A 60,948-nucleotide genomic window follows, 5' to 3' on the forward strand; every position below is an offset into this window, starting at 1 on the left:
TTTTCTACATCGTGGCAACCAAAACTGAATGCATTTAACAAATAGTTCTACGAATAATAGCAACCACTCCAAGATACCCCTCTTGTCAGGCAAAAGACACTCTGATGAGGTCAAGAGCTATGTTGGCGGTAATGTATTCTACCAAAAGGGTCACCCATGCCAGACAGATCCTAATCGAAGAGCCAGATGAAGTATATCCATCAACTTATTTAATATGGTGAGAAAACAGAAAAAGAATTCTAAACCAGATTGGTCATTGCACAAGTCAACAAGAATCAGAACAGATGTTAGAGTTCTTGGGTACCTGTCACCAAGTGGGCAATAGGACTCAGGAAGATAACTGGAAGAACAACAACTACAATCATGACAAAAGTATAACAATTTAAACTAATAGATTGATTATGAAAAGATGTTTGATTCACTGCTAATAATTCAATTGGTAAATATTTGGAAACAACTGGTGTCAGTAAAAACATTAGATTGTTTATATTAAAAATACTGAAGCAGAAGTACGCAGAATTGGTGGTTGGAAATGAAAAATATAGGCTTGTCAACATTAGGAGAGGCATCTTCTAGTCTAGTATCATTCATTATTACCGTTATTATTTGTTACGGCTATGATCCCATTTTTTTTAAAGAAAACACATCTTGGCTACCAAACAGCAAAAAATGCTAACAAAACCTCACATTTCCTTCATATGGATGATCTAAAGCTTTATGGAAAATCAGAAATCAAAATCCAGCCACTGACAAATACGGTAAGAAATTTTAGCACAGATAAAGCAGTGGAATTTGGCTGAGAGGAATGTACTACAGTCACAATAAATTGAGGTATAATTGCAAACAATAATAGAATTGAAATGCCAAATGCTCAAACCATCAGGAGCCATCAAGATGAGGCCTACAAGTATCTGTGCATTTTACAGTTAGATAACATCGAGCATAGATAAATTAAAAATGTAGTTATTAAAGGGTATCCAAATAGTGAGAAAACTCTAGCCTCCCAGATTTACCTTGAACTTCAAGATGGGCGTCATATACATTTAATTAATAAATAAAATAATAATAAATAATAAAGTTGCTAAAGACAAAATTGAATGGTGGAAATGCAATCAAAGCTATCAATATCTGGGCCACATTGCTGGAGTTATAGCAATAGCAATAGCAGTTAGACTTCTATACCGCTTCATAGGGCTTTCAGCCCTCTCTATGCAGTTTACAGTCAGCATATTGCCCCCAACAATCCGGGTCCTCATTTCACCCACCTCGGAAGGATGGAAGGCTGAGTCAACCCTGAGCCGGTGAGATTTGAACCGCCGAACTGCAGATAGCAGTCAGCTGAAGTGGCCTGCAGTACTGCACTCTACCCACTGCGCCACCTCGGCTCTATAATTATTAACTGGATGCAAGCTGAACTGGTCAATTTAGACTGAAAAACAAGAAAATTGGTGACTATTCACTATACATTCCACCCCTGCAGTGATGTTGATACATTATACCTGCCCCCCAAAAATGAAGGCAGAGGTTTTACTTCAAGTCAAACAAATGGTTGAAGAAATAAAATGTGCATTGGCTGATTATGTAAAAGACAGCCAAGAACAAGCATTGATTCAAGTTAAAAAAATTGAACTTACCAAATGTACAGGAACAAAAAGTGAATATAGAAACGACGTTGTAAAAACAGGAACAGAATACTGGCAAGGAAAAGCATTACATAGTCAATTTCCACAAAAAGATAGAAGGGAAAGTGGATAAAGGTAAAGCTTGCCAATGGCTTACAACTGGAACAAAAAAAAACCTGAAACTTTGATTTTTGACTGCACAAGAACAAGCTATTAAAACTAATGCAATGAAGGCCAAAATTGAAAAAAAAATCATCAAATGATTCAAAGTGCAGATTGTGCAGAAGAAATAGTAGATTTCATTTTTCTACATGGAAAAGAAAAAAAAAAGAAAATGAGACAGATGCAATCAGTAACTTTTTAGCATAAGCCAAATATTTTTTGCTGGGAAGTATTTTGTAAGAGAACTGCTCTGGAACACCCTTCTCCACTACAAAGTTATGGAGATCTTAAGTTGTGAGAAAAATATACAGAAAAAAAAAAGCATTATCCCCATTGCCAATCTCTATTCTGGCCTCCTACAAAATTGAGGATCCTAGAAATGTTGTTTGCAAAGCTTGTTGAGTAAAATTCCAGTTCCATTCCTTCCATCCCACACCCAGCATCAGCAACCAGTGAGGAAATCTTCACCGATGATGACAATGATGGAAGTCTTGCGTGGAGTCTGATCACATGCTTGGTTTCTGGACATTCTGGCTGAGTTGGTTCTCAAGAGTCCTGTTTTGCAATGGTTCCATACTTTCCTATTGGGACATGGTCAGATGCAAATTACTATCTAGGCTTCTGTCTATCAGAATAAGTTATTTTGGGTACAGTGCCATCCAACATTTACATGAAACCACCAAGAGAGGTCATTCAGAGTTAAAGAATGAGGTGCCATCAGTATTAAGATAATGCCTTTCTCTATTACTTCTTATCTTCTAATACTGTAAACATTCCTCCAATCTTGATGATGGTTGGGATGAGTAAAAAATACACAAGACAGAGGTGTTGGGTTGTTGTTTTTTTACAAGGAGGATTGTTCTACATGAGGTTACATTGCCATAGAAGGGGTATATTTACTATTTAGACATGTTCCTTGATCCCCAGCTGTCACTGGATTTGCCACTGATAGCTATGGCGAGGAGTATGTTTGCACAATTATGGCAACTGTGATTCTTCCCAAGCTGGCCAGACTGAGCAACAGCTGTCTGCAACTTGGTTATAAAGTTGTCTTGTCTATTTTCGTGTGCCATATGTGGGGCTATCCTGGTTCATGTCCAAAAATGCAACTGTTGTACAAAATATAGCAACTGGGCTGATGACTGCCACAAGGTTTAGACAGTGGTGGGATTCAAATGATTTAACAACTGCTTCGTCCAGGGTCAGGTTGACCATCGTAGGCGTGGGCCATCCCTGTCCTCCAGCTCCACCACACATGTGGGACGAGCGTCCCACAATGGTCAACCTGACCGCGGTGAACCAGTTGTTAAATTAAAACCACCCCACTATCAAAGTGGATCCTGGTCGCTGCGCTGCAATGGAGAAACAGGAAATGGAGTGGCTGGCATGAGGGAAGGAGGAGGAGTAGGGAGAAGAAAGAGGGAAAGCGGTCTTCTCCGTCCCTTGCGCCAGCCGCTCTGTTTCCCGTTTCTGCATTGCAGTGCAGCGCTGTGTTGCGGAGCTTGCTCCACCCACTACCACCCAGATGCCCTTGCTGCAATGATTGTGAGCGCAAGACCCCGTGACCCGACAAATGCGCGAACGACAAAACCATGCTGACAAAACCATGGCGCTAAAACCGCGATGTCAAAAGCGCGCCGACAACAGCGCGCCGACAACAGAGCGCCGACAGAAGCGCGATTTAAGTTAAGGTAAGGTTTAGGTTTAGGTTTAGGTTTAGGTTTAGGTTTAGGTTTAGGGTTAGGGTTAGGGTTAGGGTTAGGTTTAGAGTTAGGTTTAGGGTTAGGTTTAGGGTTAGGTTTAGGGTTAAGGTTACAGTGTGCTTCTGTCGGCGCGCTGTTGTCGGCGCGCTTCAGCGCTCATTTGTCGGCGCGGTTTTGTCACCGCGGTTTAGTCAGGCCCGCTTTTGTCGTTCGTGCATTTGTGGGTGAACCCGAGACCCAGCTGTATGTCGCTTTTTTCATTGCTGCCATATCTTTGAACATTCGTTAAATGAATGGTTATAAGCCGAGAATTAGCAAATCGTTCAGAATCAAGAAAAGAGGTTTGTGCAAGAGACAAATCTAAAATATATTCACATGCCCCCTAAACCAATTTAAGCAAAAAGTTGCAATAATGAGCAATGCGCTATTCAGCTACAGATGTGAAATGCTTGCTTTCAGTCAGGATCACTCAGGTCAAATTTCTTTGAATGAGCATAGGTGTTTTAAGGCCTTCCACCCCAACCCCTCCTCAGGTAGCCTTGGCACATTAGCCTTTGGCTGCCAGGAATTTATTCAGGCTCCTTTTACTTTATACTAAGGCCAGGAAATGTGTTACCTGTTGCCATTCTATGCAGGACACATGTACAATTTTGCTACCAGTCCACTATAAGGAATGTTGGCCTGACCTTATTGTGGTTGTCTCAATATGGCAGTAACCTTCCTGCCATACTAACTGCTACCTGTTTTTTTTCTTTTTCTTTGCTGGAACCTGGATTTTCCAGACGAGATCTGGAAATCCTGGATCAGAAGAAATACATCTGGACTTTTCTGCTGTCTATAGAGGTGGACAGTTTGGGGAAAAAACATTTTGAAAACAGTATTCTTCAGCAAGCTCCAGAATATTTTGCTTGGGTTCAATGCTCCTTCAACCAGCCAGCTGAGTACTGAATGGTGCATGGGAAGCTTCTATCCTACAGCAGGGGTGAAATTCAGCAGGTTCTGACAGGTTCTGGAGAACCAGTAGCAGAAATTTTGAGTTGTTCAGAGAACCGGCAAATACCACCTCTGGATGGCCCCAGAGTGGGGTGGGAATGGAGATTTTGCAATATTCTTCCCTGCCACCAAGCCACACCCACAGAATCAGTAGTAAAAAAAATTGAATTTCCCCATTGCTAAAGAGGCATAATTTTTGAGAGAAGCAACTTTTTTTTTATAGTACCAATCAGCTGTCTGGTAGGCTACTGGGTGGTGCCCCAGTGGTGGGTTTCAAAAATTGTTCAAACCTACTCTGTGGGTGTGGCCTCCTTTGTGGGAGTGGCTTGCCACCCATGTGACCAGATAGGAGTGGCTTGCCACCCATGTGACCAGATATGAAGATGCTGACGACACTTGTCAGAACCACCTTAAATTACCTCACACACAGCACTGGCATGCATAAGAATATGATGTAAACTTGTTTTTTAAAAGGCAACTTTGGTTTGCGTTAAAACAACTTCAACACGCGCAATGTTCTGATTGCACCACAAACGCAGTAGTCACCCTACCTTTCACAGAGGCACTGAGTTTTATAAATATGAGCATCATAATGTAGAATAATCATATCCAAGGACCAGTGGTGGGTTTCAAAAAAATTTGGAACCTCTTCTGTAGGTGTGGCCTGCTTTCCGGGTCCACTGGTGGAACCTCTTCTAACCGGTTCGGTAGATTTGACGAACCGGTTCTACCGAATAGGTGCGAACTGGTAGGAACCTACCTCTGGTGGTGCCTGTTCAGTGGCCCCAGAAGCTGTGACTAGTTTTTCCCTTGGTGAGAAAAAATGGTGACATATGAGATATTCCTGGATCTCAGAGGGTGGCATGTTCTCACACTAGCCTAAAAGATTCAATAGATGCCACTTGTCCCTATACCTATAGACCACCTAAATGTGGGTTTGTCCTCACATCCCCCCAACAAATAGCTGACAGATGCCACCATAGCTATTTTTGTAGGTAATATCCTCACACATCAGTGATCCCCAACTGACCCTAGCTGGCAGGTCTCTGATTACAAGAAATTGGATTTTGCAATTAGAAACCGGCAGCTAAAGAATTAGCTTCCCTCCCACTTTCCTTGCCATCCCACACAACATTGGCATCTAAGAAGAATGTGAAGTGATATATTTTGCAATATTAGAATTAGAATTCTTTACTGGCCAAGTGTAATTGGGCACACAGGGAATTTGTCTCCGGTGCATAAGCTCTCATAGTACATAAAAGCAACAAGTGATATAAATCATGGTCATGATAAAATACGTTCATCATAAATCATAAGATACAACACTCAGTAATAGTCATTGGATAGTAAATAAGCAGTCAACATAAATCATACTAGGTTACTAAATAAAACAACTAGTATAAATCATAAGATACAAGCAACACAGTTATAGTGATGAGAAGTTAAGGGAATAGATAATAAGAAAGATGAGAAGGGTAATAGTAATACAGTCCTACTAGGTAGTTTGACACTTTCATAGATAGGTTGTGGGAATTAGTTGTTTAACAGAGTGATGGCATGGGAGGAAAACTGTCCTTGTGTCTAGTTGTTTTGGTGTGCAGTGCCATATAGAGTTGTCTTGAGGGAAGATGTTGAAACAGTTTATGTCCAGGATGTATGGGGTCTGTTGCAGAGGTGGGTTCCTACCAGTTCGCACCTATTCAGTACAACCGGTTCGTCAAATCTACCGAACCGGTTAGAAGAGGTTCCACCAGTGGACCCGGAAAGCAGGCCACACCTACAGAAGAGGTCCCAAAAATTTTTGAAACCCACCACTGGTCCTTGGATATGATTATTCTACACTATCATGCTCATATTTATAAAACTCAGTGCCTCTGTGAAAGGTAAGGATGACTACTGCGTTTGTGGTGCAATCAGAACATTGCGTGTGTTGAAGTTGTTTTAACGCAAACCAAAGATGCCTTTTAAAAAACAGGTTTACATCATATTCTTATGAATGCCAGTGCTGTGTGTGAGGTAATTTAAGGTGATTCTGACAAGTGTCGTCGGCATCTTCATATCCGGTCACATGGGCGGCAAGCCACTCCCATCCGGTCACATGGGCGGCAAGCCACTCCCACAGAGGAGGCCACACCCACAGAGTAGGTTCAAACAATTTTTGAAACCCACCACTGGTCTTTTGATATTTTCACAGCCCTCTTTCTGGCTCATGCAATATACAGGTCCTAAATAATGTGTGAACCAGAAAGAGGGCTGTTAAATATTTACAGACCCCTCATACCTTGGACATAAACCATTTCAACTTTTCCCCTCAAGACAATGCTATAGAGCATTGCACACCAAAACAACTAGACACAAGGACAGTTTATTCCCTCCATGCCATCACTCTGCAAAAACAACTAATTCCACATACATACATACATACATACATACATACATACATACATACATACATAACAGTAAACTAAACTAAACTACAATGTCTAATGCTATTGTATCTGAGCACAAAACCTGCTGTCCAGAGGTGGTATTCAGCCGGTTTGGAATGGTTCGTGTGAACCGATAGCGGAGATCGCGTGCAGCCCCCCCCCCAGCTCTATGCTGTCCTATTTAGCCACGTTTTTGAGGCTGGCCACATGCACAGAAGGTGCGCAAGTGAGGAAAGTGCACACATGGAAGGCCGGGCGCATGCACAGAAGTTGCGCGCATGTGCTAAGTGAGCGGGTACGGTCGCGGCGAACCGGTGGTAAAAATACGTGAAACTCACCACTGCGGCTGCCCTATTTTTGCTCCACATTTTCAACAAACTTGATTGGGTGAAGTAGAGCTACCATATCTGGACTGCAAAAATCTAGATGACCAGTAAATACAATGGCCTTATTGAAAGAGACTTTGCTTTTATGGCTAAAGGTGTATTTGTTATCTCATTTAATTAATTTCGGTTTGGGATTATTTTGTGTGATCTCAGCCTATGAGTCTATGATCCTACAAATAGAATATCATTCTACGATATAGAAAGAGTAGATGGTCTCTCTCTCTTTCTCCTTCTGAATCAAGCGAAGCCAGATTTTTTTAATTTGAATTTTAGAACATCACATAACTTATAACCCAGAAGGGTCCTAAACTGAAACATCTGCATTTGATGAATGAGGTCAATATATTTTATCCTGGAATAAAAACCAATAAAACAAAACAGGTGCTTAAATTTTATAATGAATTCTGAATATACTGTTGGATATTAATTCTGTAGTACAGCATTCTTCCCTCACTTGATTGCTAAAACTGAACATAACTGTCTTGGAAAGCAATTAAAGTTATTCTTTGATTTAGTCCTCTGCTACTTTAAGAAGTTAAAAGGCAATCCACTTGAAATGTGCTTGGTTTGTCATTTGTACAAATATGAAAGACGTTTTCCTACAGAAGAGGCCTTTTTTGATTCCGCTCTGCCCTCTAGTGGCTTTGATTATTACTAGGAATGCAAGGCAGCTGATATCTCTGATGCACCCAACTGTGCACGGAATTATCATTTTGGATTTTTATATTGCTGCAGATTCTGTTTCAATGCCATTATTATATTCGGATGCATCAGAGAAGGAATAATAATAACAGCAGAGGAAGAGGAGAAAAGAGTATATAGGGTTTATATAAATGGTCTCTAATGGCAGAAAGTGAGGAGGAACTAAAGAGCCTCTTGATGTGGATGAAGAAGGAGAGGGCAAAGGTTGACTTGACACTCAACATTAAGAAAACTAAGATCATGGCATCCATCCCTCTCAATTCCTGGCAAACAGATGGGGAAAAAATGGAGGTAGTGACAGATTTTATTTTCATGTATTCCAAGATCACCGCAGATGGGGACTGCAGCCAAGAAATTAAAAGACACTTACTCTTGGGGAGGAAAGCTATGGCAAATCTAGACAGCATACTAAAAAGCAGAGACCTCAACCTGCCAACCAAAGTGCTTATAGTCAAGGCTATGTTTTTTCCTGTTGCAATGTATGACTGTGAAAGTTGGACCATAAGAAAGGCTGAGCGCCAAATAACTATGGTGCTGGAGAAGACTCCTGGGAGTCCTTTGGTCTGTAAGGTGATCAAACCAGTCAGTCCTAGAGGAGATCAACCCTGGCTGCTCTTTAGAAGGCCAGATCCTGAAGATAAAACTCAAGTACTTTGGCCACCTAATGAGAAGGAAGGACTCACTGGAGAAGAGCCTCATGCTGGGAACGATTGAGAGCAAAAGAAGAAAGGGATGACAGAGAATGAGGTGGCTGGATGGAGTCACTGAAGCAGTGGGTATGAGATTAAATGGACCCCAGAGGATGGTAGAGGACAGGAAGGCCTGGAGGAACATTGTCCAAGGAGTCGCGATGGATCGGACAATGACTTTGCAACTAACAACAAATAAACTGTCTGCCTCTACAGAACTTCCCAACCTCATCTAGCCAAATTTCTGTGACAAATTAATGGTTATTTAAGGATGACAGTCTTCAGACACGAACTATTTCTCCATTTGATACGTTTAAAATAATTCTGCTTCTTGCGAGTATCACCCTTTTAATTAATTATTTCCTCTTGGCAACTCCCTGCAGACATGCTCCGTAATGAATAACCTTCTTTTTGAAAGCAAAATAATTGCTTCATTTATGTTATTCCTTCAGTTGCGGCTTTGTAGAGGGAAAAACCCTTAATGAGTAATTTCTGTGATTTGAAAAGGAAAAAGGTAATTAAAACTTCCGGTGACAGAGAATAAAAAAAATGGGTAATAAAAAACCCAATCCAGTAATGCAGGGAAATAAGCTCATGTAATACATTTTCACTTTTTTGAAAGTCCTTTATTACTATAATTTTATTGAACCGTTTTAGCCTGGGAGGATTGGCCCTTTCATTCTGAAAGTAGATACCTTTGCTAATAAACAATCATCTCTGTTCTATTCAGCTTCAGATAAGTAAAGGTATCTCATTAAAAAAAATCCCTGGGAAAATTCAAAGGTTGAGAATCAATAAAATTTCACAGAGCAATTAGGAATGAGACAGTAGGGTTCAGAGGAACACCCAGAGGGGTTTTGGGAGTTCTGCTCTTATCATAACTCAGTGGTTTTGTACGGTTGGTATAGCTAGTTTTAGTCAGAGAAACATCATTTTGCAAGCATATGAAACCCTTTCATTTTGTTTTTAAATGTCTCTCTTTGTTTTCTTCCTAAAATTCCTGGAAGACTAAGTGATAGCCTTATCAACGGACTCATGCCTGGCTAGCAGCTGATTTAGGGTAAACTTCCCTTTTCCTGTTGCAGATAAATTAGCTAGAAAGTTTTGTATATCTAATTACTAGCTTAATCAGTTAGGGACAGAAGGGCGAGGACAGTATAATGAACCCACTTTCGGGAGGGACTTTCTCTGGCAGGGGCAAAAGGTGTGACTTCTTTAGTGCTTGTTGCCTATTGGAGGGTTAAAGATCACAAGCCTTTGTTTTCCAAAAGTGTATAAAAGCTATGCTAATTTGTGCACTGGAGGATCTCTGGATCCTCACTGGAGCTCTTCATGGTATTGGACCTGGGTACTTGAGAGACCGCCTGCTGCCAATTACCTCCAATAGACCGATTAGATCCCACAGATTAGGCCTCCTCCGAATTCCATCCGCCGGCCAATGCCGACTGGTGACTACCCGAAGGAGAGCCTTCTCTGTGGCTGCTCCGACCCTCTGGAACGAGCTCCCCGTGGAGATTCGAACCCTCACCACCCTCCAGGCCTACCGCAAAGCCCTTAAAACTTGGCTGTTCCGACAGGCCTGGGGCTAAAGAGCTTTTGCCCCCCCTCTCGAATGGTATGGTTGTTGTGTGCTTTTAAATTGTGTATTGTTCTGTTCGTCTTTTTTATCCCTTATCTGTACCCCCTTCCCTTGACTTGGATTGTGAGCCGCCCTGAGTCCCCTTCGGGGAAAAGGGCGGCATATAAATGCAATAAATTCAATTCAATTCAATTCAATCTCGATTTGTGATTTAGTCTCAAGAGCACAACTCCTTGTGCTGGACAGAACAAAGAGGTTGCAATTTCCCACTTTGTGCGACAATTGGCTACTTCGCACCAAGAAAAAAAATAAATCTAGTATTTGGCTGGACCCATCCATAGTTTGACCAATAGTTTCATCCTTACTACCTATGTATTCTGCACATGTAAGGAATTCTAATCACAGGTAAGCACAGGTAGTCTTCAACATAAAACAGTTCATTAAGTGATTGTTCGAAGTTACAATGTCACTGAAAAGAGTGACTTATGACCGTTTTTCATATGTATGACATTGCAGCATCCCCGTGGTCACATGATCAAAATTCAGATACGTGGCAACTGATTCATATTTATGATGGTTGTAGTGTTCCGGGATCATGTGATCACCTTTTGCAACCTTCTGACAAGCAAATGGGGAAACCAGATTTTCTTAACAACCATGTTACTAGCTTAGCAATTGCAGTGATTCACTTAACAACTGTCTTGCTTAGCAACAGAAATTTTGGGCTCAATCGTGGTCATAAATTGAGACCTTTAAGTCATGTAATCATATCCTCAGATTAGGATCTATAGAGAAGTATTTTTCTAGTTCTCCCTTCAAAGTGTCCAAAACGAGTAGTCATTATTATATTTTCTACATCAGAAGTTGTATTCAGCAGGTTCTGACAATTTCTGGAGAACCAGTAGCAGAAATTTTGAGTAGTTTGGAGAACTGGTAAATCTCTGCCTCCCGAGTCCCAGCTGATCAGGAGGAAATGTGGATTTTGCAGTAACCTTCCCCTGGAGTTGGGAGAGAATGGAGATTTTACAGTATCCTTCCCTTGCCTACCAAGTTACGCCCACAGAACAGATAGTAAAAAAAAACTGAATCCCATCACTGTTCTACATTTCACTTTTATACACTATATGAGGTCATATTCTGAATATTATCTGTCTCCGTCATTCTGGGAGATTGGATGATCCTAGATTTCAATATGACTAGGACCCTTATTTATTTATTTTTTAATTGAAACTTATATGGCTGCCCTTCTTATATGTCCTAACTTTGGACAGCTCACAGCAGCTAGAATAAAAAATACTGTATAAGAAACAATATAAAAGGAACATTCATGTCCAACATCAACATCCCAAAGCCAACATCATACCTTGTGTAATTTTATAGACTCTTTCCCCAATTATATCTGCTTGTCAGCCAAACCTGCAGAAGTGGTATCTAAGTAAATATATTCACATAAATGTAAAGTCTGAAATGTTAAGGTACCTGAATTAATAAAAAATATAAAAAGGTGACTGGTTATATATAACAAATTAAAAAGTTAACCAGATGCTATAAAGAAAAAACTTCCACAAACACTAAAACTTGTCTCATCAATGGGCAGATTACACTAATGATGCAAGAGGGGGTGCACAGGTTAGGTGGTCTTACTAGAATGGACTTTATAAATTCATATTAGCTTGGCTTTTCATTCTAGTGCCCTGGAGTTCCAAAGTTGACTTTTAGCTGGAGTGAACTTTCTCTCCAACTTCCTCATAAGTATTAAAAATAGGGCTGAACAGTGTGGCAAGACCCTGTAAAGGAGGGGCACAGGAAGCCAGACGTGGGTGAGAGATAGAACAGAGGTAAAAACTGCTGACAGCTTAAGACATTATAGGAACTTCTCTTTCTTGTATTTTTCCTATGTACTTCTCTGTAACATTCCAAATGAACTTCCCCTTTTTGAAATGTCATGTTTGTCTCGTGTATGGAAACGCCTTGAGAATGCACCGTGTGGAACACGGCATAAAAGTAGCATCCTGGGCAGAGCCCAGGCAGTTCAGATTTTGGTGTGTGAGCATGCTGAACTCGATGCATCAAATAAACCTGTTTCTCTCACCTTCGTGGTCTCAAGTCCTGGTCTTTCGTAAGTAGATTACAAACCTCAATCTGCTGCAACACTAACACATCAGTTCTGGCCTCAAAAGATATCCCAAAAGTGCTTTTTCCAATAGGCAATTTGGAAAATTGTTCTGAGACCAGAACTGAAACATTTCTAAAGAAAAAAAAATCAAGAAAGTATAGCTGCCTTTTGGGAAAAAAAAAACACATTTGGGACAACCATGATCTGGATGATTGAGAATCTCCATAGACATCTCACCTCAAAATGTAAATAGCTCAATCTATGGCAGGTTTTCAAAAAGGTGAGTACTATACATTGGTATTACAAGGTTAATAAAAAAAGGAACACTACCAGACTCACAGACTTTGAAAAACTCAGTTTATTTTGCTGTTATTATATTCATCCTGCGGCAAGGGATGGAGACCCAACTGAAAAGTACTAGGAATTTTTCATTTCCTTTTATTCTATTTTATTCATTTCCTTCCTTTTAGAAAATGAGAGCCATACACTTGATTCAACAGCTCTGTTAGACAGCTGTGTATGTAAAAAAAGGGATGAAAATGCACTCTGCCCCTTTATGGTATTTAATGATTTTCTTTTGGTTGGTTTTTCTGTGTGCTGCCCAGAGTCATTGTAGAGTTTGGTAGCTTTATAAATGTCTTAAATAAATAAATGCAAGAAATAAAGAGACTACTTTTAATTTACTTCTGACTCACTTTCTCCACACAATGTTAAACTAATGAAACCAGTATTAAGAATGGATATAGAGCTGGCGTAAGAGACAAGAAGATCCTAATCAGCACACTTACTATTCATTGAGTCCCAACTTTACTGTTTATTGTTTTACTGACAAGTTGTTTTAAACATTACATAAAACAATATGTAACTTTGAACATAGCAGTGTATCCTGCCAACATATTTTTCTCTCAAGGTTACTGAAGCATTGCTGTCGTAAGGCCTCTACAGAATGGTTTGATTAGCCCATTAACTAATCATTTCCTATCAGTTGGCTTTACACCTACTTTTGAAACAGCTGCATAAACAGATCACATACATCTTTATATTCACTTATTTTATTAACAGTATGATCAGTTTTTAATGGGGATTTATAAAGAGAGCAGATTTGGACCTGCTATCTGTAAATATTGCAGTTTTCAATTTATTTAGCAATAGGACTCTGTGAGTACCATTTTAGCATTTAAATTATTGAGCCAAGGAATTTTTTTATTCTATTTTCTTTATACTAAATTCTAGATGATAGAGTATAACGTCTATAAAATCAACCCCTCACATCTTAATTAAGGTACTTACAACAAATATTATTTATAGAATGGCTAATAATGTACAAGTTTAATATCTGACTCCCTTTAATTACTTTTTGTGGAATTAATACACTGCTGCAAATTCCACAAAATTTCACTTTTCATTAGTTCCACAAATTTCCATTTTTTCCCTATGATACTCTTTAGAAGCAATAGGTAAATAACCAAATTGCAGCCTTCCTCGATTGAAACACTTCGGATTTTATCTGCCACGAATTGGTAATGCCTGTCAAACAGCACAACTGGATGCTGAACAGATTGGGAAACTGTTGGGAGTTAGAGTGAAATCGCAGTTTCTCTTCGTGCATGAGAAGGGAACATTGCATTTAATAACTGTAGTTAGGTTGTTGTTGGTGCAATACTGGAAGAAAAAAGACTTGCCTACAATTCAAGAATGGACACTGAAAGTCACAAATTTAGTCGAGATGGCTAAAATATCTGCATATCTTAAGTACCACTTAAACGAGAGATATAAATGAGACTGGAAAAAATGGACTGATTATATACAAAATAAATATGGGACTAAGAAATTCAAGATAGCTTATGATTAAGATCAGGAATGATATACATTGTTTAAAGTTAGCTTAGCAAGGAGGAGCTAAGCTCAATGTAAAGATGTTATCAATTTTCTATTCTTATTTCCAATATATTTTAGACTGTTTTTGTCTAAAATATATGTATGGGTTCTGGGAAGTATGGGTTCTGGGAAGTCGGGGGAGGGAAGGGTGGGGGGGTTGGGGGGAGGGTGGGAGGGAGGGAGGTTTGATGAGGGGTGTTAGATTTTAATGTAATATGATTGCACATGTATATTGTCTTCTCTTATTTTTTCTTTAAAACTAGGATATGTTAAGTATATTGTTATGGAAGTATAAATACCATTAACATAGATTGGAGTTTGCTCAGAAGCGGAAATACACCAATGACAGGAAGAGTGGGAAACAGAAGGGAGAAGAAAGATGGGAAGAGAGGGATAGGAGAGGGTAAGGGGGGAAGATGAGGAGGATAAGGAGGAGTGGAATGTAGAGAGAGGAGGAGAAAGGAAGGGGAAGTAGAGTAGGAAAGGATGATGGAGGGAAGAAAGGAGGTAGGAGAGAGGTAGAAGAAAGAGGTGTATGGCGAGCAGAAGAGCTAATAATGGGTTTTTATCTTTTTGGGTGTTGATGACAAGAGGAACTGATGTGATTGCTACTTAATATAATAGGATACTGGCTATGTAATAGTATACATGTGATTGTATGTTATGAAAATGGAAAATAAAAAAGTATATTCAAAAAAAAAAAGAGAGAAGGGAACATTAGCGATTGATGCCGATCACAGATTTACAGTGTAGACTGGACTCACAGCCACAATTATGAAAAGTAATCTTCCCGTGCATGCCACAATCACGATTTCCCCACAGATTGAGAGGGGGGGAATCTCTTATTAAAAAATCTCTGAGATCAGTACAAGTATAAGTATAATCTTTATTGTCATTGTACTTAAATACCCCGAAATTGGTTTTAACCTCACTGGTGCAAAATTATAGCAGAAACGGAAAAAGAAAGAAAAAAAAATTAGCATGTGCATGGAGTGATTGTGGTTGTATTTAAAAGTCTGACAGCCCAAGGATAGAAATTATCTTTAAACCTATTTGTTCAGCTGGCTAGACTTTGATGCCTTCTGCCTGATGGTAGAAGTGCAAAGAGACACTGACCAGGATGTGAATCATCTCTGAGTATCTTCTTTACTCTGCTAAAGCAGCTAGATCTGGCGATGTCATCCAGTGATGTCAGAGGGCAACCAATGGTTTCTTGTGCCAAATTGATCACTCTCTGTACGGCCTTCCTGTCCGCAGCTGTTAAACCAGCATACCATACTGTAATACAATATGTGAGCGGCTTCTTTCTCTGATTTTTAGGGTTGTGGGTATTTTGGGGGGGAGGGGTGTGGGAAGTTATCACCCAGCCCTCTCCCAGAAAAATGAAATATCCTAGGAAATATTGAAAAGGCAGAATATTTCTCTGGATATGAAAAGAAAGAAACATGTTTTAAAAAACAGAATAGTTGCCTGTAGCTTCCTGCCCATCCCCACTGTTAATGGGCCATTAAGAAGGCCAAGCTAGTCCCTTTTACATAATAAAGACTTCTCCACTGCAGCCGAGGGGGGATGGGAGTAAAAGCATAATAATATTGGCCCTTTACTCAACTGACCACATGGCATCTGAGAACTCAACTAAACCTGGATTCAAAACACAGCCCAGAGAGTTGCCCCTGCGTGGCCCCATGGGAGTCTGACAACCAATCAGAATACATTTCTTACACAGGAACAGGAAACAGAGAGGTGGGACTAAACAGGGTATAAAAAGCCTAGCAAGCCCCTCCCTCAGCCCTTCTCTTCTTCTCCACCAACATTGAAGCATGTGATCACCTTTTCTCTTCAGGGCTCAAGCCATGTGGCCCTGTCCAACAATAAACCATCTTTCCAAGCAGCCTCCATGTCTCCAGTGTCTTTTTCCCCACTTGGAGCCGAACCCAGAACAACATTTCTTTCATCAGGGGAAAAGAGACAAAGCTCTATTGAAGGATAGATAAATATTGCAATTGTTACTGCATTTATTTGTAGCCAGAAGTCTCCAAACTTGGCAAATTTAAGACTTGTGGGCTTCAACTTCCAGAATTCCCCAGCTAGCATGGCTTAGCCAGATTGAGTGGAGCTTCCAGGAAAGGCTCTTTAGTCCACGGTAATTCCGAACCCTAATTAAGGAGCGGTATGCTTTAAAAACAAACACCTAAAATATACCAAAATTTAATACATAACCACATACTGGCATTTCATTTGCTATTTCTAAAATCCTCCACTGACATTAAATCCTTATATCCTAATTCTAGCTAAACATCCATATTTAATAACAAAGTTTCCTATCCTTCTTTCCAAATCAGTTTACAATTTATTTACATCTCATTTCCTTATATTGTACCCATACATGTATATACGTTATTATCATTATCCCTCCTTTGACTATATCCTGCATCATATCATGATGGTATATTTTATGATGAAGGACGTTTAAACCAGTGTTTCTCAACCTCGGCAACTTGAAGATGTCCGGACTTCAACTCCCAGCATTCCCCAGCCAGCATTCGCTGGCTGGGGAATTCTGGGAGTTGAAGTCCGGACATCTTTAAGTTGCCAAGGTTGAGAAACACTGGTTTAAACAACTACAGCCAAATGAAAATGGAGGTACGATGATGGTAATAACATGTATAAATATCTGAGTTAAAAATACTTGAGTTAATATGAATTATGCTTGATGACTGGGGAAGAGATGCACCAAAGTCTTTTGTAACCAACTGATACACTTTCTGCAGTATGTCAAAAAGGAAGATTTTATGTGTTGTGTTTGTTTTGAAAATAAAAAAAAAACCTTTAAATTAAAAAAAAGCCTATACGTGGGGCGCCCTTCGCGTCAGACTAATCGCGACAGGAAGGCTGTTTATAATGGAGAAGGAAAAGCAAGAGGCGGATACTGTTGTGAAATAAGCAACGGGGGGCGGGGCAGGGGGCGGGGCGGGGGGCGGGGGGGGCGGGGCATGGAGCTCGTAAAGCCCTACATTCTTTCAACCGGGAGGGAGGGAAGTGTGTGGGGGGGGTGGAGGAGGAGGAGGAGGAGGAGGGGGCAGAACAGCAAGGCAGGATTGGCCAGCCCTGAGGAGGGGTGGAACCTCAATTGACAAAGCGGAGCGCACGAAGGCGAAGTCGACGGCGAAGCGGCGCTCTCATTGGACGCTCCTTCGAAGTCCCGCCCCGCCGCGGCCACGCCCGCCCGCCCGCCCGCCTGCGTCCCGTGCTTCCTGGGTGCCGCAGTGGAGTTCGAAGGGTGTCCAGCTCCGGGGATTTGGCGGCAGCGGCGGCGGCGCCCGCGCGCGCCGTTTTTCCCCCCCCTCGCGAGCGGGAGATGTTGGAGAGTTTGCGCGAGCGGCTGCTGAGCGTCCAGCAGGATCTGAGCTCCGGGTGAGGAGGCGACCGGGGAAGGCGGGGTGGTGGTGGTCGAAAAGGCGGTTGCGGCTCCCCTATAATGCTCCCGAAAGACGCGGGGAGGGCGGCGCTCGGTCGGTCGGTCGGTGGTGAGTTTGAAGTCGAGGCGCCGGGAAGACTTGAATCGCCGAAGCCTTGAGGGTCGCGTTCCCTTAGAAGCCCCCCAAACTGCGTCAATCGCTTCGGGCAAGCAACTGCCAAGGGGCGGTGGGTGTAACACCTGACGCCTTTACGCGCCGATAAGCCCCCTCCGGACCCGGTGGGCTGAATTTAAAGGCCTCGGCTACAAGAGGGGTGGTTTGACTCTGCTGCAGCCGCGGATAAATCCCGTGGTAATTCCCTGAAACTTAACCCTGAGCAAATAAAAAAGGGGACAGGGGTTGTAAAAAGTGCGGTATGCGGGGTAGTAATAGCAACCTTTCTTGACCAGAACAAGTAGTCCTTGACTTACGACCACAATTGAGCCCAACGTTTGTGTTGCTAAGCGAGACAGTTGTTAAGTGAGTTTTGCCCCCATTTTTACCACCTTGCTTGCCACCGTCGTTAAGTGAAGCCCTGCTGTTGTTGGGCTAGTTACACCATTGTTAATTGAATCTGGCTTCCCCCGTTGACTTTGCTTGTCAGAAAGTCGCAAAAGAGGATCATGTGACCCCCCCCCTTTTTAACATAAATATCAACCACTTGCCAAGAGTCTGAATTTTGATCACATGACCGTGGGGATGCTGCAACGGGTCGTAAGTGTGAAAAGTGTGTTTTCAGTGCCGTTGTAACTTTGAACACTGAACAAACTATCGTAAGTCAAGGGTTACTTGTAGTGTACTTAAGTTCAACCATATGTACGCTAGGCCTTCTCTGTGGCTGCTCCGACCCTCTGGAACGAACTCCCCGTGGAGATTCGTACCCTCACCACCCTCCAGGCCTTCCTCACCACCCTCCAGGCCTTCCGCATAGCCCTCAAAACCTGGCTGTTCCGACAGGCCTGGGGCTAAAGACTCGCTGCCCCACTTCGAATGGTATGATTGTTGTGCTTTTAACTATGTATGGTTTTTATGTTTTTGTAACTCTGTTTGTATTTCCCCTCCCTTTTTGAGTTGTGAGCCGCCCTGAGTCCCTTCAGGGAAAAGGGCGGCATACAAATAAATTAAACCTAAACCTAAACCTAACCTAGGCTTTCCCTTCTTAATATAATGTCCTAAACTGTCCTGAATTTTTGAGGTGGACTCCCTCCAAAATGCATTTTAATTTTTCTGATACGCTTACATAATAATGAACACTTCTTATTTCCGTTTTTTTAAAAAACTAGTGATTTAATTTCAATTTGTTAGTTAATAGTCTAACATGTTTTAAGATATTGTAGCGTGAGAGATATTAGTATGGTACCTGAAAGCAAGGCATGATTGTTTTAAAAGTAATTCTAGCTCTTTAAAGGAAGCGCCAGCGAAAATCAATAGGTTTTAAGTAAATGTAAAACTGAAACCTCTCTGGTACAGTTCTGTTTTCTTCCAAATGCTCTTGTGGCTTTGTGGTCAGATATTATAAAAGTGCCTTCAACAGCCAGTATGACAGAATTTTTAGTTGCACTTCTTATGAAATCTGTTTCCCAACTGCAGCTTTGTTTATATTTGTTGCTTCATGCCACTTTTTAGAAACAAAAGTGGAATCTGATTATGTTGGTAACAATCTAGCATGTTGAGGGCTAGATTCGCAAGTTGCACTGCATCGCCCCAAGCAATGTTAACCTAAGGATTCCTATTAAGATAGACTGTACTGTCATACATGGATGAGGATTCTTAGTCATCCAGGTAGAAATGTCTGCTAGTTGAGTCTTGACTTGAGTCTTGAGTCTTCAGACTGAAGAAGCTAAGCTTCTAGAATAAGCAGCGAATCATCTCAAATCAACAAGGAAATAAGTCCAGTTGCCATGACTTAATCCTTCAAACAATATTACCTGGATGACTGAGAATCTTTATTGCCACGCATTTTGAGGAAGAAACCCTGAGGTTGGTGCAGGAATAACCCTGAGAATTTGAGGAATTGGAACATTGGCCCTGCTTAATCAGGTTCCCTTAACCAACTTGTTCAGACTGAAGAAGCTACTTGGATGAGCAGCAAATCGTCTCAAATCAACAAGACAATAAATCCACTTGCCATCGCTCAACTTTCAGACTATACAGTGATCCAAGCATAAGTTGCATTGAACAATCTAGATTTAAAAGAATGAGCTATTCCAGAATGTCTTAGGCAAAATAATTTATATTTTTCAAAATGTAATAGATTTTTTCCCCATAGAGGAGCTGTGCAGTTTACTTCTTTAATATATAACTTTAAGCAATCTATGGCTGGGTTGCTATAATTTTTGTATATTTTAGTAACAGTATCTGGTAGGCATCTTACAGTGTCATATGTCTATCTTTTCAGTGACTAAACCAGCACAATTTCTAGGTGTAAATGCTATTTTAGGCTGCAGAAGATGAAAGCTTTAATATTACATGCTATGTAATATTTCAAAAAAAGATTGGAATAATACATATTATATTACTTAACTGAAGTTACCGTGTTTCCCCGAAAATACAACATGTCCTAAAACTAAGGCCATGCCAGATTTTCGCAGTGGGCAAAAATGTAAACCCTCCCCTGAAAACAAGCCCTAGTGAAGGGGTGGGTTTAGCCAGAACACGGGGCAGCCCTTCCCCAGTCACCTCAGGACTTCTTGGCCCCTTAATCGGATCAGCTGGGCCACTCCATTCACAAAACAGCTGATTCACGGGTGCCGCTCAGGCCTCTGCCTCCAGCAAACGCCGGTCGCTTTTGCAGCCAATTGAAGCTGGAGGCCAAGCAACACAACCTAAAGAGACGAGGTGGCGCAGTGGTTAGGGTGCAGTACTGCAGGCCACTTTAGCTGACTGTGATCTGCAGCTCAGCAGTTCAAATCTCACCAGGCTCAAGGTCGAGTCAGCCTTCCATCCTTCCGAGGTGGGTGAAATGAGGACCCGGACTGTGGGGCAAGTTGCTGACTCAACTTGCTAAAAAAATTTGTAAACCGCTTAGAGAGGGCTGAAAGCTCTATGAAGTGGTATATAAGTCTAATAAATAAATAAATAAATGCCTCATGCCCTCCTTACATAACGGTGACAGTCACAGCAATTCTGTCCACGGAACAGGAAAAGAAGGCATGGAAATCAATACATCTGGGACATCAGAAAAAGCGAGGAGATGCCGCTGCTAATGTGCAGGAAATCCCCACCCACAGATCGCCCTTTCAAAGAGGAGTTTCACCAGGATGAAGGCGACACAAACACCGCCTTCAGCCACCTCTTTGTCCTGGTGAAGCTCCTCTTTGAAAGGACGATCTGCAGGTGGGGCGGGGGAGATTTCCTGCACTTCGGCAGCAGCGTCTCCTCGCAGGACTTCTTCCAATGTCCCAAGTGTATGGATTTTCACGCCTATAAGAGGTCGCTTCTCACCTGCATATTCACATTGAAGACTCGAAATGGGGCGTTTTTGCAAACGGCTTGAAAATGTGGAGGAGGATATTCCTGCCTCTCACCCTGTTCTGAAGTTCAGCACAGACTGAAAGCAGGATAAGAGACAAAATCAGGGGGGATTTTCAAGCAATTTGCAGAGGGTGGGGCTGGTGGGCTTGCTGCTTCCTGCACCAGAAAAATAATAAGACCTCCCCGAAAATAAGGCCAACCCCTTATTTGGAGGGTCAAAAGAAAATAAGACCCTGTCTTATTTTTGGGGAAACAACGTATCTACGGCAAACCAAGCTCTGCTTCAAAACCGTAACCCCTGTTAGACGTAAAAATTGAAATTCAGAGAAAAGTTTACATTTGAAATTTGTGAAAAATGCTTCCTTGTTAATAAATGAAAGTGAAGAGTATGTTAATGGAAACAATAGAAAATTAACAGTGAAAGTGAAAAAATATCCACAAAAGGTAACCTTTTAAAAAAACCTGAAAATATTCTATTGCAGTGAGGATGTTTTCTTGATGTGGGGAAGATTAAAAAAGATATTTGTGGCACAGTCTGTTCACAACACCTCAGAATTATGACTTCTTCATGTGCAGAACAAGATATAGGTTTGGAAAGAAGATGGAATAGCAACAGGAAAGCATCAGGATTGATGCAGTACCTGGGCACAGTTTTGCAGTATTATTTTTAGGTGATAGAAGGAATACAAGGGGATTGGTACATTCAGTGAATTGGTATTATAAACACTGAAAATTTTAATTGGGACTCTTAATCAACTCTTCCTCTCTCAACATATGTTTTCTAGGCTGAAGATCTTCAGTGACAAATCAAGAGAAGCTAAAATAAATAAACAGAGGTACTGCTAAATATTTTAACATTATACTTTATACTGTAAAGTCTGTTTTCATTAAGAAAACTGTACTTTAATAATGATTTCATGGTATAAATTGTTCACATGTTCAGAACCTATATTTCTGTTTTCATATTGCTTGCAGGGCTTTAAAATTTGATCTTGTACAATAATAAACTATTATATAATATTACGTATAATATAAAGAACGGTTGCAGGAATAGGGCATGTCTAGTTTGATGAAAAGAAGGACTAGGGGTGACATGATAGCATTGTTCTAATATCTCAGGGGCTGGCACAAAGAAGGGGGAGTCAAACTATTTTCGAAAGCACCTGAGGTCAGGACAAGAAGCAATGGGTGGAAACTAATCAAGAATAGAAGAAACTTAGAACTAAGGAGAAATTTCCTGACAGTTAGAACAATTAATCAGTGGAACAACTTGCCTCCAGAAGTTGTAAATGCCCCAACACTGAAAGTTTTAAAGAAGAGTTTGGATAACTGTTTGTCTGAAATGGTATAGGGTTTCCTGCCAAAGCAAGGGGTTGGACTAGAAGACCTCTGAGGTCCCTTTCAACTCTGTCATTCTATGTTCCAGTCATTATTATTATACCAAAAGTATGTGTGCCACTTTAGAGAGCTGCCCTGTGTCATAAGTTAGATTGGTACAAGTAGTCCTTTCTTAATGATTGCCCTGTTTAGTAACTTCAAAGTCAGGGTGGTGCTGAAAAAGTAACTTTATGACTGATCCTTGCACTTATTATTGTTGCAGCATCAGGCATCTGGTGGATGTATAAGATTGTTATTGCATCCTGCCATCACATGATCACCAGTTATATAATTTACAGCCAGCTTATGACAAGCATAGTCAATCTAGAAGCTGGCAGTAAAATTGCAAGGTGTCGTCACATGATTTCTTGCTTAATGGCTGCATTGCTTAGCAATGGACTTGCGGTCCCAATTGTCTTTGAGCAAGGACTACCTACATCTGTACTCTGTACTCTGTAGAAGTTTGTATTCACAAGAGGAGACATAACTATGCCATTGCAAAGAATACACATTGTTCGATATGACAGCTTAGAATTTTCTAGAGGCCAAACCAAACAAATAAAAATTGCATTTCCAGTTAGCTGAATACTGCTGATGTTGTAATTATCTTTGATTTTTTTTTTGTTTTAAAAAACGATTTGTGGATCCTCCAGATCCTAAAAAACAAATTTAAAGTCATTAAGATGTGCCTATAATTTTTATTACAGGACTGCACAGAATTTACCAGAATTTTCTGCTGGTTTAGTTTTGCTGAGTAGGTACGTTTCCTTAAACTGTCACTGTTTTATGACAATGTTATTGATTTCCTTATTTTTCTGGAGGCAGAGATATAACTGCAATAAATACTGCATAGGGTATTTCCTTACTTTTATATTGTTTTATTAATCAAAAAGCAATAAATAACAGTATAAAATCAGTAATCTCACCGATACAATGGCTTTAACTTGTTAATAACTAAAAATACACTAAACGCACTAGAGTGTTTATAAAATGCAGAATTTTAGCTTTTGTGCAGTTCCTGGGAATTTCATAGTATTAAATAGACAACTGTATACTTGAATCAACTGATTGTTAGACTAACTGTGCACTAATTTGTTTGTAAATTGAATATATGTGACTTATCTCCAAGAAATAATATATAATTGCACCTTTTTATCACAATTCTATTCATATTTTTGAATTAAATCCCCTTGAGTTTACATCCGAATTGGGTGATGATTATAATCTAAATTTAGCTCCATGAATAATGTAACCACAAATTTAATATCGGTAATACAGAAAGCAGTACTTGGATAAAGTTACTAATCTTCAGGTTTAAAAACACTTTTTATTTAAGGAAAATTTATCCCTTTTTAAAGAAAGCTTATTTTCTACTTTCCCCCATTTTTTTTTTATTTGTGGAAATATAAATTGGTTGTTTAAAACTATCTACATGACCTATATTTAGAGTTTTCCAAATCTGAAGGTTTATTATTTATTTATGCTGGGTAAGTGACCACAGGAGAAGCTCAACTTTCATTTAAAATATGTGATGTTGACTTTTGCTGATCTTTTTGCTGATCTTACAATAAAATTCTGAAACATGCTAATGTAAAAAAGGTTCTGTAATGTAGTGCTTCTATAAAAATAAAGCCAACCTATATCAATGTCCATAGATTAGATATAATAAAAAATAAAAACGTCAGATCTGCAGCATTTGATATGCTTATATTTAAGAATAAATATTAATGCTATTTCTGTTTCCTTTTGGGAAGGTATGAAGATTCGTGGGCAGCACTTCACAAAGGAGCAAAAGAGTGTGCAAAAACTGGAGAGGTGATATAAACACATAATATGGAAAAGTTTAATTAAAAATGAGTACTGCTATTTCAATGTTTAGCATTTACGAATTAAGCATGGCTGTTATTTAAATGAATATTCTCTATACTGTGTTTACAGGAACCTTGCATAGCAGTTTTAGAGGCTCTGTGGTGTTAAAATATATGTGGCAACTTAGTAGTATTGCAGGTATAATGCAAATTGATGACATGCAGGTTTAAAACCAGTTATTGTACAATAAGTACAGTATCTATCACAAAATGATACCTTTGCATAAAGTACATGGCTGTTTATGAGCCTTCTGAGTTCTAAACACACACCAGGGAAGCTTCACTGGAATCTTTGAAAATAACTATGCTAAAACTTTTGCAATACAGGTGTAAATTATCAAATACTGGTAGTCCTTCAGAGGTGGGTTTCTGCCGGTTTGGCTGGGATCGGGCGAACTGGTGGTGGTGGCAGTGGGAGACTCCGCCCACCCACCTGGACATGCGCAGAAGCATCACGGGTAGAAGCATCGCGTGCATGTGCGCATGAGCAAAATAAATTGAAACCCACCTCTGTAGTCCTTGACTTAAAACCATTCATTTAGCAACAGTTAAAAGTTAAAACCACACTGAAAAAAGTGACTTACAACCACTGCAGAATCCCCAGAGTCATACTATCAAAATTTGCAAAGTCAATGGGGGGAATGCTGGTTTTCCCTAACAACTACATCAGTGTTTCTCAACGAATGCTGGCTGGGGAATTCTGGGAGTTGAAGTCCAGACATCTTCAAGTGGCCAAGGTTGAGAAACACTGAACTACATGATTCACTTAATATCTGCAGTGATTAGCATAGCCATGGTGAAAAAGATTCTAAAATCGAATGTGATTTAACAACCTCCTTGTTTAGCAATAGAAATACTGGTCCCAATTGTGTCATAAATTGAGGACTACCAGTACTCTGTATAGTCATTCTCCATTTGTAATCATGAAGGCATAGTTTCTAAACATTCCTCAAAGGTAAATCACATGTATCATGTATTGTAAATGTGTTAAAAATGTATACATACATACATACATACACAGGTGCGTATAGAGAATATTTTGGATTATGGAAATTATTTGAATTTTTAAAGTACAGTCTTATCTATCAGCATCACTATTCAGAACACTTTAGGAATACATCTGAGTTCTTGAACCACCAACTCAGTAGTGGTTTAGACCAGTGTTTTTCAACCATTGTGCCACGGCACACTAGTGTGCCGTGACATAGTGTAAGGTGTGCCGTGGGAAAATTACTTTATATATAGTCAATATAGGCACATAGTTAATTTTTTTTAACATTTTCTAATGGTGGTGTGCCTCGTGATTTTTTTCATGAAAAAAGTGTGCCTTTGCACAAAAAAGGTTGAAAAACACTGGTTTAGACAATATCTATTACCTTTCCCTCTCAATGTAATTCAATATAACATTGATTGCAGTACATTTGAGACCTCATGATTTTATTTGAATTAGATATTGGATATTAAACTATTTAGATATTAGATATTAAACTAAAGACACCACTTAAAGACACCAACCATGTTCACATAAACATATGTAGCAAATATTATACTAATTAGTCTTGTAGAAATGCAGTATTGATTCAGAAATTCAAATAGTTTTAAAAATGATTTGACTCATTTTCCAGAGTAAATGAGTTAAATCTGATGCCTTTATAAAACTTGTCTGGATTTTGAAATAGTTTGTTTTCTGAATTAATTTAGCGGCACTGGATTAGTTAAAAATCTAAACTGAATTGACAGTTACATATTGTTTTGTACTGTTTATTTCAATTCATTGTGTTGAATTCAATCCAGACTAACATTAGATTTATGGCTCTCTGTTTTTTTTAACTATCTCAGTGATATGTTGAATAAGACACAGCATGCAGGGCTAAAACTCGGGAAACCCCATTATCCTTACTGAGATATATGAAGCTGCTATTATTTATACTTATAGTGGATTTATTTGCTGTAGTTCTTTAGCTTTGAATGACCTTGTGTTAATAGCATCTTAGAATTTTGAAGAAAGAAAGTACTGTGTGTAAGATAAGATTCGGCAAAAGAGTGTATAAACTTGAAAATCTAGCAGGACAAATAATTAGTCATATATTTATACATTTTAACAGACAAAATAGTTGCAAAAAGGACATTCTTTTGGAAATATCAGTTTTGTACTATGCTGAAATATATTTAATTTAATTGAAAACTACGAGGGCATAGAATTAATTGCTATGAATTAGTTATTTTACTTACAGCTAAGTGGGAATGGAACTCTGCAGCTTTGAAATCACTTGAGGCTTTAGCTTGAAAACTAAACGAGAAATTTGCTATCTATAATTATATCCTTGACTTTAATAATTTCAGCTGGTGGATAGTGAAGTTGTAATGCTTTCTGCCTATTGGGAGAAAAAGAGAAGTGGTCTCTTGGACCTTCAACACCAGCTCCAACAAATTCCAGTATTTCTGGCAGGCTTGGAATCTACAACAGCTAGCCTGGGTAAGTATGCATTCAGTTTGTTTCTTATTTATAGAGTTAGATACTTATAAATACTCAGATCATTAAAAAGAAGATATCATAGCATCACTGCTACCTGTTACAAGTGAGAGGTACATTGACTTTTGACTGAATCCAAACCCCAATTAAATCATTATATTCACAGGAGGGGGCATATTATTTTAGGAGGGTGCAATATTGCAGACTTTGAAAAATCCATATAAGCAAATAATTTTGTGTAACTTAGGTGTATTTTTAAAAGTACTCAGCAGGGGGCCCCCAAGGACTAGTTTTTCAAATTGCTGGCTTGAGTTTAGCTTTTTAAAATTATTATTGGTGCTAATCCTTTTTGTTGAGAACAGAACAGCTAGACAATATCGTTAGCAGGACAGCTCAAATGAATATAAATGGGGAGGATAGACTTGCAAATGATGTAATAAAAACAGTAAACAGAAAAGAAAGATGAAATCCTGAAAAATGTGGCTGGATGGTGGAAAGCTTACAATTTGAAACAATGAAGGAAGAAGCAGTAGATTGTTTGTAAAGTCAATTTTTGCTAATATGATAATGCACCCAATTGAAAGCCAGGAAAGAAAATGCCGTATCTCCAGCACTGACCACAGAAAAGACATGGTGCCCACTTTTGTCATCTACAAATGACTCTGTTTATGTAAGACACCGTTTTTTGGGGGCCTGCTGCATCAAGATTCACCAAAATTAATAAATGGGATCTCATTTGTAATTTGTTTCACGGATGATGATTTTATTATGTTCATTTATATTTTAAAAGTATTCTAAAGGTCTCTGTTAAGGTTTTGAAAGTAAAAAGAGATTTCTGAAAGCCCGTCCTAGGAAAAAAAGAGCTGAACTTTATAAGTTAACATTCTGAATTTATTTTAGTTTTGATTTTCTGAGACGGAAAATGAATTCTGAGCTTGCCATCTTACCTTTCACTAAAAAGCAGAATATTGAGCACAGTGATGAAGGGGAACGAAAGGGTGGCTTTCCATTTACTGGTGCCCTTATGCAGTGCTACAGGTGCATAAAGCATTGTAATCATTAGCAGATGGAATTCTTCTGAGAATTACCATGATTGCAGTGATTTTTATGGCTTAGAGCTGCCAGTTTTGGATTAGTTTGAGAAATAAGCTGAATTATTTTTGATTTGGGGAGAAATAAGTAGTTGATTGCTCAGGAGCTTCATTTCTTGAATAATTATTTTAGAAAACCCTTGAAAAATATTGTGCACTATAGCAATAGCAATAGCACTTAGACTTATATACCACTTCACAGTCCTCTCTAAACGGTTTACAGAGTCAGCATATTGCCCAACAATCTGGATCCTCATTTTGCCCACTTCAGAAGGATGGAAGACTGAATCAACCTTGAGCCTTCATTCTGCCAAATTGCAGTCAGCTGGCAGTCAGCAGAAGTAGCCTGCAGTACTGCATTCTAACCACTGTGCCACCATGGTTTTTTTGTAACCAACTGTCTCAAGTAGACTTCTACAAATTGCCTGATGGGAAGATAAGTTAGGATTGAAATGAAAGCAGGTGTCCTGTGACACTTCCTCTTTCCCTTTAATATGTCACTCACTGTACCAATTTTATCACGGTGTCTGTGTAATGAAAGAGAGCATTCCCCATGAACTAGCATGAAAAAAAAAATTGTCCTTGGTTCTTTGTATGTTTGTTTCTTGAAATGTTCTGTTGTGAGAATTTGGGGTTCTGGTAGTATATGTTATAATGCGTGAGGTTGTTTAGCATGAAATTGTATCAAAAGTAATCATGATCTATTTGAGAAGTGATACTTACATACCTTGTTTGAATGTTTTGTTAACAAAGTCCAATTGGAAGCACATTTTAAAGAAATGGAGCATCATTTATTACATCTTGAAGATCTTCGTGGACAGTGCGAATTGCAAAGATACAAGCATATGCAAATATTACAGCATGAAAATTATAAAAAGACAAAAAGGTAAGCTTGAATATATTTGATTTACTCACAGAATCCTTTCTATCTGATGTGTAAGCAAACATATTAAATTAACTTTTTATCTTAAGGATTGCAAATACTTTCATACATGTAGCATTCTTCGTGGGAAAATTATTAAAATACCTCCTGCTTAGAGTGGGAGTAGCTGGCTGCTGGAAACTTCTGAATGAATGTGTTTCAACTTTTACTATGTAGACATTAGAAAAAATTGTTTTGGTTTTAGGATTCTATCCTTCATCGTGGTCTCCTGGTGTGTCACGTTTTTTTAGTTTCTTAGTAGAGAAGAAAAAAACACTATTGCAATAGCAGAGACCAGCTGTTTTTGGATGACCTGAAATGTTAAATTTGTTGTTCAAGTTGTCGTTCTTTTCTCAAGAAAATCAGAGTATCTCATTTCCTGTTGGCAAATAATTGTAAGATGAATAGCTGTTAGGAATAAATTTGAAACGATTGATCACACAGGAATCCATGATCTTTTAATTAGCAGGCCAATTGAAACTTGAGCTTTGATTTTTAATAGGTATCTTCAAGAACATTTGGATATAAATTAGTTAGATGAATTAGAGGGGTGCGGTGGCTCAGTGACTAAGATGCTGAGCTTGTTGATCAGTTTGGCAGTTCAGTGGTTCGAATCCCTAGTGTTGTGTAACAGAGTGCGCTCCCGTTGCTTGTCCCAGCTTCTGCCAACCTAGTAGTTCGAAAGCATGTAAAAATGCAAGTAGAAAAATAGGAACCACCTTTGGTGGGAAGGAAACAGCATTCCATGCGCCTTTGGCATTTAGTCATAGCAATAGCAATAGCAGTTAGACTTATATACCGCTTCATAGGGCTTTCAGCCCTCTCTAAGCGGTTTACAGAGTCAGCATATTGCCCCCACAGTCTGGGTCCTCATTTCACCCACCTCGGAAGGATGGAAGGCTGAGTCAACCTTGAGCCGGTGAGATTTGAACCGCCAAACTGCAGATAGCAGTCAGCTGAAGTGGCCTGCAGTACTGCACTCTAACCACTGTGCCACCTGCTGGCCACATGACCACGGAGATGTCTTCAGACAGCGCTGGCTCTTCGGCTTTGAAATGGAGATGAGCACCGCCCCCTAGAGTAGGAACGACTAGCACATATGTGCAAGGGGAACCTTTACCTTTACAGAGTTAGATGAATTAGAGGCCTCACAAAGTTGTCTCATAGCAGATAAATAGTTATCAGATAAGAATATTCAAGAAAGAGTACAGTTAGTCTTTGACTTACAGCCAAATGTTTAGTGACCAAAGTTACAATAGCACTGGAAAAAAAGACTTATCGTCGTAACCATTGCATCATCCCCATGGTCACATAATCAAAATTCGGATGCCTGGCAACTGGTTCATATTTCTGATGGTTGCAGTGTCAGTGGGGAAGTCAAATTCAGTGAACAGCTGTGCTGTTAACTTAATAGTTGCATCTAACAATGGTGGCAAGAAAGGTCGTAAAAAGGGGCAAACCCCATTTAACAAATGTCTCTATTACCAACATAATTTTTGATCTCAATTGTGGTCATGGACTCCCTGTATTAAACAGAGCAAGGGATTTTTATTAGCTCAGTTGGTTCATTACAAAATAATACATGACTTAGTTTACCTTGGATAAATTAAATTAGAACTATAATCCCTGACTATGTGGTACAGTCAAGAATCATTAATAGGTGATATCCTGCTTCCCAGAAAAGCAGTTTAGCTTATTCATTGGATATTGAAATAAAATAATATTTGTAGCTCAGGACTAAATTGTGGTCATCTTGGTCTCTCTGAGCTTGGTTGTTTTCTGGCAGACGTTTCATTACCAAACTAGGCAACATCATCAGTGGACGGATGATGTTATCTAGTTTGGTAATGAAACGTCTGCCAGAAATCACTGAGAAATCCACAATGAAGGCAAAATTGCCAAGAATCATTGGCTTTGACTGCTAGTTACCCTGCTCTAAAGAGCAAACGAGAAGCCTGCCTCTGGCATCATTAATCATTCGAAGAGTTTATGTATAAGAGGTTTTTTTTTAATTTCTCATTCCTTGAGAACAGTTTGACAAAGAAATATTTGTAGTGAAGTAAAGCAAACTAGAACAGTTAAGTTTTTCATCACTAAAAATGAGATATGTCCTTTCTTATAGCAACCAAGGTTACCACAGTTAGCCCAAAGCTAGGAAACTAATTTTACTTTTCTTTTGATTCAAGAAATTATCCTAATTACATACTTTGAAATTATGGAAGATTTCTGGTGGCTTTCCAGTAGGTTTCTATAAAAAGAATATTGGGATTTTTTTCTATTTTATTGAAAAGTTATTTTTGTCAAAAGTTACTGAAAGTTATTTTTCTTTCAAATAAATCCCTACTCTTTAGTTTTATTGTAACAGATATCTTAATTATTCCCAAAATGGAGAAACCTAGTGTTTTAATTATAGATCTATTTCTTTGAATATATCAATATTAAGATTTTACTTTGGATTGTAAATTATAGTTTATTGTTCTAATTGTTGAACTTCCAGTGCAGGCTATATAGATATAAAGCTCTCAGAGTCTCTGAGAGTCAAGCAAATTTAATACATTTTATTTTTATTTAATTATAATTTATCAAATTTTTATACTGCTCATCACACGTGCATGAACAAGGGCACCAAACGTTTGATAGTAGAAGATAGTACTAGATTTTTAACTAATGTTCTTCCCGTAATTCATCATAGAAACTAGCAGCAATGTTTTCTTGGAAGGTTTAAGACAGGTTTTGATTTGGGATTCCTCCAGTTTCTATATTTTGGATTGATGTGATTTACTCAACCTTTAAGTCATGTATAATTATTAATGGTGTAGTGTTTCCTTGGACACAAGCCAATTATCCACTCTCTCTCCCTTTCTTAGTATGTTGTTTATCAATATTTGAATTAACTTTTTTGAAAAAGGGGAAAGAATATAACTTAATGAGCAATGTGGTCAGCATTTTTCAAGTTCTGTTTACAATATAATTTTCCAGCCTCCCCCCCCCTTTTTCCCCCTTTTATTTCTGTAAGGAATTGGAATACAAGCTCCAGCTGAATTAATTGCGTCATTAGCTGCTCACTTATAATACCATATATATTATATGGTTCCCATATATTGTGTCCTCTGGAGTTTCACGAATGGAACTGTGATTCCAGGGCAGGTGTAGTGACTGTTGTCTTGGTAGCCATTGGGGGCCTTGTTGCAGACATTGTTGGATGTGAAACCTCTTTTTGTGAGGTTGGGCCGTCAGGATCAGTGGTGATTGCTGCCTAGTTGCCTTCTTCCCTACTGTTTAGCAGCATCTCTGTCTGGGAGAGTTCCTCAGGCTTATGATTTTGGGAGACTCCAATCAGCCTTCTCTGGGTCTCCTGTCCATAGCACAGGAGCCATGGACGATGGGCCAACTTATTCATAGCCCTACTGACACATTATATCTGGTATTGGCTTCTGGACAGTGATGAATGATTTAAATTTCAGGAACATTAGCATTAGTGCCCTGGTATGTATGGACCACTCTCTCTTGGCCTAGAATACTCCTCTGCTGCTCCACTGCAATCCACTGATAACATTTCTCAGCACTTTGTTGTCAATATCCAAATATCCTTTGTAGCTGGATCCTTTTCAATATATTTTTGACCTTCAGTAAGATTGATTGTTATCACATTTTCATGGCTGTTCTTATTTCCCTCCACTTTCTCATTTTATTAAATTGGTGTCTCTGTTACTGAACACTTCTCTGCTTTTCTCTTCTTCTGTTGCAAGCCTTTGGGATTCTTCATTCTTTCTATTTTATTTCTGTTTTTTATTCTTTTGGGTAATTGAACATGTAACTTTCAAAGTCACCTCAATGCTGATGAGATTAAGCTGAAACTAGTTACTAATTAACTAATTAATGAAATGTATTAATGATGAAATTGGCTCTGCCTTTTCTGATTCATTAACACATTTCTGCCTTCTTGTTTGATTTGGCCTCCTGGATATCTCCCAAAGCTTAGCTAAATGTACTAAAGACTAAATTACTTTCTACTCCTGAATATACCTCTTGATATTCTGCAACTGAATGAGTTATATTCTTTGTTATATACATACCTAAGTATTGAATGGATTTCATGCAAATATGGAATTAATAGTTCTTTTGATACCAATCGGTGAGCATTTAAGAACTATTCCTTTTAACCAGTTAATAGATGATACTGCTGTTTTGCTAATGGCATCCATGTTTTTCATCTATGCTGAACAGTAGTATGGGTTGGAAATAAAAGTGAGTTATCTGCAAATAAAACCAATTTGTGTTCAATCTCTGACATACATTATGTTTTTATTTTTATTTTTCAGGAAAGAACTTGAAATCTTCAAAGGTATTTATAATTGTGGTTTTCAATTTTAAATATCAAATACTGTATAATGTTTCTCCAAAGCAAGAGCCATCTGCCAATAGTAGGGCTGCTTTACTCTTCTTCCCCCCTCAGACTTCCCCCCCCCCAAATATTGAAATATTTTTGAAACAAATTTGAGGCTTGTACAAGAAACAGGTAAGTGGCCAGGAGAGTAAAAATAAAAGTATGTAAGTTTCTTTGGTGCCAGAAATAAATAAGATACATATCACATATATGCTCCAGCTGTAGCTACCATGATACAAACATGTTAGGAATATAATCTAACGGTTGGGTTGGCAATATATAAATCATGTAACAATGCTGTACCTGTTTCTTTAAATCATGCTGTAAACGTGATTGGTTGCTGTTTCCTCAATCGGCCATACAATGAATTGTGAATTGCCATTCACTAGGTGGCATGGCAGAAAACCAGATTTGAGTTACCTACATACATTCGGAGCCCCAGCATGGGTGCATATACCATCACAAGTGAGACTGAAAGGGCAACATAGAGCTCGACAGTTATTTTTTGTAGGATATGAGGCCAACCATAGATCATTTACCGTATATACTCGAGTATAGGCCGACCCGAATATAAGCCGAGGCACCTAATTTTACCACAAAAAACTGGAAAAGTTATTGACTCGAGTATAAGCCTAGGGTGGGAAATGCAGCAGCTACCGGTAAATTTCAAAAATAAAAATAGATACCAATAATGTTTTTGAATATTTATTTCAAAGAAAAACAGTAAACTAGCGGTGTATTCAATGAAATACTTCACTCACCTCATGATGCTGATGTCCCGCTGTGATGATGATGTCCCGTGCAGCCGCGGGAGCGATGTCCCGCCTCCTATGACACACGGCACAGTGATTCCTATCATTGGATCACTGTACCAGAGGAGGTGGAACATCGCTATGTGGCTGATTGCCATAACAAGGAGGAGGTGGGACATCGTTGCAGAGCAGCAGGAGGGGGAGGAAGGGGAATCGTAAGACAGCCCTGCATTACATTAGAACGTGAGGAGGGGGGATGGGGCGGTGCGCGCTGCGCGGCAAACTGACACAGAGGGAGGGGAAACTCACAGGGGCACTGGGCCATTCACGAGTGTCACCCAGCGGCATGGCCCCGCCCCTTTTTCTCCTCCATTTCGGGCAAATTTTTCACTGACTCGAGTATAAGCCGAGGCGGCTTTTTTCAGCCCAAAAAGTGGGCTGAAAAACTAGGCTTATACTCGAGTATATACAGTAGGTTTTGGGAGAAAGGCACAGCTAAGGTTTACTGTAGCGCTAGTGCTAGGTTTATAGAACATGTGTGGAATCAATTAGAAAAAAATGATAATGTAATTATCGACACCCAAATAGTCCCTAATAATGAGGTAGTAAAACCAGTAATTAAAGAAATTAAGGAAGAAGTACAGTTACAGGACGAACCAGAAAAACAAGAGCAGGTTATACAGGAGAGTCCACTGGTGAGTCTTGAAATACCTAGACGTTCAACTCGTGTAACTAGACCACCTGACAGGTATCAGGCATCTATAGCATGTCAGGCAAATAAGGTTCCTGCTAATTACCAAGAATTAACTCTATATCCAACTAAGGAACAGAAAGCTTGGAAAGATGCAATGGAAAAGGAATTAAAATCATTGCAAAAGTTAGAAGTATATGAAAATGTAAAGTTACCACCAGATAAACATGCCATTGGTTGTAAATGGATTTTCAAAATTAAAAATAGTGTAGATGGGACTGTAACCCATAAAGCCAGGTTAGTTGCACAAGGATTTGCTCAGTCAGCCAATGACTATGATGAGGTCTTTGCGCCTAGTTTAAAGGCTGCAACGTTACGGGCAGCATTAGTGTGGGCAGCTAAGAATGAATATATTGTTAAACATTTAGATGTAAAGACAGCATATCTTCATGCACGGTTGCAACATACTATATATTTATAAAAGCCTGATTGCTGGAGGTTGAAAAAGAGTCTGTATGGCTTGAAGCCATCAGAATATGAATGGAATCAATGTATAGTTAAAGAGTTAACTAAGATAGGTTTTAAAACTGGCATGGCTGATCCATGTTTGTTTAAGAAAGAAAGTGGTGGTGTAATTTCATTGTTGCTATTGTTCACTGATGACATAGCATTAATCACTAAAACTGAGCAAGAAGCTATGAGGATTATAACACTGTTAAAGACGCAGTTCAATATAAAACATCTCGGTGAGATTAGGCAATATCTTGGTTTACAAATAGATAAAACTAAGGGAGGATACAAAATCTCACAAACTGAGAAGATTAACCAGCAACTCAGAACGTTTAGGATGGAACTGTGTGAACCAGCAAAAACTCCAATGGGCCAAGAGTTTAGCCACAGTAACGTACAAAGTCCTGTATTTGATAAAGGTGTTTATCAATCATTAATTGGTAGCTTATCGTATCTGAGTAATTGGTCAAGGCCCGACAGAGCATGTAGTGTAAATCAATTAGCCAGGTTTAATGCTGAACCTACTGAAAGGCACTGGCAAGCTGCTAAGAGGATATTAAGATATCTTAAGCAAACGATGCATTATGCATTGTATTTAGAACCTAAGGATGATCTGAGCTTAACTGCATATGCTGATGCAAGTTTTGCTACAGATGTTTCTACATGGAAATTAACATCAGGGTTTGTTGTATTACTGGGAAAAATTGGATGGCAGTCTATTAGACAAAAACATTTAAGTCTATCAACTATGGAGGCTGAATTCTCATGTTTGTCATTATTATGTACGGATTTGGTTTGTTATAAACAACTCCTACTTGATATGGGGATTGACATACAAGAGCCTATTGTTGTTTATGAAGACAATCAGGCAGCAATTCAGATGGCATCCAATCTTGCTGTAAAAACTAGGTCAAAACACACTGATCTATGATATCTAAATGTAAGACAAAGTGTGAATGGTAAATTAGTTTCACTGGAGTACTGCATGTCTGAACACAACATTGCAGATCATTTTACTAAGGCCCAAGGTAATATAAAGCATAAACGTTGTTGCGAGGAAAACGGCTTAAGATTGTAAGATTTATATATTATCCTACCCAAAGGGGAGAATGTTAGGAATATAATTTAACGGTTGGGTTGGCAATATATAAATCATGTAACAATGCTGTACCTGTTTCTTTAAATCACGCTGTAAATGTGATTGGTTGCTGTTTCCTCAATCGGCCATAAGATGGAGCCAGAATCACTATTAGATGCTGATCTGATTTGAGTGTTTGGAATCTGGCTGTTAGAAGTGTTGTAAAGTGATCAGCGTGAGATATTGTAAGTTTTACAACTGCTAGCAAACTTTGTATGATTATGGACTATGTTATTTGGATTATCCCCTAACTGAAAGCCGTTGATGACTGACTGTCTTATCCGTGTATGACTTGGACTGTTTGATGGACTCTGATACCTCTATTTCCACGAAAGTAAAAGCCTATTTAAACTGCAGTGTCTCTGTATGCTCGTTTGTGTGTTCTCCAACACAACTCTCACAACGCTTCTCTGAATGCACTCGCTCTCCCAACGGGGAACTTACCTAACAAAACAGATCTTTTGCTGTATGTTATGTTGACAGTTGCAATGATGATCTTCGTAATACAGATAGTTTCAGTTTAATAATAGTAAGTCGGACTGGCAACTGTTGACTAAATGATGCAGTTGTAGAGCACGATGCCACATGATTTATGATGGCAGTTGTGGCACTTCCAGTTGCCCTCGTTAGATGAAGCTTAACGGTGAAGGTCAGAGTGTCCCATGGTCATGCGACTGTTTTTTGAAAGCTCCTGCCAACTTTCTCATTGACTCTGCTTATAAGAAGCTGCCAATGAAGATTTCAAATGGTGATCATGTAACTGTGCAACAGTCCAATCATAATTACAATCATATGACCATGAGGATGCTATGATGGCCGCAATTACAAGTTGTCTGTGTTTGGTCATAACTTTGAATGATCACCAAATGAGTTCTTGTTCAAATACTTTAAAGTAGATCATTGAAGAGTGTTGAGCCTGTGTTATGTGCCAATTAGAAGAAATCACATAAATAAAGATAGGAGACATGAGCACATTGGCTGGTCTTGAATGCTGAATTCATTTTATCAACAGAGAGAGGGAACGAGATGCTACTATGCTCTATGGAATGTCTACTTATCAGGATTAAGTTCTATAGAACATTTGGTTTAGCTGTACGTTACGTCAGTTCAAACATTGGGAGAAAATTTTGCACAAAAAAAATGTAACCTTTAAAATTATGAGAAATATTTATATAATATTTGTCTTTAATAAGTGACTAATTTTACTTTAAAACAGCTAATATAATCGAACTTCAATATACAGTACGTTATATCTAAATTTTAGTTTGGAGCTTGATATGAATTAGTATTACAATTTTGAACACAGGTCACTATTAAGTTGGGCGATGAGAGAGTAAATCTGGTTCTGTATCGCTGAATATTAATATAATTTAATGTTATAGTTTCATTCTGAAGAATAAAATGATTTCTGAAACTGAGGTAGCATAGAAGTATTTTCATAGAGTTTATACTGGTACTTATATATTCAAATTTACTGTTTACAGTAAAACTTTTTTTCTAGTTCTTGAACAATAGATTTTAGGGAATCAAATGTCATTGTAGTTGTGCCATTTGTATTCCTGCTGTTTGCCTGCTGAAAGTTTAGAAAATCGAATACCCCTTTCCTCCAATGAATCTGTTAAAATGAAATTTATTGTATTTTGACAAGACATTTATTAAACTTATATGCCATCCATCTTGGCAACTCTAGGTGGCTTACAATAATTAAAAAAATGAATAAAAACATTAAAACAGTAAAGCAGTAAATAGTAACACTAAATTTGTTTAAAATTTACAAAGATAGTTCCCATTAGAAAAGGAAGAGTTTTTTTCCCCAATATTGTCCAGGGGAATGTTTGCTATCCAAAATTGACTTCTATTGGGAGGGAATACAGTGCTGGCATGAAATTTTTTTTAAAAAAAATCTTGTCTATTTCCTCTATTATGCAATTCTGCTGTTATGCAATTCTGCTATTATGCAAGGAACAGGGATCAAGTGGAACATAGTATTATGCTGATGTTCATTTGAAGATTATATAGAGGATTAAATAAAGATTCCCATAAGTCAGAATTCTGTGCGGGGAGAGAGAGAGAGAGAGGAATTGAACTGACCAAGACTGAAAATGCAGATAAGTTCCCAGAAACACTGCAGGAAAAAGATTATTTCAGTCTTTTATGTAAAGCAAGTACAGAAATAAGATGCTGTGCTTGAAGAGATTAGGTGAAAAGCATGATTGCATTTTAGACTAAGTCTGAAAGCCCAAGAAAGCCAAGTAAATCTGAAGGTTCTGGATATGAGGCAGCCAGGTGGGAGGTCATGAAAGTTGTTTCTAGTGAACTGATCCATTTTACTTTATATGCCTTTATGGTCTAGGCTGCCAGGTATTTATTAGCTCTTCTCCATAGTGGCAACTTATGAAGAATTTGCTCAAGGACTATGTTTATATACTCTAGCACTCCAACAGTACTAAGCTCATTTCCATATACTAATAAGAAAGAGTCTTAAGCAGGAGTGTCAAACTCGGGTCGTCACAGTAGTGTGATGTGACGTATCAGGACTTCACCCCCTTTGCGAAACCAGGTGTGGGCGTGGCCAGTGCGTAACGCATCTAGCCCCCGCACCATGCCAAGGTGGCGCAGTGGTTAAATGCAGCACTGCAGGCTACTGCTAGATCAGCAGGTCAGCGGTTCAAATCTCACCGGCTCAGGGTTGACTCAGCCTTCCATCCTTCCGAGGTGGGTAAAATGAGGACCCAGATTGTTGGGGGCAATATGCTGACTCTCTGTAAACCGCTTAGAGAGGCCTGAAAGGCCTATGAAGCGGTATATAAGTCTACTGCTATTACTGCTATTGCTATGCGTTTGATAGTCCTGGTTTTAAGAGTAGAGGAAAATGTGTCAATTCAGGATCAGAACAGTGGAAAGAGGTAGGGTCTGGTTCATACCAGTTGTTAGAATTAAAATTTTGGCTAAGGATGATTCTGCGGGCTCAGTTTCTGTGTTCTTGATTATTCATTTCTCCCCAGAGTCTGAGGTAGCCATGACACAAATCTGCTTGGTATATAAATCTCATCTGTTTAAGGTTTGCACAGCCCTAGTAGCCTGCATGTGGTCTTTGAATATCTTTATCTACCTCCTGTTTAATTTAATTGGCACTGTTATTGGAAACTGGCAGCAGTTTCATAGCTGATTCTAGCTGTTTATATTATTTCTTTCTTAATGATACTGGTAACTGATGATTATCCTGCTCTTGCCAGACTTACAAGCTAAATCTAATTGTAATTTGCCATCATGTTCATATAAACTGTATTTAGGATTTCTGAAATATGATTGTGTATTTTAATGACTAGTGGGTAATGCTTTCTTGATCATACTCTGTGTGTGTGTGTGTGTGTGTGTGTCTGTCTGTCTGTCTGTCTGTCTGTCTGCATGTGAGTGAAGAAAAGGCCTATACTTCTGGCACCAATCCTTATACTCCACAAAATATCATATACTAAAATCATAATCAGCAGGGATTTATCCTTGTTTATAATAGTTTTCATTTCATTTGTATATGTCAATGCCTGAAAGTTTCTCCGAGAAAACTAATTTTTTAAATATTTAGTTAACAAATTGACATTTATATTGCCTTAATTCTTAGGCTCCTCTTTAGCTGCCACTTACAAATACTTAACTGCTAGTATCTTTATACCTTTATCCTTCATAATGTTGTCTTTTTTGCTGCATCTTTCTGAATTGTAAAACAAAATGAAACTATATTTTACCTTCATTTGTTGCCATTTTTGTGCCAGTATGATTCTTAGTTGTGTTTTTGTTATGATAGTTCTTTTGAAAGTAACTTCATAATTGAGATAGTGGGAGAAAACCTCTTGTTTTAAAAAGCAATTCTTTCATTTGCAAAATAATAATCCTGATTCCATTCTATCAGTAGCCTTTTGCCTTATTTAGCAGTAATTGCATATCTCCATATTTTGTGCATAAGCATTCATCTCCATTTTTATATCATGTTTGTTTCATCAGTATTAAACAATATTGCATGTAATGCACTATAACAGTTCATGCACCCTCTAAAGTGGACTGTACTTCATGAAAGCTAATGCCATAATGTATTTGTTAGTTTTACATGACACAAACTCTGTGTTGATTGGAAATCAAAACAGTTGTTTAAATATATATTATCTAAAAAATTCCTGATGGTTTTTTTGAAATTCTGAAGTAAATGGAACAACTTAATTTAACAGAAGCTGTCACTTGTTATTTGAAATAAGACTTTTCAACATTTAGTATTTCATTCAGTATGTTAATACATGAAAACCAAATTAACCCCAGGAAATCACTATCACTAACTCATCATTACTGATTAAAATTGCCTTCTACTGCTTAATCACTTGAATAGATTAAACTGTCAATTAAAGAATCTTTCATACACCCGACAAAGTTTAGCTTTCTTGTATTTTATTCTTAATATTAACAATATGAATGTTTAGGAAATTTGTCTTGTTCAGTGTAAACTGAGTAAGACTATGCATATTTTGTTTTTCAAGGTTTAGGAGCCAAGAATATTTTGGAAAAGCTCCATAACGTTATCAATTATATTCTGTCCTGAATATATTATAAAATCTATGTCTCTACTATAATACACTGGCAAAAAGGAAGTGATATTCTTAAATAAAAGACAAGACCCTTAAAATGTTAGTTAATATTTCAGTTTAATTAATGCAAACAATTGTGACATAATTGTGACTCATATTTAGAACTTCCATATATTATTACTTAAGTGCAGTATTGGAGAATGTGTTTAAAAAACAATTTGAAATGTGGGAATATTAATTTTTCCTGTTTAAAAGGATTTGCTTTTCCATATACATTCTGATATGCTCTATTTAACAATTAAAACCTGCTCTTTATTTGGGAAACTGTAACTTTGTTAGGTGACTACTAGGAACCTGGCATTTTCAGTTAATGATTCTCATTTTCTGGAAAGTGTTTTTTTAGGAATGATAACTCTTTTTTTTTTTTTTTAGTATGCACACATGTAATATTTTGGTGACTTTCCTTTTTTTAAAAAAGAATCAGAAAGCTCATATTGCATAGCTAACCAAAAAGAAGAATGTTAATATCTGTTGCTCCTATTAGATTAAAACAAACCCTGGATTTTAATGTTGTTGAATCTAACTATTTATTTAGCACAGCACATTTTTATTGCTTATATACATGCAAAAGAGGAAAATGCTTTCCTGTTAAGACTAGTTCATAATTTCTCCTTGTAGGGTTATTTAAAAACCATGATTATTGATAATTTTAAAGATAAAAGCAAAATAAACAGTTTTTGAAACTACTGCCTATTCAGCAGGGGTTTAAGTTGAAGAGTGTTTACTATTTTGTTAAGCTAAAGGCAACTGAAAGATCACACAATTTTTTAGGACTGTATTTTCACCCCTTTCTTCCACAGAATGTGGTATGTTCTCTGATACTACAGCTCTTAGCAGCTCTTGCTTTCAGCTTGGGAGCAGGACTCGAAGGAAGGGATTGTAAGTCTTCATTTTCTATGCATGATTAATTGAAAAATGGTATATCGTTTTTGAGAAGGCAGAATGGTTGTATAGAATAATTCTTCTTCTTTTTATATTGGGAAAGATGTACATCACTAGAGCTGCTCGGTAATTGGATGTTTCCACCTGACCAGTATTATCCTTCTGTTTATTTGCCTGTTCCTTCTGTTATGTTTTCTTCAGGAACCATGGCAAATAATCAGAGTAATTCTTGTAGGGGAAAGTTTATTAAATTATATGAAAGCTTGTCATTCATTAAGCTAGTATTAGACTCCCATTTAAAGTGTAAATATATTTTTAAGCTTTTAAAAACTGCCTTAATTGTAGCCTGTATTCTGACATTTAGACAGTGGTTTTAAAGCTGAATAAAATGGGAAAATGTATAATAAAGGAAAAAGGGGGTTCCTTCATGCCAAAGTGAATTTCATTAATAGAACACTCATAAATCTAGGCTAATCATGATTCAAGTTATGTATTAATATAAATTTGTGTTCCTGTATGTGAAATAAGATCTGTTTAATAGTTATATAAAGAAAATCTTATTAGTGCTAGACATGAGTGGTTCATTAAAGAACTGTACTGGACCCAATAATCAGAAATAATCTATTTCTGTTAAATCGTATTTTAAGGCTACCTAAAGGCATTGTTTTAGTATGCTTAAAGGTTTAGGAGCATGGCTGGAGGGCTTTTTGGGATTTAGTAGCTGTAAAATAGCTTGGATGTGGTAGTTCATAACAATTTTTCGTGGCAATATGGTATATGAATGAAACGTTTGCTTCTCGTAGTGGTTTCTGTGTTAAATACAGTGCTACTAAAGTCCTTGTTTTATATATGAATATTTCCTCCCATGCTCAGACCTGAGCCACAGTCAGAATTGCCTTTGAAGTGATCTATTGGAATGGGGTCATTTAAAAAATATACATTTTTATAAATGCATAAGCAAGACTAAAGGTTGACCTAAGCTGGATATGTCATCTTTCTTTAGAGAATATTTTAATGCAATCAATACTAGTGGATAGCATTTTCAGGCAACAGCTATCAAGAGCAATAAATGTATAGACTTCCTCAGGGTTTTTTTTAATGGCATTTGATGGTATAATTTCAAAATGCAAAAATAATTTACCATGAATTATTTAATCACTTAAACATATAGTATTGGTAAATTTTCTCATGACCAAAAGTCACATTTTGAATTATTCCTGATCATTTAGATTTTCTTTTTGTTGTTGTTTCATCGTAACATTTTTATGTAGCAGAAGATAAACTGTGATATGTTATATTTAGTTATTTATTAATGCAGTGTATGATGCTCAGTTCCAAACAAGATTATTATTTGGGTGGGATAAGCCAATAAGAAAGTGTTCTTAGTCTAAAATCTAGAACAGATCCATCCATGTAACAGACATACACATCTTTGTAGGCATTGTTCTGTATGTTCTTTGGAACAGTGGTGGGTTTCAATTTATTTTACTACCGGTTTACTCATGCGCTTGTGCAACGCTTCTGTGCATGCACAGAAGTGTCCGGGCAGATGGGCTGTCCAATCTGGGGCGAACCAGCAGAAACCCATTGACACACATGGCAATTCTGTTAATTATTTTTCTTGGGGCTTGCCTTCCAAATTCCTCACCATCCTTCTGAATCTACACCAAATTTTCTGGTTCTCTTTTATAAAATGCAGCATCTAGAACTAGACCCCATGTTTCAGATTTGATCTAATCATTGAACTATTGAGGTAAGGGTGCAAGAGTAGTGTTAATGTAGCCCATTTGCAGCGCTCATAATTACATCCTATTTGAAGTGTTCTTTGCAATTGCTGCAAAATAGTGAATAAAACAAATTGAACTCTCTTACTGACAATCTGGACTCTGATTATTAGATAGGGTAGGGTTTTTTTTTTTTAAAAATCAAAATGGAGTGTGGTACTTTCTGATTTCTGTCCATACATGTTTTAGAGGGCACAGAGATTGATGGTTAGAGATCCATGGTCTTACATTAGAGAAATAAAAGCTAAAGCTGAGAACCTGGTGAATACATTCCTATTAGACCATTACTTTTAGATCCAATTTGGACATGCTTCTAAAGTATGAATTGTAAAAGCATGCTGAAAGTTTAATAAACTTTATTAAATATTTAGCACAGATGCTTGATCCCAGTGCTTCTATGCTACGTTATAAATATAAAGAACTTTGAAGAGTGCCAGGAACTATGTCAATTGTGATTGCATGAAGCCTGAAGAAAGTGAATGGATGGAGAACTGTGTCTACATTACACAGTATTAATTTCTGTACTTTTTTGTATGTATATATGCAGATAATGACAGTCTCAGTTAGTAGGGATAATATATTTCAGTGCTTTGCTTTCTCTGAGGGAAGGCTTACAGCCATGTCAATATTTATTACTTCAATCCTTAAATTGACAGAAAAGCATATCAGTATAAATTTCACTATCCCAATGACTAGTCCCTATTCTCTATCAGATAAGAGACAAAAGATTGTCCCCATCCTAACACTTTTAAAATGGGACAAATTAAGGAAAACAAACATTCACCAGTTGCTCTCCCTAATGTGAGCTGGAGTTGGGACGATGCAGGTTGATAATTGTCAAAAGTCTGCTTTGGAGGAAGGGTTTTGCATTGATACATTCAGCTTATAGTTTGTTCCTTTTGGATTCAAGTTTAATTCTATTCTGGATCAAACCATCTTTAGAAGAAGCCTGAAAAACAACAAAGAGGAAGGATTGTTATATGGTGTAGTGGAAGGGAACGATTACAATATCCCTTAATAGCAATATTAATTTTTTAAAAATAAAAGAGGCACCCCAGTGTCAAAATTGCAGTGTTGTTCTACTTAAAAGAGGATACCACAAATCTAAGAGATTTTAAGATGATATCTTGAGGAGGGAGGGAGAAGTTTGTGAAGTATGTATAAATGTCAAAGGATTGATTAAGTGCCATTAAGTCAGTGTTGACTCTGAGCAACCACACAGGTGAATTACCTCTGTGGCAGTCTTTTTGTCACTTGTTTCCTTAGATCAGTGGTTCCCAAACTTGGCAACTTTAAGACTCCCAGAATTCTGGGAGTTGAAGTCCACAAGTCTTAAAGTTGCCAAGTTTGGGAACCACTGCCTTAGATCTTCCAATGGTGCCCCCATCACCTCTGTAATGGAATCCATCCAGTTTGCTGCTAGTTCTCATCTTTCTTTCTTTCTTTCTTTCTTTCTTTCTTTCTTTCTTTCTTTCTTTCTTTCTTTCTTTCTTTCTTTCTCTCTCTCTTTCTCTCTCTCTTTCTTTCTTTCTTTCTTTCTTTTTTTTACTTCTGCCTTTCCCAGTATTACAGTTTTCTCCAGAAAGCTAGGTTTTTACATAGTGTATTCAAATTTGAACCTGGTAATTTGTGCTTTGAATGAGAACTATGGGCTGATTTGTTTGATGATCCATTTATTTGTTTTTGTGGTTGTCTGTGGTATTCTCGGGAGTTTTCTCCATTGAGGCTTAAAAGAAAAAGTTGCTGTATTCTGTGGTTTTTAATAACTTTGGAACTGAATTATAATGCTTTTTCTATACTTGGCATCCTGTATCATCAATCTCTCTACCCTGAAAGAATGCTGGAAAGGATGCACCTAATAAGTTGAATAATCAAGCCAGGGTATTCATGTACATTTGCTAGAGTTTTCACCCTAAGAATTCTTTAGATTGCTCATGTGTTTTCCAGAAAGTATTTTATGCAATTTAAATTAGCAGCTGAACCATGTATTAGTTGTGATCTTTAACTGGGCTGTACTGTATTCCTTTCTTGATATAATATTTCTACTACACCTAGTTTCTGGAATATGAAGAATAAAACTACTACTTGAAAATACTCGAAAATTGGAACACTCTGAACAGAACTGATTTTGTAACAGGAAAATGTAATTTTTTTTTGCTACCTTTTAACACACTGTTCTGTCATGCCAGCGGGATTTGAGAATGACTAAAGAAAAGTAAAACATTATTATAGTATTGAAAGTAATATCAGGATTAGCCAGTGATTCTATTTATAAATGCAGAAACTGATAATTCCAGATTATAGGAAAAAACAAAGTACTGTAGATTGTCATGTTCCACATCTATGGAATCTCCTAACTGTGAATATGTTTGTTTTAAAGAAAGTATATTGTATGGCTAAAAATACGTCTAATTATATCCTGCTACATTATAAACTTGATGGTTTCTCTTCAAAGGTAAATTAGTAAGTAAATTCATTGCTGTAACCACAGATTGTAGCAAATAATATATTATGAAATATAATAAAAAACAGTAAAACAGTACCGTATTTTTCAGAGTATAAGATGCTCTGAAGTATAAGACACACCTACATTTTGGGGAGGAAAACAAGGGAAAAATATCTGCCTCTCAGCAATTTGCCTCCTTGCAACAAACAGTACAGACAATATACACTATTTATAGTGTTATATTTCAGACTATACTTGTACAGATGCTGTTAAAATTGATGTGCTTTCTGGAAGTTTATTTAAAAAAATAGCACTTTTTAAAACAACAGCACAGGGCCTCTTCAAATCAAGCATTTATTTTAAAAAGCTTCTTCATTTTGTTAAGTCGTCTAGAATAATAATAAAGCAGTCTTTAAAAAATAAGTTTAATAATTTGAACATTCTATAGGCAATAATAGTTGTTGACTTACCTCCTTGCAGCAAACAGCCTGATTAGCAGAAGGAAAAAAAATCTGCCTCCCAGCAATTTGCCACATGGAGCAAACAGCAAGTTTCACTTTCAATTTCTCCCGATTTTACAGGCTGCAGGGATTGCTAGAGCTTATTGAAGTCTCCGCAAACCCTGTTTGCTGCAAAGAGGTAAATTGCTGGGAGGCAGAGGCCAAAGGGTTGGGGCTGCTGGGTGGGGCTACATTCAATGTATAAGACACATCCAAATTTTCACCCTCTCTTAGGGAGGAAAAAGGTGTGTCTTATACTCTGAAAAATATGGTAATATTGTAAAGTAAAATAATAAAAATAGCAAAAATAGAAATGTAAAAAGGTTACAGCAAGATAAAACCAAAGCTACAGCTAAGAATGTAAGTTTCTTTCTAGGTTTCAATGACAGCAGAGAAAGTACAACAGTTCAATTTTTCAAGGTTGATCAGTTGAAATTACCACCAGTAATTTGGCCCTGATTCCATTTTAAGTGGGGCAGTGGAGAATATAAAGGATAATATCCTCTACTTTATTGAGAGTACAGGCATTGTTTGACACCTTGCTTACAAAATCTCCTTTTGATCGTGTGGTTAGCAGATAGAGAGATGCTAACACCCCTTCCAGGGAAGCACTCACTTTACTTCTGAGTTCAATTGAGAATATTCTCAAATATTTCACTTTTAACTGTTGTTTTAAAGGCCTTACCTACCTATAGCACTTAGACTTACATACCAAAGGGCTTAAGAGCACTTTCTGAGCGGTTTACAAATGTCAGCATATTGCCCCCAACAATCTGGATCCTCATTTTACTGAATTAAGAAGGATGGAAGGCTGAATCAACCTTGAGCCGGTCAGGATCGAACTTCAGAATGTGGGCAGAGTTTGCTCGCAACACTGCATTCTAAACACTGCGCCACCGCAGCTTATATATGAATCTGCCAAAGTATTATTATTTTATTTTATTGTTTACTTAGTAATCAAATTTATATACCACCCATATCACTATGACTTGATTTACAAATAAAAAACATAAAATTTATACAAAATACAGTATACAAAGTTTAAAAAAAACCAAAGTTAAGCTTAAAAAAAACCCCAACCCAGGGTTGCGTGTCATTATTGGATCCCCATGCTAGTTGACAGAACCAGATCTTAATTCTCTTCCGGAAGGCCAGAATGGGAATTAAGTGGTTGCCTACTGGGATAATCAGCTTTTTTGGTTGTCATCCTATAATTACAAGCTTCTTTGCTTGACTTATGAGGTATTAGCTTAATTTTTTAGAATACTTTCCCATTAGTTGAATTGATTTATACGTAACTCCCAAGCAACCCACTTTTTGCCGAGGTGGTGTAGTGGTTAGGGTGCAGTACTGCAGGCCACTCCAGCTGACTGTTATCTGCAGTTCAGCGGTTCTAATCTCACCGGCTCAAGGTTGACTCAGCCTTCCATCCTTCTGAGGTGGGTGAAATGAGGACCCAGACTGTGGGGGCAATATGCTGACTCTGTAAACCGCTTAGAGAGGACTGAAAGCCCTATGAAGCGGTATATAAGTCTAACTGCTATTGCTATTGCTTGATTGATATTTTTGGTAAATAATGCAACATATTTGTCAGCTGACTTGGGGTTGTCTCTTAAGATTTCTAAGATTTAAAACAGGAACTGGTTACTGTAAAGCCACCATTAATTCTAGAAATACCAACAATTCTGAAATCCCTAGAAGATGTATTTGCTTTTCTACATACTATTTCGGCCTTGTACATATATCAAATAAATGTAATCGCCGTGCACACATTTTACATCTTGTGGACTGGGACAGGAGGACAGAAAGCTCCATTTCTAAACTTGGTTTCCTTTCACTAATGGTCTACTTGGTTTCTCTACAGAATTAAGAGGAATAAGAAGCTGCACAAGCCTGTTTGCTCATTTGCACAGAAGTCTACGTATTCAGCTCTATGCTATATTTTGTGTATGGCTAACAAATGTAATACATAGATACAAGACAGTTAATTAATGCGACATGGTTAATATTTTGTGCCTTCAAGTCAACGTTGACTCCTGGTGCCTGAAGTTTTCTTGGTAATGTTTTCAGAAATGATTTGCTGTTGTGGCCCAGCAGGAGCCGTTGGAGCTGCCACCAGACTCCGACAGCGAGGAGCCCTATGAGTCGGCTCTGGAGGATGTGGAGGACCCTGGACAGGGTTCCGACTCCGAGCAGGGCGCAAGGAGGCTAGTTGGCCACCAGGAGGCACCTGAGCCTTGGACCAGTAGGGAGGAGACAAGGGAGAGTGAGCCGGAAGCCAGTAGTGAGTTGATCCTGGATGCACGCCATCGAAGAGCTAATAGGCATTGGAAACAATTACGCAATTACAGGAGGTAATTGCGCTCAGCTGGTGGTCATTAGGCTCCTCTCCAGACTATAAAAAGCTACTTGTGCACACGCCCCTCTTTGCAGAAGTCAACACAGAATCGAATGTCGGAGAACTTTGTATGAGCTTAGCAGGCTGGATTGCTGCCAAGCCTTATCTGTGTTTATTGCTGCCCGAGCTTGTCTGTGCTGGGTTGCTGCCAAGGACCTGTTTGCCTGTTAATTAAATGCTGTAATTTATCTCTGGCTCGGAGTGTGCTTTGGTGTGGAACGAGAGGGGTCGGAACAGTTTGCCCTTGCCCTCTTCTTAGGACTAATAGAGAATGATTGACCCAAGTTCACCCAGCTAGCTTTGTATCTAAGACTCATGGGTCTCATGAGCCCCTGGACATCTAGCAGTGCAGCCCCACTATAAAAAACATAAAGAAATAAAGGAAATTCATGTACACTAACTCTGTTATATATTTTACACGTGACCCAAGACAATTCCTTTTCACACAATGCTTCCCAGGCAAGCCAAAAAGGCTGACAACCCTGCTATAATGGATGGATCCTGTCTTGTCAACTTTGATACAATTTTAAAAGTCTGTGATTGCAAATAATTTGTAATAGAAGCAAGAATTTTCAGTAATAAACTCCAATCATCTTAAAGCTTTATAATAAGTATCTTCTAACTTTCCTTTGTATGGCCCAGCATAAATTATTTGCATTGATTTCTCCATTGTTTTAAACTGAAGTACGGCGTCGGAGAGCTTTGTAAATAGTGTTATTTTTATTCCTTGATTGCTTTGGTTATAGGATGGGTATAGGCAAAAAATCAGTGTAATTGAAAGCTAGGTGGCCTTTATGTTGAATATTGCAGTTGAACTTTGTATAAATGTTTGAGTAGAACCCGGAATTCATGTTATGTATTGAAGTACATTCAATTATATAGATTAAAAGAAAATTGAGGGGAAATGATATAGATCATGTCTCCAAAAATTTCCTCACTGCCATTTATAAAAGTTTAATTTACTTTTTTGCCAGTCCTTATTTTTTTATTCTGCTCATATTCTTTTCTCCAAAACATGCAGCTGAGAAACGTTATTGAAGTGGGGGAACTATGCCTTAACATTGTGAAGATGGAAAGTACAGGCTGATAACTTGAGCTGACATTAATTACCACTCTAAACAGGCAGATTGTCTTTCTAGATAGACTGTGGAGAAATCTCATTTCAACAAGATTGCAAGGCTTGTTTGTATTGATTAGAAAAACATTTGCACGTCTTTGATAGAACTGATTGCTACTGTTTAGCTGCTAGTAGAATATGTTATGTTACTAGTAAATCTTCAGAAATGCAGAGTTGGTTCCTTATTTTGCAAGCTGCCACTGCTTTTACGAAAGAAAGTCTAGGAACTGTTATGCCAAGTGTTTCTTAAAGAAAGCTAAATTTAATTGCCATGGATCCAGATGTTCTCTGAAAAAGGGCATTTATTTTGTTAAGTAGCGCAGGATACATTGCTTTAACACAATGGAAAGCCTTTGGACAATAGCCAGGCTGTTTGTCTATATCCATGCTTATATTTTGTATAACTTGTATTTTATACTATAATTGGAATTCTTTCTAATTATTAATTTAAAATGCATTTCTAAACATGACATTTAGAACTGAGTCCTTGTATAATGAGTTTAGACTTGCATTATTATGGCTTTGGTTTTGACCTTTATATTCCTTCTTAACATTTTCCTTTAATTCAGTATATTTCGTTCATTATGCATTAGACCATTTCATACATTTAATGCTATAGAGGAGTTTTCTATGACACTTTTCGGACAGCAGATTCCCCTCAAGAAGGCTTACGCCACAATATTAAAGATAAATAATAAAAATAAGTAAAACTGCAATCCAAAACCAGAAATATGTTAGAATATAATATATAGAATTATTGTCATACCTTGGTATTTGATTGCTTTGGAATGCGTCAAATTTGGTATTTGAAATCTAGATTGAAATTCAGTAGGCAGTAAAAATTCTGACTTCTGCTTAGTTAATTGCTATAAAAATGAATGCTGTCATGATACAGGTAAATATGATAAAATGTATGGAAAATATCATTGATCACAGTGTTCTAGTTAAGTGGAGATAGAATGACTACATAGACCTGGCAGACTGATGGAAAAACTGTAAATATAGATGAGTAATAAAATGTGCATACTACTGCTGAGAAGCAGCTGTCATTGTGTATTTAATATACACAATGAAATGCGAGGCAAAATAGGTTGGCATTGATATCTGCATTTCTAATTTTAGTAGGCATATCTAGTTCACAAGCTGGATGCCAAAAAAGAATTTTGAGGAACACATTAAGACAACAAAACCTACAGAATAGAAATTGCAACCAAATTGAATTATGAGAATTAAATATTTACTAAAGAAATAGAAATAGTAGAGGAACTTTATGAATATGTGGATCTGCTGAAGATATAGGATAGGAACATGTGCCATGCCTAAACCCAAAAATGATACAGTGAAATCCAGTTGAGTCCAAATTTTATTTGCTTGCATCTAACAGACAGAATCTTGCCAGACTAAAGCTATAACCTTCTAACCTAATAGATACACTTTGGGAGATTCTAGGGAGCGATTACTGTGTACCTTTTCCTCCCTCCCTTATCCAGTTCAGGACTGCACAAGGTCTTATTTTGGGGCCTCTCTCTGGAATATGTTGCATCTTCCCTGGAAAGCCACAATGGAGTTGCCCCCTTCTTTTCTAGGTGCATGTTCTGTCATCGTGCTGGAACAGAGTTTTTCAGAAGGTTAAGTTGAATGACCTTGTCTGTCATACCAATATTGGTGGAGGTGTGGTTTTCTCCTTGATAGTATTCATTAACATTCAGATGAATACTGAAGAAATATAAACGTTCTGAATATAGTGTGTTTACACTTGTCTGAAAAAGTGTTCACATTTAGGCAAGTACAAATGCACTGCAGGAACCCAAAATACCAGAAAAAGGAAACAGATCACCTATACCACATCTTCCAGCAAAATGGATACTCACACAACTTTATTAAAATTGTCTGACCACGCACAGCGAACACAAGTTATGAAAAAGTTAACACTCGCAAAGATAAGAACAACTCAGAAACAACAGACAGACAATTACAACCATATAGCATTATCCATCACTATAGGACAAAGCCAACTAAAGTCCTCCAAGGCATCTTAGGTAAACCAAAAGACTCAGGAGCCCAAAACAAAAAACAACACAACACAAAAAGAGTTGAAGTCCACAAGTCTTAAAGTTTCCAAGTTTGGGGACTCCTATAGTAGTATATAATAGCTACAGTATACTATATGTATACAGTATACTATATGTATATAGTAGTATATACATATAGCATACTGTACCTATATCAAAGAAACCTCCCGTGAGTTTAACAACACCCGTATTTCCAAGGCTAGAAATGGAAGATTGCAATGCGAGCTCCCTCCTGCTGGTAATCCAAACCTCCCTAACCAAAATCCACACTACCAAAAAGGAGCGACCGCACTTCCGCTCATCACACCCTCCCCCCAGTTACTTTTACCCAGCAGTGTCTCCATGCAAAGGAAAAGGATGGCACGAAATATGTGACCGTTTTTTAAACCAGTGGCAAAGAGCTCTCTCGCAAGCTCAACTAGAATTTGATTGGCGGGGCTTTTTCCCCCCTAACAACACAGTGCACGATCTCCCCGCCCATCGACGGTTTAAAAAAAAACTTTTTCACAAGCCAAGCTGGTCGGTTAAGACGCCAGCGGTGTTGGGGGGCAGGTGATTGAAGCGGCGTGCACCCCTCTCCTGGGAGGAAGGCGGTGATTAGAGGGGAGGGTGGTGACATTGCTTAAAGGGAAACTGCAGCTATTTCCAGGTTTGTTTGGGTAATTTCGTCCTCCTGCCTGCCCCAATGAGCATTAAACGGTCCATCTTCTGCTCGGCAAGTTTCTCCTTTCCATCTGAGAATTAGCTAAGGGGAAGCTACCAACCTAGGGGCTACACCCTCTGCAGCCAACACAATACACAATTTTTTTTCCTCGCCCTCTTAGCGCCCCCGCCGCCCCTTTTGCCTCTTAGCGCCACCCTAAGTCATCCCACTGCCCCACAGGGGGTGGTACCGCCCACTTTGGGAACCACTGGTCTAGGGCCATCTAACAACTGATGCGCAGCATTGTTTATATTAAAAAAGATCAGATACTGGATTGGTATATGCCCTCAGTTTGATGTGATCTACAGTTTGATGTGGGATCCCACTGTCACACTGAGGGGAGGATACTATGCCCCTTATACAGAGAGTCCCTCCGTATGAGGTGTGAATCCTATTCAGGATTATCTACTGCTTTTCATGACATGCTATATTTATGAGACATTTTTGCTGAAAAACAAGGATATCAGTTTTATATTCTTTTTCTTTTTTCTGGTGAGATTAAATATTTTTACAGTATATTTTAGTTGAGAGTAGAATTGTAACTATTATAAGTTAGATCTATGTTAAAACTGAGTCCATTAAAATTATATGCAAACTTAATTAACAAATTAGGTCGTTCTTTTCTGGCCATTTAATAGTGTTCCTTCTAACCAATCACACTTTAAAGATTTAATGCGCAAGACTGACTGAGAGGTTTAGGAATTGCAGAAAGGCTACATAAACTCCCTATCTTATTTCACTACTGATGGAAGGAAGGGACCAGATATTATATCATCATCATCATCATCATCATCATCATCATCATCATTAGTTTTAGGGATAAATCTAGAAATCCGTAAGCCTTTTCTTTAAAAAAAGAAGAAGAAAGAATTGCAGCTCTCCATAAAATAGGTCTAACATTTGATTTTGGGCTTTTTGTCTAAGTAAAGAATCCAGAGGCAAATGGAACAAAAGTAAAATACACAAACTAACCTAAATGCTGATGTCCCTGGCTGAGAAAGGCTCCCCTTCACAGTGGAGTAGGCAACTTTTTAAGAGCTACTTTAGGATTTTCTTTGTCTAAGGATTATAAGAGATATGACTTTATGATATCACGAAAATGGCCGCTGCTGGTATTTGGGGATTTTTTTTCTGGGGGGGGGGGAGGTTTACATTTTGAGAAGACGACTATAAGGGGCAGAATCAGTTTAATACGTGCGTTGTATTGTATTGTATTGTATTGCATTGTATTTGTCTTGTATGCCGCCCACTCCCGAAGGACTCCGGGCGGCTCACAATAGACAAGGGAAGGGGGATAAATAGACAAAGACAACACTTTAAAAACACAACATTCACAATTTCCGTGGGGGTGGATGTTTCACAAGCCCCCCCGGCCTGCTGGAGCAGCCAGGACTTGGTGGCTTTGCGGAAGGCCGGGAGGGTAGTAAGGGTCCGGATCTCCACGGGGAGGTCATTCCAGAGGGCTGGAGCTGCAACAGAGAAGGCTCTCCCCCGGGGAGTCGCCAGCCGACATTGGCGTTCCACAGTTTGGGGAATATAAATCATTGCAAAGAATGCAGTAAGAGACTTAACTACCATGACGTACTGCAATTCCGTATTAAAAAATCTGACACTGGCCTATTTGGTATTGAATTGTTTTGCGAGCTAGCATTGAAATAAGTCTTGGATAATTAAGAAATGTCAAAACCTGAGAGATAATTATTTGCTTTACAGTATTTTCTATTTTAATCACATGAGTTTATTGAGATACAGTTGTGTATAAAATGCTCCTTTTAAGTGCTGAAATAACAGAATGTATTTCCCTATTTCAGCTGAACTTGATACAGAGCATGTTCAGAAAGTGCTGGACATGGAGCATACCCAAGAAATGAAGCTAAAGGAGCGGCAGAAATTCTTTGAAGAAGCTTTCCAGCAGGACATGGAACAGTACCTTACCACAGGCTATCTGCAGATAGCTGAAAGACGGGGCAAGTATTGAAAGTTTTCATTTTAAGACTCCAGGTAAATCTTTCTCCAGCTAAATCACAAAGTAGACTCGCTGAGCTTTCCCAGCATTCCGTTGGATTTTATACTCTTTTTACGTCTTCCATACTATAAAGGTAGAGGTTCCCCTTGCACATATGTTCCCGACTCTAGGGGACGGTGCTCATCTCCATTTCAAAGCTGAAGAGCCAGTGCTGTCTGAAGACGTCTCCGTGGTCATGTGGCCGGCATGACTTAACGCCAAAGGCATATGAAATATCGTTACCTTCCCACCAAAGTGGTCTCTATTTTTCTACTTGCATTTTTTACGTGCTTTCAAACGGCTAGGTTGGCAGAAGCTGGGACAAGTAACGGGAGCTCACTCCATTACACAGCACTAGGGATTTGAACCACCGAACTGCCGACCTTTCTGATCAATAAGCTCAGCGCCTTAGCTGCTGAGCCACCACATCCCACCTTCCATACTATAATCTTACTCAACAAGGTTAGGATGAGTGATGTGCTCAAGGGTGCTCCTTTTCAAGAAACGAGATTAGTTGATATTAAGCATAATCAGAATAAAAAATGGTGTGTCCTCTCTTACACTTTTGCTCTAGTTGTAAGACTAGAGTGGCCATTGTGACAGTTGGAATTAATGTATTTTGCATTGCGTCAAACTGTAAACAGAAGTTACAGTTTATGTCTCCTATTTAACTATTTTCTTGCAAATCAGTGAGCTAGATGGCAGAAAGTACAGCTGAAACTTGCTGAACTGTAACTTGTATCTTGCTTCTCATCAAGAGAAAAGATTAACCAGAAATCGGCTCTACCCCAAAGGAACCAAGTAAATAAAGAAGAATTCTGCTTCTAATGGGAGAGTGCATTAGCAGGATGTGAACACATAGGGCTCTTACTGGAGTTCCCCATGTAACTATTACTGTGATTACTGTTGTCTTTGATATCTCCAAATAACCGCTGGAACAAGACATTGACATTTGCATTACATTACCTTTTTCATGGAAGCTGCATTGCTGTTTCCTGTATTGATTAGTTGCATGAAGAAACACTGTATAAAAATACTCTTTTATCTGGTCCGAGCTTTGTTTTGTTCTACTTAATTAGATCATGCAAGAGAAACACTTCCTGTCTTTTTAACAGCATATATAATTATGTCTTTCCTTAAGAATATTCTGCCTTGAAGGATGTTTATTTTCGGCCTAAAGGTAAACTGTTCCTAATTCAAGACTTAACCTTATACCAATCCATATCCCCTTTTCTTTTTATATCAGGCCATGCGGTGTTTTTTCCCTTCCTCCTAGGGCCATGATGGTGAACCTATGGCATGTGTGCCACAGGTGGCATGCGGAGCCATATTTGCCGGATTGGTAGCCCTTGCTCCGGTGTGCATGCACGCGCTGGTCAGCTGATTTTCGGCTTTCCGGAGGGCCGGGGGAGGCGGTTTTCGCCCTCCCCAGGCTTCAGGAAAACTTCCAGAGCCTAGAGAGGGCAAAGAACAAGCCCAACCGGAAGTTCGGGAACAACTTCCGGTTGGTGCCGTGGGCCTGTTTTTCGCCCTCCCCATGCTTCATGAAAGTCTCCAGAACCTGGGGAAGGTAAAAGTTCCCCCCGCATGGGGGGGTCGCTCGTGCATATGTGTCGGCACATGCACGCGATTGTCGCACGTACACAGTTTTGGCACACCTTTAGAAAAGGTTACCATCACTGTCCTAAGGATAATAGATTCGGCCCCTTCACAATGTTGGATAAGGTTCCAGTAACTTTGTTGCATGTTATACTTGAAACTTCTGGAATGTAAAACAGGTGGATAGAAAAGTTACTTAGTGCTTCTATTAGTTAGTGGAAAATGGGACAGGAATGTGAAGAACTCTGTGGGTATTCTGTTGTTTCCTGGAATGTCTAATCCTGAGAGTGATTAGTTTTCTATAAATCTGGATCATTGATTATAGTAGTAGTAGGAGTGCCTTTACATCAATATGTTAAGGGGACATTCTGGGAAACATAGAACCTCTCCATCACGAAATTTGATAGCTGCAGTATAAATCTCCATGTAATCATTCAATTATAATTACATTTTATTTGACTCTGTTAGAAACTTCCAAGAAACTATCTCAATTCTTTACAATGGGTTTCAATAAACTGTTACTCCAAACTATTTTTCTGAGACTCATAAGCCCCGATTCATCCTTTCAGGCATAGAGAAGAAAATGGGGGTAAAAATTAAATTTTACAACCACAAATTCCTAAATATGGGTAAATTTGCTGACTTTATTTATTTATTTTTAATTTCAGAGCCAATAGGGAGCATGTCTTCCATGGAAGTGAATGTGGACACGTTGGAACAAATGGACCTCGTCGATATGTCGGATCAAGAAGCCTTAGATGTCTTCCTTAATTCTGGAGTAGAGGATAGTTCTTTGCTATCTGCAGTGATCGGTAGTTGTTTCTCATTGTATTAAATGAACAAACACAGTAGAGCTAATTGAGTCTTTCTGGTGGGATAGATTAATTTTAAATCAAGAGATTTTTCTTCTTCTTGTAATCAAAGGATGTGCTAGATGCAAGGCTACTTGATGTCATACTGCTGTATGGCTTAGAAGATGCTTTCTTATGGGGGGGTCTCATTTATGCTATCAGAGTTCACCCATTATACTTACAAAGTTTAAGTTTTCTGCTGGCAGCCTGTTAAATTGTAGGAAACGATGGAGCTATAAAATCCAGAGCCCCTGATTCAATTGGACTCTAGTTGAGATTATCAATATTAAAATAAGCCAGATAAAATGAAGACAGTATTAACAAAACAACCCAATTATAACAAGATCAGAATCACACAAACCCACTTTTATAAAGAAATAAACTAATTTTATGTGAGATACAGTATTACAAAAAGCCAGGTGTTTGATCACGTCTTCCTTTTTCTCCTACAGAATTTGGGTACATTGATAATTTGAGCACCTGTCCGATAGCAGAAGGGAGACATAAAAGTTCTTTTGATGAGCTACGTAATTGGGCTTAAAAGGTTTAAACACATTTGCTTTGCATATAATAATAGAGCAAGATATACAGCTGCAGCTGACTCGCATGAACATGTCAGTTAATAAGGAATCTCAGGAAACTGGTTTTCCAGCAAGATGGATAATAGTCTATCATATTATGTTCAAAAGAAGGCTCTCTGATGTCTAGGCAATTCCAAGATAGCAAGAGAGCTACTGGAAACTACATATAAAATCATTTTGCATTTGTACACTCAAATGTGGTTTTAGATTCGTGTCTTCCTTGTTCATGTTGCATTGATAAAAAGAGCTCCAAGGAAAGACCTCATTTGTAATGCAAAGCTCTGTATGTGCTTCAGAGTGCCCAGGGCTCTCTCTCTCATAGTATTAGTCAGCCACTATCTGAAGCAGCAGCATCTTTTCACATTCTCCTTATAGATATGGCGCAGTTCTGTAAAAATAATCAGGTTGGCTTAAGGAGTTGCTGAAGGGTGCTAATGTATACTAAGATCTGAAAGACATTTTCTTTCCCTGCAAATCCAAAGTCTGTGTAAGCCCTAGTATTTATCAAAGATTGTTAAGGGAGCCACAAGCCACCAAAAAAAAAAAAAAAGTTAGCCAAAATCGCTAATCAAATTCTACTTTGTGGAGTTCAGACTCCTGAGACATGGATGCTTTTGGCAAACACGTAGAGAAATATTTCTCAAGAAATTGGATTGTTCCAATTTTTTAAAAAAATAAATATGGGCCTAATGGACACCAATAGAAGTCCTCCAATTACTCTCTAGGGCAGTGTTTCTCAACCTTGGCGACTTTAAGTCCTGTGGACTTCAACTCCCAGAATCCCCCAGCCAGCTATGCTGAGTTGAAGTCCACAGGACTTAAAGTCGCCAAGGTTGAGAAACACTGCCCTAGGGGAATCACATAAAAAATTTGGCCAGAGGCCTTCTTTTATGAAAACCCCCAATTTATGTCTGTCCTTTCTTCCTTATCTTTTCACCATTTTAAAAATATTTGAAGAAAGATTCTTTAGTTGGTTCACCAGCAAAAAATAACCTCCCCTAATATAGAGTATGACCACTTCTTTTTTTAAAATATGAAATAAACGTTGGAGAAGAGATAATTAGTGAATGAAAAGCACTATAATCTTTACTCCCATTCTTTCACCCTGTTTACTTTTCCTACATTAAAAAAAGGAATATTGTACTAGTTACATGTTTTTATTTGTAACATGTATTCTTGCAAAGCGCATAAAATGAACATGTAATTCGAGTACCTGTAACTCAACTTCTTCAAGTAGTGATGACCAAGAATCCAGCTAGCCCATCTGCATGGCCCATTTGCTGTTCCAGGTTCCTTTTCAGGGATCTGCTGCATCAGAAACTATGAGAGTTTAGTGAGAGCATGCCAATTATGCCTGATATTCACAGAGGATAGGACTCCCACCAAAACAGCTATTATAAAGTTGGGAGTGCCCTCAATGTTGCTCTGTGCAGGATTCAAAACTTGCCTTGGTTCAAAGACCAAAGGAGAAATTTCAACAGTAGAAACATCTATTGGTCTTGGGATCCCACCCCCCCTCCACATATGCTGATGTATCTCAATATTATTTATTAAAGTGGTATGTCATCTTTCTCACTGATAAGGAAGGCAATTATGTGCCTTATATGGTTACTCTAAACTTTCTGGCACGTTAATTTTAAAAACCATGCAGAAATTGCAGGCAAAATGTATAGTAAAGCAGCTTTGCTAAATAAAGGTAGATCAGAGAGTGTTGGGGGTCAGTGGGAAAGAGGAAAGTTAGCCCTGGCTGTCCTTATAATGTCTCCTTTTTGGCATTCTCTTGCACTTATTTGTAGTCTACTTATCTAAGATAATCAGTGAGATCAGAAAAAGAAGGTAGAATACTGGTAGGAAATCCATTTTTTGTGGGGTAAGCGGTATACTCTGTTTTCCAAAATCAGAGGTGATTATCCAGATCACTTTTCACAAGGAAGCCACTTTTCATTTTGAAGCACTTAATTTTGATCTGCAGTTGCTCTAGAGGTCTTTATTTAAAATTGATTGTTCTGGCCTATTTTACGAAGGCAGAGATTGTAAAGCATGCCTATATTTTCATCTTGGAGTAGTTCTACAATCATTGATATGAAATCATATAGCTTGTATAGCTTGCTTTATAAATTGTCCTAACAAAAAAAAGAGCTAGTTAGATCCCATGACAAATATTCATTATATACCGTAATAACCAGCTATTCAATTGTATCTTTTTTTAAAAAAAATAATCTTTTTGTTTTTGAAGGGTCAGATTCCAGCACCCATCAAAATGAAATCAGTTTTCAGGTTCCCACTAAGTCGGAGCTGGGCGAGAAGTTCGCTTCGGAAGCACCTGGGACAGATGCTACTAGCCAAGATGCCTGTGAAGGAGACGCCCCGGAGGTCCAGTTAGATGAGGAAGATGTGCAAGTCGACACCGCCCTTGTGAATACAGAAACGAAGAGCCCCTCCTCACATGTCAGCGATGAGAGTGATTAACAGACCGAGGCGTATCACACTGCCCTATAGGAATTAAGACTGGAGTGAATGAGAAAAGACGTAATTGGCAGAGCTTGTCATGTTTTATCTTCAGAGAGATAACTGTATGCAGTCATAGAAAATAATGTGTTTTTATATTAAAAGCATTCTGAAAGCACACCCATTAAGCAATAAACTCTTGCCTTTGGAACAATTTAACTTTCCATGTCGATGCTTGCTGAAAAGGACAAATTGTGAATAGAGTTACTTTACAATCTTCAGTAGAACTATAATACGGAGATAATTTTAAGCCTTTGTGGTAAGTTAGTATATTTTTGTTCCTAAAAGACTGAATATAAAAAAAAAGGTGTTTATCATGCAATGGAGAATAGGCTATAGTTATTTGGAACAAGAGAGATTGAATGGATATTTACATTAAAGAATTAGAAAGGTAAAAGTCCCTGTGTATGCTGTATCTCTATAAAAAAAAGATAAAGCTGGACGTGTATAAAGTACTTGCTATTCTATGTG

At 38.3% G+C, this 60,948-nt stretch overlaps 1 protein-coding gene across 1 annotated transcript; it reads left to right on the forward strand.

The window, feature by feature from the left end:
* Positions 1-17,485: 17,485 nt before the first annotated feature.
* Positions 17,486-60,636, forward strand: DTNBP1 (dystrobrevin binding protein 1). Its single transcript, XM_032222827.1, has 10 exons — positions 17,486-17,673; positions 21,977-22,027; positions 23,276-23,326; positions 24,323-24,383; positions 26,780-26,912; positions 28,754-28,886; positions 33,245-33,267; positions 54,745-54,900; positions 57,206-57,349; positions 60,206-60,636. Exons 1-10 carry the CDS (start codon positions 17,618-17,620, stop codon positions 60,436-60,438), a joined length of 1,041 nt encoding a protein of 346 aa, XP_032078718.1. The 5' UTR covers positions 17,486-17,617; the 3' UTR covers positions 60,439-60,636.
* Positions 60,637-60,948: the final 312 nt, after the last annotated feature.

Source organism: Thamnophis elegans, chromosome 8 (genome assembly GCF_009769535.1).
Source record: "Thamnophis elegans isolate rThaEle1 chromosome 8, rThaEle1.pri, whole genome shotgun sequence".
Taxonomy (NCBI): Eukaryota; Metazoa; Chordata; class Lepidosauria; order Squamata; family Colubridae; genus Thamnophis; species Thamnophis elegans.

What these genes read in the sequence shown, in the direction of transcription:
- DTNBP1 (XM_032222827.1), top strand. Translation starts at nt 17,618, where the DNA reads ATGTTGGAGAGTTTGCGCGAGCGGCTGCTGAGCGTCCAGCAGGATCTG. An exon ending in GGTTTAGTTTTGCTGAGTAG is followed by an intron (nt 23,327 to 24,322) that starts GTACGTTTCCTT and finishes CCTTTTGGGAAG; the next exon opens with GTATGAAGATTCGTGGGCAG. An exon ending in TTTGCTATCTGCAGTGATCG is followed by an intron (nt 57,350 to 60,205) that starts GTAGTTGTTTCT and finishes TTGTTTTTGAAG; the next exon opens with GGTCAGATTCCAGCACCCAT.